Below are 72,089 nucleotides of genomic sequence, written 5' to 3' on the forward strand. Positions count from 1 at the left end.
ATAAAACATGGTATAGTCACACAATAGAATGTTATTCAGAAATAAAAATGAATGGAAAATTGATAAATGGTACAAGATGAATGAACCTTAAAAATGTTATGCCAAATAAAAGAAACCAGTCACAAAAGACCACTAAATGCGTGATTCCACTTACATGAAATGTCCAGAATAGGCAAACCATAGAGTCAGAAAGCTAAGTAGTAGTTGCCTAGGGTTGGAGGTAATGATTAAAAAATATGAAATTTCTTCTTGGGGTCATGAAAATATTCTGGAATTAGTAATGATGGTTGCACAGCTCTGTGAACTCACTAAAAACCACTGAAGTTCATCTTATAAATGAGTGACTTAAATGGTATGCGACTTATATCACAATGCTGTTTTTTAAAAATATACATATAACAGAAGAAAGCGACAGCCATTTAAAAAATAAAAAGATGAGGAAGTCAATATAAACTTTCAATGGCTAGTTTGGTGGGATTCTGTTTTAATTTACACAGATGCATGCTGTGTCTGCCTGATATTTAAAAGTCTAGACCTGCTGGGAAGAATTTCTTAGGTGATTAACACATGGTTTGTGAGAGGCTCCACTAAATTTCCCTGATGTCCTCCAAAAAAATATCATACAAATTTCAACTACAGGTCACAGATCAGATATTAAAAACTGGGGCAGATGAACCAAAAAGGACCATGGCTTAATTTTCAGTTGCCGTTGTGTTTCCATAAGCTTCTTTTCCTGTTGTTTACTCTTGACATATGCATTTTCTTGTTGCCTTATTTTCTTGTGTTTTATTTTCACTCTGGATTTGTTCTTTTTATCCCTGGCCCCTAAGTTTAACTTGACAGTCATTAAAAATAACTTTACAATGAATGTCAAATTCTCCACAGAAAAACGTCAAGATACTAGAACAGCTGTGAATTTTCATAGTGCATAAGAGTCAGAGAAAGAGGTTTTGTTGAAGATGGCAGACAACTCACTCAACAGGGAGCAGGCGATGATGGTATAAGATTCTTCACTTTCTTATTACACAGTTATTCATTATAGCTAAAGAGTCTTACTCAATTAATTAAATATAAGAAGAGAAATCAAATCAAAAGCCTTGAAAGAAGCAATAAATCCCTTAGCAAAGGATGGGTGAACTATGCTTATTCTGGAAAAGATGCAGTCTTATGTCAAAGTCAAAAGCAGTGGTTGGATCAATCAAAATTCTTGGCCACTGTGATGATCAATTTTATGTATCTACTTGACTGGACCATAGGATGCCCAGAAATTTACTCAAACATTTATTATTAATATGAGTTTGTCTGTGAGGGTGTTTCTAGGTGAGATTAACCTTAGAATCTGTAGACTTAAGTAAAGCAGATTGCCCCTCTCTATTGCAGATTCTTTTGAGGCTTCATCTAATCAGTTGAGGACCAATAGAACAAAAAAGCTGAGTAAGAGGTAAAACTCTTCCTGCCTGACAGCTTGAGCTGCAGGTCGATCTTTTCCTGTCTTCAGACCTGAACTAAAAAATCAGCTCTTAGGGTGTATGCCCAGTAGTGGGATGCTGAATCTAGAAAAATGGTACTGATGAACTTATTTGCAGGACAGGAAGAGGGATGCAGACATAGAGAACAGACTTTGGACACAGCTAGACAAGGGGTCGGGGCTGAATTGAGAGAGTAGCAGTGAAACATATACATTACCATATGTAAAATAGCTAGCTAGTGGGAAGTTGCTGTATAACACAGAGAGCTCAACACAGTACTATGCGACAATCTAGATGGATGGGATGGGGTTGGGAGTGGGGAGGAGGTTCAAGAGAGAGGGGACATGTGTATATTTATGGCTGATTCAGAAGCCAACACAGAATTGTAAAGTAATTATCCCCCAATTTTAAAAAAATCAACTCTTTTTGAGTCCCAAGCTTGCCAGCTTTTGGACTGGAATTTACACCATTGGTTCTCCTGGGTCTCCAGTTTGCCAGCCTTAGATATGGGGACTCCTCGGCCTCCAGAATCCTGAATAAGCCAATTCCTTAAACTAAATGTCTTGACAGATTAATAGATAATTGGTTGTGTTTCTTGGAGAACCCTAACACAGCCACATTAGACAAATCTGTTTTTCAGATACTGAGAGTTCCGTCATTATTGTATTCAATCAACTTTTCTTACTCATAAAATAGAAAGTTTTCACATTTAAGCTAATTTTTCCTTTTAAAACCTGAACATTCTTATTTTTTATCAACTACTGTTTTAGCAAAAGTCTTTTAAAAAGATAAGGGAAATAAATAGCTCTGTCCCTGAATATGTGATACTGAGTTAAAGTATATTTATGTTGGTCTGACACATTAGGGTAAACAATGGGTCTCTCTGGGGAAAAAAAAATGGTTTGTCAATAGTAGAGTTGAGTAAGTCCTAGTTATCGGCACAAAAAGGGAGGAGCAAAAGATAGGGAATGATAGTTACAAAGGGAAAGGGAGCGATGAAAGGAAGGAAGGAAGAACCTAATCATATTCCTGAAAGAGTAGTTTAAAACTATATATGTTATTAAAATAAAATACTTTTAAAAATGAAATTATTGTATTAAGTGTTGTCTAAGGGCCAGATACTGAGTTATAATCTCATTGAATTCTCTGAACAGTAGTAATGAACACTTATGGAACATTTATTTTTCTACATGCTTTCTGTATATTAACTTAAATAATTCAATATGGTTATTACCCTTTATGGCAGATGAGGAAACTGAGGCTTTAGAGAGATTTAAGTTAGCTGGCCTTGTTCACAAAAGTTAAGTGGTCAAGTTGGGATTTAAACATGGGAGGCTTGGCTCCAACATTGGTTTTCTTAACACACAGCACAACACAGCCACTTTCTTTGAGAAAAGTATCAGGAAAAAAAAACGTTTGAGAAATCATGGAGAAATTGTATAAAGTGAATTAAGAGTATAGGGTTAAAAAGCCAGGCTTTGGCATCCAAGTCTTATAATTTCATCACCTTAGGAAAGTTACCACCTCCCTGATTCTTGGTTTATTGTCTATAAAAATGAAATAAAAGCTACCTTGCAAATTAGTAGCAAGAAAAACAGATGATTAAGGAAAACCTTGGTAGCAGCTCAATAAATGATAGTCATTATTATTACTCTTTTGAAGTTTTGCAGACAGGTCAAAGACTCCAGTCATACAACTTCCCTGTTTTACTTGTTTTTAACCTAACAGTCCTAATTAATGAAGAAAATAAAATGTTGATAAAGGAAAATTGAAACAAAAGAATTGATAGTAATGAGGGCTATCAGGTGCATTTTTATATCAACATAGCCAGAAGAGGGGGAAAAAATGTTTTCCATTTTACAGGAAAACAGAATTATCTACTTATTCTGAAAAAAAAAAAGAATAAATATAAAAATTAGAAAAGGGACTTTGTACTAGCTAGCAGATAATTGGAGATTGGTTCCTTTAGTTGATTAATGTATTCCAATAATCTATTCAAGTACTTGATTACTTGTGATATGGTTCTGGAGAAGTTAGTTAGCTGGTTTAGCCAAAAGTGTATAGCTAGTTGGTAACTCAGTGAAGACTAAAAACACTGCTATATGTAAAATACATAACCAACAAAGACCTACTATATAGCACATGGAACTCCACTCAACATCATGTGGCAGCCTGGATGGGAGGGGAGTTTGGAGGAGACTAGATACATGTATATGTATGGCTGATTCCCCTCGTTGTTCACCTAAAACTATCACAACATTGTTAATTGGCTATACCTCAATACAAAATAAAAAGTTAAAAAATAAAATATGTAAGATTCATTAACATATGACAATCCCTTCAAATACCTTTATAAATCTATTGAGTGTTATGAAGAGTTCTGCTCTGGGAGAGTATTCCACTGTCAACTGAAAAATAAAAATAAAAACAAGAAACACACAACCTAAAAGTTGCAAGCTATGATATATTTGGTGACCTTATTGAGGACTATTGCCTGGGAGGGCAACCTCTCAGACAGTTCCTTGGAATTGTTCCAAAGAGTGAAAGTGAAAGTGAAGTCGCTCAGTGTCTGACTCTTTGTGTTCCCATCGACTATAGTCTACCAGGCTTCTCTACCCATGGGATTTTCCAGGCAAGAATACTGGAGCGGGTTGCCATTTCCTTCTCCAGGGGATCTTCCTGACCCAGGGGTCTAACCCATATCTCCCACATTGCAGGCAGATGCTTTACTGTCTGAGCCACCAGGGAAGCCTAAGAGGTAAGAGAGGAGTCTCCGTTTATGAGTTTTTGCTGTGGAGGGGAAAAAGTAGTAGAACATCAAAAGATTACTGTTAATCACAAACAACAAACAAAAGCACACATCTCAAGGATTCTAGTGCTTTTCTACCCACGGAAAGATGCAAGAGTCTGTAGTCATTGAAATTATTTCTTTATTATGCATCTTAATTATCTACAGCCAGTATCCTGTTTTTCTCCATCCTAAATTCCCCTCAGGGCACACCAATGGGCAGACTCCCATGACTGATGGGGTGCAATATTGTTTACTAAAATGGCAGGCAACTTTTTTTTGTCACACAACAATAAAAATAAGTGGTGTTAATTTACAAGGTTTAAAAGAAATAAGGAAGGGTTAATCTCCACACCATAAAAGCAAACCAGAAGGGAGTAAATAAAATTTGCTTCAAACTTCTGTTCTTGCTTTTAAATATATGTTACTTTCTTTTTTCTTTTCCCCCTCCTGATAATAAGATCAATAGAAGAGAATAAGTGTTAATACCTAAAAGAAGATACTTGCTGTTGATACAGCTGGTTGGAGCCTTATTATTTTCTCTCAATTCCTTTGACTTTTCATTGTCTTCTCTGTCTTATCCACATTGATGCAGTTATACCTTGGACATTGTATGAAAAGACAGTGTTTGATGCTGCTTAAGAATAGATGCTTCAGAAAATCTTCAGTTAAATTGATCTCACTGCTGCTCTGGGAATTTCTGTATTGTTCTCTTGGGGTATCTTTATTGCTAAGAATAGCCTTTTAAGGTCATAATTATGCCTATTATGATATATCTCATATGTTTGTTGATGATTAATGGGACAGGCAATTAGTACCTTAATGAAATACTGCTTTTCCAATATTTAGAACAAACTACTGATTCTTATTATGATCTTTATCCTAATATTAAATCTAGGAATGGCTAAATGTCAGAATCTTTCCATTAAAGACTTCAACTGAAGTACTGCATCTCTGTTAAACTGTAATCAGTGAGTTGGCACAATGACACTCATGTTGCTAGAGTATAGCCACATAGGAACTCAAAATATATATTAATTAAGAAGGAAGGAAGGGAGGGAGGAAGGGCAATCCTGCTTTTGCCATCCATCTTATAAGAGAAGGGTGAGTTATTTTTAGATTCAGATTTAGATTCCAAAGGTACTCAATCATGATGTTTGGATTCCTGATTGCTGAGGAGTCATAGAGGAGGTACCTAGGTCACTGAAAGGAAGGGAAGGAAGGTAGAGTCCTATTGAAAAAATAGGAAACATGTCAATGGACAGAAGAGAATATCCTGAAAGATGATGTTTAGAGAAGTGGGGAGGTGTTAGCACAGGGGAGAGGGGGTGAACAGGGAGTAGGGAAGATAGAGAACTATACAAGTACTTTATAAACACAGGCTCTTTTAATTTTCTAAAAGAACCCCATGGAGGCAATATATTTGCACATCATAGATAAGAAAACTAAAATTTAGAAATATTAGACAATTTGTCTCGGACTACAGAGTTTCTTGGGCTTCCCTGGTGGCTCAGACTGTACAGAATCTGCTCCAATGCAGGAGACCCACGTTAGATCCTTGGATCTTCCTGATCCCCTGGAGAAGGACATGGCAACCCAATCCAGTATTCTTGCCTGGAAAATCCCAAGGACAGGGGAGCATGGCAGCTTACAATCCACGGGGTCACAAAGAATTGGACATGGCTTAGGGACTAAACTACCACCACCACAGTTTCTTAGTAGAAAAGCTGTTAAATAGAACCCAGACTTTGCCCCAAAGTGCATACTCTTTCTACCACACCATCCTGGGCAGGTTTGGAGCTTGGGAAAACTCACATCTCAGGCTGTTAATTTTGGTTCCCTAGAGGTAAGACCATCCTCAGCAGATGTGTACAAGGCTGGATACCTGACGGCTGGTTATTTTCAGTGGATTCTCACATCAAGCCCTTTCTCCTTCCCAGTGTTCTGAACTCCAGAGATCATTTCCAAACAATCTGGGTCATAAATACAGCTTTTACAAAGTGATCCTATTCCCTTCCCTGTAATTTCTGTCCTCAAACCTCCCAGGTAACCTGGAAGGCATAGAGTCTTTTAACTTTTAGTACTTTATAAAGTTTTCTACTCTAGCACACATGTGTTCTTCAGTTATTCAACAACTGCTTTATGACAATCATGATGAAAGGCCTGGTTCAAAATTCAGTTGATACAATTATAATTACTTTATATTCTTACACTATTACATGCTAAACAATTTTGCCTACTTCTTCAAACCTTATTCCACTTTCCATAAGCTGTGGTACAACTTAACTATTTGTTACCTCACAATTTCTAGTTATCAGCACAAAGGGAGGCTCCTCCTTGAGGGCAAAAAACATTGTCTGTTATTTTTTCTTTAATATCCTACTCACCTGTGGTTGTATACCATCTTTCTTTTTTTAATAAGACTTGTATTTTTGGTTCTTGATTTTTTCTTTATCTTTTCAATAAAAGTTTTTTCTTTTTTTGATCAATTTGCCTTGCTTTTTATTTTTCCATTTTATTAATTTTTATTTTCAATGAATTAACATAATTTTTTGCAATTTCTTCTAAGTTTCTTGGTTTGTATGTTGTTTTGCAATAAATACATTGAAGATTGTATAGCTTTTTTATACTCTCCTGATTTTATGTAGGATTTTTGCTTTCTTCTGTTTCTAAAGAGTTTGTAGTTTCCCATTTGTGCTTCCCTTTAATCTAGGTTTAACACATTCTTAAATTTTTTTTTTACATTCTTAAATTTTTAATTGTGCTCTATCAATCAAGGGGAAATGTGCTATTTATAATTTCTGCCACTTAAAATGTGTCCATCTAGAAAAAACAGTGTTGACAATGAATGACCAGCAAGGACCTATTGTATAGCACATGAAACTCTGCTCATTGTTACATGGCAGCTTGAATAGGAGAGGAGATTGGGGGAGAATGGATACATGTACATGTATGTCTCTTTGCTGTTCACCTGAAATTATCACAACAATGTTAACTGGCTATGCTATGCTATGCTAAGTCACTTCAGTCGTCTCCGACTCTGTGCGACCCCATAGATGGCCGCAGACCAGGCTCCCCCGTCCCTGGGATTCTCCAGGCAAGAACACTGCAGTGGGTTGCCATTTCCTTCTCCAGCGCATGAAAGTGAAAAGAGAAAGTGAAGTCGCTCAGTTGTGTCCGACTCAGTGACCCCATGGACTACAGCCCACCAGGCTCCTCCATCCATGGGATTTTCCAGGCAAGTGTACTGGAGTGGGGTGCCATTGCCTTCTCTGAACTGGCTATACACCAATGCAAAATAAAAAGCTTAAAAAAATAAATGAAAAAGAAAAAAGAAAAGGGTGGATCTTTATTTGTGATCTAGTTAAGTTTTGAGAATATTCTGTTTGTATTAAAAAAAAAACAAATACCTATTCTCCATTTGGGGGGTGCAAAGATGTGTGTGGTTATATTACATATATCATTTAAAATGATTTTTAATGGTATAGATGCATCTGCAAGAGATACCAGTTTCTCCCCACCTACAGTTCAAATAATGCCAGGTCTCATTGCCATTTCAAAAACCTTTGACAGGAAGAAGAGAGACTTGTTTCTACATTTCCACAAATGTACAGTCACAGGGAGGATGCGGGGAGGCTGTCAAAATCTGATAAGAAAACTAAACAATAAATAATAAGACCTAAAAACGAGTGTAAATAGTATTGATCCCACCACAAAATGGTTTGGTGACCTTGGACAAGTCACTCCTCAAGGTTTCTATTTCCTTATCTCTCAATGGGAATGGTCATACCTGTGCTCCCAACTTGACGAGCTTTGTCAGAGGAAGCCAAGAGGTAAGAAATGTGAACATAAAGTAATAAATAAAAAATATTAGCAGAGGTTGCTAATATTTAGATACAAGATAAAAGATAACAAAATGTAAAACGGCCAACACAGACTCCAAGGTGCTCATTTTCTATTGGTTCCCTTCCCTGGACCCAACACCTTCAGGTTCCTTTGAGGACACCTCCCTCCTGCTTGGAGAAACCCCCGCCCAACTGTGTGAGTCTCTCTGTCCGTTGCAAAGGCAGGCAGCTTGGAACCTACTGGAAGCGAGTTGTGGAGGGAGCAGAAACCTGCCCGCAGCTAAAATTCGCGCTTCAGCTCAATGAGGCCGAGCAAGTACGGCATCTTCCTTAGGCTGTGGGGGTTGACTGGCAGCTGTTGCCCAAAGACTTATCAATCAAAGGACGCTTTCGCTCCGGACTCCCCGAGGTCTTGGGCATAGCGTCAGCTACGGAGATATTTGGGCTGGAAGCTTCAAGGGCCTCTGCGATCTCATCCAGCAATCGCGGCATTCTGTCTAAGCACTATGTCCTCGGTAGAAAAGGGATCCATGGTGTTCTGCATGAGGGTTTTCAGGGAAGATGCTCCTCACGGTCCCGCGCCTCCTGGGGAAGATAATTGAGCGCCGAGAGCAAGAGCGCTGGGTTCGGTGGTTCCGGAGCCGCGGCAGCCTGTGCGGTGTGTGTAGGCACCGGGCCTCCTCCAAGCCCTCTCTCCCGAAATTGCCTTCCTGCCGCAGTCCGGGCCCAAATTAATTCTCTTCCCTGGGCACGATCCTTCCGTTTCCCCGATGGCATCCATCCTTTCAACCATTAACCTCCCAGCTACGGGGAGGAGGGGAGGTGCAGGATGGACGGAGTGAAGGGTGGGAGGCATTTTGCACGTTCAGAAGCACCAAAATTAACTGCCAAAGCTAAAAGGGTTTGCTTTCTTCCGTTTCTGACAGACGAATGCAGTGGGATGCCTGCTGGGCCGACTGCCGCCCCGGCCCGGAGCCCTGGGTCCACTTCGCAGCCTGCTGCTGAGTTTCAGACCGCAGTACTCAGCATCCGCCCGGCTTTGACCCCTTGCCGAAGTCTGCACATCGATAGATGCTGGGCGTAGGTTTTTCCCTAGGTTAAAGCCCCAAAGCTCCCACCTTCGCCTTCTATTTATTTGCCCGCTCCCACCACTACCATCGAAGTACGTGCCCCTCTGGTAGTGTTGGCGCTGCCACCCGAACGAGGGAAAGGGCGCCTCCCCATCCCCTCCTCCCCATCCCCGCCGCGACTCGGGGTTTTACTGCGGCAGCCGGAGGTGACAGCGACGCCTGAGCCTCCTCCGTTGCTCTCAGAGCCCCAGCTTCCCCAGCCTCCGGAAAGCGCCTCCTTCTGAGAGGCTGGTCCCTGGAGAAGTGCTAACGTGCTGCAGGAAACCAAATTTAAAAATGTAGAAGTCGCTGGGCTGCATTCCTCGGAGGACGAGCCTGATCGCCCAGGACCGAGTGTGGCAGCGTGTGGGAAGTTGGGACCATAGAGCAAGGGGGGAGGGGAGTGGTGCAGCCAGCATTCTCTTCTGAAAGGAGTCATTGGGAGCAGTGACCGGTTGGACACAAGTTTGCCTGGGAGTGTTTTCCTTTCGTCAATAATTAATCGCCGGAATCAGGCTGACAGAATTGGAGTTTTAGCAATAGTGCAGAGGGCGGGGCCGAACACCTAAGTCCAGGAGCTTTGAGGTGCCCAGCGCAGTAGGAAGCTCGCAGCAGTTGGGGAGGAGCCAAAGCACTGGTGCTCACCTAAGCCGCAGGAGATATACCCAACCCAACCGGGAGGTAAGCATCTTCCAAATACATGCTTGAACGGTAACGTAGCTTTTAAAGGATAGAATTCCTGTCTTTAGAAGGAAAAATAATACCGATCCATAAAGCAATGTACCAGCTTATTATTTAACTGCACTAAAAATTTTAAGAATTGAATGGGTTTTTCCATTTGCCTTTAACTATGTTAGAAACTAAGATGTTTCAGTCAACAGAAGCCAAACTTTACTACTGAAACTTTCCCAGCCAAAAGAGAAAATTACTTTGTTAATTACTTTTGTTTTTTATCTTTGTATAATGCAGTAACACTATTCAGAGAAATGTCATTGGTTGTTGCTTGATTTCATTCTTAAATATTTTATCTTGTTTCATGTTTTTATACAATACTTTTTGCCCATAAGCTACTTGAGGCAATAATACACACAAGTCAATTGCCCCCAAAGTAAAGAATTTCCAACAAGGGATACATTTTAACATTTTATTATGATTATTAAGCTGTATTGCTGTTTGTTTTAGTTGACAAGTCTTGTCCGGCTCTTTTGCAAACCCCTGGACTGTAGCCCACCAGGCTCCTCTGTCCATGGGATTTCCCAGGCAAGAATGCTGGAGTAGGTTGCCATTTCCGTCTCCAAGTAAGCAGTATGTATTTTCTTTAAGATGATTAAGTGACCACTTATAAGTAACTAGACTTCTAAACCCAAGGAGAAAAGTACATATAGATAAATTTGACAAGGGAATGAGGATATGGCATAATGGATAGAGAAGAATTTAGATATGAGCAGAGATTCTAGATCTGTGTCAACTAAAATGACATTCAACTGACTGGCAATTAACATATGAACCCAGCCCTTGATCAAATAAAGAATTTGAAGAATTATTAACTTTAAATTTTAGCCCTAAAACTACAAATAAATGCACCAAGAAAGTTGGGGCAATTGTTTTCCTGTATAACTTTGTGGTCTGGTAGTTCTTTTGAATTATATAAATGTTAAGAAATGCATGATTATTTTTGCTTGTGAGTTTTGTAGATTACTGTGTAAAATCAATGAGGTTTTAATAACTTAATTTTCACTTCTGAATTATTCCTATACTTTTTAAAAGACATCTTTTATTGTTATTTTTAATTGGTTTTTATTGGAGGATAGTGCTTTACAATGTTGTGTTAGTTTCTGTTGTAGAGCAAAGTGAATCAGCTATAACTCCTCTTTTTTGGATTTCCTTCCCATGTAGGTCACCACAGAGCACTGAGTAGAGTTCCCTGTGCTACCTGTGTTATCTGTTTTATAAGTTGTTGTTTAGTTGCTCAGTTGTGTCTGATTCTTTGCTATCCCATATACTGCAACTCCTCTGTCCATGGGATTTCCCAGGCAAGAAATAGTGTGTATATGTCAATCCCAATCTCTCGATTCATCCAATCCCTCTCTTCCACCCCTGGAATCCATAAGTCCATAAAACAGGCATCATTTTGATGATTGTTTCAATGGCTGTTGATGGTTTTACACATAGATTACTAGAGCAACAGCAAATGTGTGAAATGTACTATTACTCTCATTACCCAAAGATTTCTATACAACTATTTGATAACAACAAATTAGCAATGGTTTGCCAACCAAATTCATGGGCATTCTAGAAATGTAGTGGATATGAAGTTGAAAGTCAACCAATCCTCAACTTCAATTAGCTTTCTTAGACCTCTGTTTGTAAATTTGCAAATATGTAAAAACTGTCCTTTGTAATTCTATATCTACTGGGCTTTTATGTCAGCATAAACTATTTTACTACCAAGTATACAAGATGGAAAATCTTCATTAAAAATTATCCAAATGGGACTCAACTTCCAATATGGTGGTATGAGGAACTCTGTGAACCTACCCTCTCAAGCAAAACAACAATAACTTTAAAATTACTGTTGAAAATTGTACATAAACAACTATTTGGTCTCTAGAAATTGTCCTGAGGAAATAAAACAAATGAAGAAAACTTTGTTAAAGACAATCTATTAAGTTTCAGTAAGAACAGCAAGAGCTTGGATTCTGAGCTACAACCCACTTCCTTCACCAACTCCACCTGGACATGATGGTGCTCCACTCTGAGGGGGAGTGCAGCCAAGAACACTGGGCTCACTTTCAACCTAGATCACAGTTGAGGGCTATGTTATGTCCCAAGAAAATAGGCCACCAGCATCTCATCCACCACCAGGGTTGCAGAAGCTCTATTTTAGTCAAGAGCAAGTGAACGGTCTGAGGCTCTCTTCTTCCAGCCATCCCCTATTCTTAAGGCAAGAGAGAAAAAACTCAACAACTAAAAAAGAACTAACCCATTTTATAATGGGCAAGGGACTTCAGGTATTTCTCTAAAGAAGATGGGTAAACAGCCAATCTACACATGAAGAGGTGCTTACCATCATTAGCCATTAGGGAAATAAATATCAAAAACACATGATACCACTTTATACCAACCAAAAAGACTCTAATCAAAAAGAAAGATAGTAACAGTTGTTGGAGAGAGAGTGGAGAAATTAGAACCAGCATTGCTGGTTTTTTATTGCTGGTGGGAATGTAAAATGAGTGAGTTGCTGTGGAAGATAGGTTGTGAATTCCTCAAAAAACTGAAATTTACCATTATAGCCCAGCCATTTAACTCATATAATTTCACTCCTAAGTATTATCCAAGAGAATTGAAAATCTAGGTCCATGTAAGAACTTGTGCACTGATGTTCACTGCAGCATTACTTATAATATGCAAAAAGAGACCTCAACTCAAGTATCCATTGACTGGTGAATGGATAGATAAAATGTGATATGGAATGGAATAATGGAATATTATTCAGCAATGAAAAGGAAAAAATATGTGCCACAACATGGATGAACATCTAAGACTATACTAAGTGAAAGACCATATATTGTATAATTCCATCTATATAATATGTCCACAACAGGCAAACCTATAGACAGAAAGAAGATTTTGTGTGTGTGTGGTTAAGTATGAATGAAGTGGGGGGGCAGGGGTGAAGTTGAGCAGGAATGGGGAGTTACTGCTAAAGGGTACAAGGTGTCTTTATGGGCTAACAAAAATGGTCTAAAACCGATTAGTAATGGTTGCATAACTATTAGTATACTAAACATCACTGAATTGTGTGCTTTGGGTGAATTGTATGGTGTTTGAATTATCTCTCTTTACTGAGCTGTTTTTAATAAATTATACAAGATATTAAAAGAATATATAGGTTCAGAATTTGGAGTTCATGAATCTTCATGTACCACTAGACCAATAGTTTACATGAAGCTCTTTCCTAAGGGCCACATTGAAATAGATGAAATAATTGAGTGATACACGTAATACAAATGTGATTTTCAGCCTTGGAGAAGCAAATGGCAACTCACTCCAGTGTTCTTGCCTGGAGAATCCCAGGGACGGGGGAGCCTGGTGGGCTGCCGTCTATGGGGTCACACAGAGTCGGACACGACTGAAGTGACTTAGCAGCAGCAGCAGCAACACACCTGCCCAAGCTTTTCTCTGTTTTGAAATGTCAAATGTCTTTAATGCAGTCCTATAGAGAACTGGTTTGCAATACCCTAACTTTTTTAACTCATGCACTCATTAGATTAATACAAGTTCAGTGAGGCCAGTCATTCCTCCCGTTTCTAGATAAGTCTAGTCCTTTATCAGTTCTTCAGGCCAGTTGTTGAGAGAAGCCACAGTAGGTTAGAGAAGGAGGGGACCTGAATCTCAGCCAAAAGTGTACTTGTCTGACACTTAGACAACCCCAGTTTCACTTACACTAGAATGGCTCAGAAGTAGAAGTCTTAAGAAGAAAGGAAGAGCTGGAGCAGCCACGATAGTACTCAGAGCACACTGACATGTCACTGCTGGGAAGCATCTCTAGTGGTTTTAACAATCTCAAATATAGAAGATTCCAAATAATTAATATTCTCCTCTACTCAACTTCTATATTTTGAGTTTCTATAAACTACCTGTTCCTCTACTAAAAACCATGGAATTGGAGATAATGTTTTGTTAAAAAATGGGAAGATAAAATTAGTCAGTCTGAGTTTCAGAGGGGTAGTCACTAACACCTGAACTTGTTGCCAGGAACAGGTATGAGCACACTGAGCCAAAGCATACCCTTAGCTTTAGGGATTCAAGCAAATCCACCTGCATCAGGAAACCTCAGGATTTTCCATTCTCACCAGGTCAAGCTTATCCTTCCATATATATGTTTAGAAGAGCGTACCATGCTGATGAAAATGGGTTCCATGCAATTTTTGACCATTGAGGGTTTTATAGAGATTGTATTGTCATGTTTTGTCAGATTTCTATAAAATAGTTTAAATGTCCAACCAATTGTCTATAAATTAAATCCATGTAGGAAAAATCTGATTGTAGTTATTATTTATTAATATTGCTTTGATCAGGATTAATGCTTCTTTTATTCAACATATTTATGGTGCATCTACTCTGTACCAGGACAATTCTAGGCCCTGGATGAGTAATAAAACAGACAAAATTCCTACCCTTAAGGAACTTAACATTCCAGAGGGGCTGTCATATAAATATGTAATTTTTAAGTGAATTATACAGTGCATGAGTAGGAGATAAGGGCTCTGGAAAAAAATTAAACAGGGAAGGGAACAAGTTACAATTTTAAACTGTGGCATCAGGCTAGGAAGTACAGTTATGTAATTCGATAATATAAAGATCATGTATGGGATGGGCCATGAGGATTACCTGCTCCAAGTTAATTTTTTCCCCCAGGAGCTTCATTTCCCCTTCCCGTCAGCATTGTTTTATTACCTTGAATTTACTGCTGTTTCACCAAAGAAAATATTACATTAGCCCTAACATTCCAAGCAAGAACAAGGAAGACAGAACTTCTTGCCTTTTTTAAAGAACTACAACCCAAATAAAACACCGCCTTATGACAACAAAAATTATTGTTAAGGAAAATCATTAGCCTGGTATTTCAGTTTCTTCTGGCTTTTCTCTCTTGCTGTGCCCTGGATTCTTGTAGTCTGCAAGAGGATTGTGTGGTCAATGATTGAGAACCACTTTCCCAAAGTTAACACCTTTTGAAAGAGTGAAGAGAGTACGGGAGAGTTTGAGTGGAAAAAAATGTCCAGGCCTCTCTGGAAAGGTGAAAGGAGAATAGATCTTTCAGAACTGCAGAACATAGGAACCCCACCGATCAACCGGAGAAAAGGGAAAAAGCAACCTGCTTTCCCAGGCCAACCCACAGTCTCTCCTCAGGATTAAAGATACCTGAGATATCTGATATCTGATACTTAAAAGATACCTGAGAACACATTGTTCTAGTAAAATATAATGGGTGTGGCAGCTCGCCTGAAATAGGACTTTAAGAAAATGGCTTAAAAGGGATCAGGGACTTGATTATTTTTTAAGTCAAAAGGGAACATTTATTTTAGGCTTCGACCAGAAGTGTTTAAGAGTCAGGTTAGAAATAAAAACCTCCCGTTGTAATAGAGTCGTTATGGAGCATTCAAATTCTCATTTATTTAGTAAATATATTTTAATTGAGCAGCCACCATATGTCAAGTACTGGGGGAACAACACAGGCCTTGCTTCAAAGACCTTTCTTTCGGGTTACCTCATATGCCCTTTGTCACAGAGTAGTCAGAGCACACAATGATGAGGACAAGAACTTTTTGACCTGCTTGTCCTGACAGTCGCTTCTAGTTTAGATTAGAGCCTCTTTCCATGCCCCAGAGGACCCTCCACTTCCCTGTCATAGCACCTATCACAGTGTATGGGATGCCTGTGTAACTGCCTCTCCTCCTCGCTAAAAAGTGATCTGAAGATAGTACGTCAGTGTTATTCACAGTTTATATATCCCTGCTGCTACTGCTGCTGCTGCTAAGTCGCTTTAGTCGTGTCCGACTCTGTGCGACCCCATAGATGGCAGCCCACCAGGCTCTGCCGGCCCTGGAATTCTTCAGGCAAGAACACTGGAGTGGGTTGCCATTGCCTTCTCCAATGCATGAAAGTAAAACGTGAAAGTGAAGTCGCTCAGTCATGTCCGACTCTTAGTGACCCCATGGACTGCAGCCTACCAGGCTCCTCCATCCATGGATTTTCCAGGTAAGAGTACTGGAGTGGGGTGCCATTGCCTTCTCCTTATATACCCCTAGTACATGCTTACTGAATATTTGACTAGATGGACGGATGGATGGATGATTTGCCAGGTTGTAACCAGACGTCTCTGCCAAGAGAGGCAGTCTGGAAGAACAGTAGTTAAGAGTGTGTTCTCAACATTAACTGTGAGACTTTGGGTCACTATTTAAGTTTCTCAATGCCTCAGTTTCCTCATTTGTAAAATGGATATAGAAATAGTGCCTCTGGTGTAGTGTTGTTTAAGTGGACTAAGGTAATACATATAAAATTCTGACACATAAGTTGCTCAGTAAATATCCACTATCATTATCAGTACAGAATGGTGGTTTCCTTGGTGACCATTTGCTATCCAAATATCACATCCCTGCCCTTTTGGCTCCATTATAAAATCAAAGGATGTCCATTAGGGCTAAAGTTATCACTTTGGGCTCAAGATCTCTGAAAAGATTAAAAGGAGAATTTGGAAATGAATATAAGTAGAAATTGAATAAGAAAATTAAAAAAGGAAAAGTGCTCAAGATGGCATGTCCAAAGCAATTTTTCTGGGGCAATAATACCTCTGCTTCTCTCACATCCACCAGCCAACATGCCAGTTCATCTCTGTTCTAGAACATACTTGTGCCTCATAAGATGTCATGCCCGATAATTTACTGATGCAGAAGAAGAAAGAAAAGTGGGAAAAAATTTTATTTGAAGTCAAGCCTTATCTAAACCTAAGAGTGTTATATAATCTTTTTTGTTTCTTTTGGAAGTTTAATAATCCTTTTTGTGTGAGATCTGTAATCAGGATAATCCTAGTACTTCTTCAAATACTGTGTTTATTACCTTCTAAATAAGGTGAAATGCCAACTTGTAACTATCTGTGGAAACCTAGTAATTTTAACATTTCCCTCTACTGCTGTTAAGAGAATTCTTTTTGCCTCTTCCCCAATCATAGGGGAATCTCTCTCTCTCTTTTTTTTTTATCTTTTCCTAAAAGCAAACTGATTCTCCTTTATTAACTCATCCATTGAAGAGTAATTTTTAATTAAAGTTAGCTTAGAGTCATTTTATGGATAGAAAAAAATTAGAGTAAGAATTTGTAACAAACCCTGATACTTCAATTACCAACTCTTTTTAGGCTGCAGATATTTTACTCCACAAGGGAGAGCTTGGTCATTAAATTTTTAATAGGATATCTTATTGCAAAACTTTAAACAAAGGAAAAATCAATCAGGTTGGCCTAGTTCTGATCTTGATGGGCAGGAAAATCATGTTATAATTCAGGACAGAAAGAGTGGTTCTACAGGTTTCCTCCATTTAGGAAACCCTGATGCAAATGTAAAATAGATGATATGGTACCCCTCCCCATGACCTACAGGGTGAATTCTTTCTCCCAGACTCATGAGAGTCACCATTTTACCCAGTTACATCACTTGTGCTTTATGAGTTCAAAAGAGTCACCTACAAGGACTCTCTTAGGAGAAACTATAAAATGCATGTAGAAAATAAGAGGAACAAATAATATTCTGATAAAAGTTACCATCTTTGAGCCATTATTAAAACCAGGCTCCATTAAGTATCCTTTACCAATGTTATATAATCTTTACAACAACACAGAAATAACTAATCATCTCTGTGTTACCAACACTTAACTGATGTTTATAGAGGTTAATCAATATCCTGAATATCACATGACAGCAAACTCCAGTTTGCCAATTTCAAAATCCATATTCTCTTATTATGGAAAAAAATTAATGAAGCAAATCATTCTCCAATGGGATATTGAATTCTATTATGGAAATAGCACCTTAGATTTGATGAAAGCTTAATAATATCTTCTTCAACCCTTCCTCCTGATTGTTAGCAACCCCCAGAAGGTATTATCCAGATCTGTGAACAGTTCCCTAATGGAATTCTCATTACTTCAGTCAGCTAACCCTTTCCCCTTTAGATTACTCTTACTGTTTAAAGTTTTTCTTGAGTTTTTTGTTTTTGTCTGTGGCCATGTCACACAGCTTATGGTATCTTAGTTCCCCAATCAGGGATTGAACCCAGGCCGCCACAGTGAAAGGGCTGAGTCCCAACCACTGAACCACCAGGGAATTCCCTAGTTTTTCCTGAGATTAACCTCTGAAAACAATAAAACAATTCCAAACCTTTCCCTCCATCATAGCTTATAACACCATTTAAAATCTCTTAGATATTTTAAGACTTCCATGATACATTCCTTCCCCCCAAATCTTCTTGCAACCTTTCCTATTGGAAGCCTTCCAGATTTTCTCCATCTGGCTTCCTGAGGACATGGTCAGCTTCCTGGAGTGACTGTTTTCATCAGATGGAAGAAGGATGCTAACCAAAGCCAAGAGCTGTGGCCCCCTTTTCTTATCTGTGGCACAACACTTCTATAAATATAAAGAATATTGGTGCTATGGTCCAAATGTTTCCCCCTCAAAATTCATATGTCAAATCCTGACCCCCATAGGAGATGGTATTAGGAGGTGGGTCCTTTGAGAGGTGCTTTAGTTGTGAGAATGGGATCTTCATGATGACATTAGTGTTCTTCAGGCTCTGGAGTGATCCCTTGTCCCTTTGACCAGCCAGAAGGTAGTAACTAGGAATAGAAAGAGGACTTGGCCAGAACACAACCACACTGGTGCCTTGATCTTAGACTTCCTAGTCTCCAGAACCATGAGAAATGAATTTCTGTTATTTATAACAGTCTATGGTATTTTGTTATAATAAACCAAACAGACTAAGACAATTGGATCACTTCTTTGTAAACCATTTCATGACACTATTGGTTCATAATGAACTTGAAGTCAAATAAAATTCCTTATCCTTTTTTATTTGACTTGATTGTTGGCCACATTTTCCCCTATCTTATCCTTGGACAATTAACTTTTTTAACTGAAGAACAAGACTTTGTATTTTTCTCAGAGTTTTACCCTTGGTCATTCTTGGGATTCTGTAATCAACTAAGTCTTTTATAACTCCATCCCATAACTCTGGTTCATCTGCAAATTTGACCACCTATACTTTCTCTGGGCTGGATGAAGCACAAGCTGGAATCAAGATTACATGGAGAAATATCAATAACTTCTGCAGAGATGCAGATGACACCACCCTTATGGCAGAAAGCAAAGAACTAAAGAGCCTCTTGATGAAAGTGAAAGAGGAGAGTGAAAAAGTTGGCTTAAAGCTCAACATTCAGAAAACTAAGGTCATGACATCCGGTCCCATCACTTCATGGCAAATAGATGGAGAAACAGTGGCAGACTTTATTTTTCTGGGCTCCAAAATCACTGCAGATGGTGATTGCAGCCATGAAATTAAAAGACGCTTACTCCTTGGAAGAAAAGCTATGACCAACCTAGACAGCATATTAAAAAGCAGAGACATTACTTTGCCAGCAAAGGTCTGTCTGGTCAAGGCTATGGTTTTTCCAGTAGTCATGTATGGAGGTGAGAGTTGGACTAAAAAGAAAGCTGAGTGCCAAAGAATTGATGCTTTTTAACTGTGGTGTTGGAGAAGACTCTTGAGAGTCCCTTGGACAGCAAGGAGATACAACCAGTCCATCCTAAAGGAGATCAGTCCTGAATATTCATTGGAAGGACTGATGTTGAAGCTGAAACTCCAATCCTTTGGCCACCTGATGTGAAGAACTGACTCATTTGAAAAGACCCTGATTCTGGGAAAGATTGCAGGTGGGAGGAGAAGGGGATGACAGAGGGTGAGGTGGTTGGATGGTATCACCGACTCAATGGACATGAGTTTGAGTAAACCCGGGGAGTTGGTGATGGACAGGGAGGCCTGGTGTGCTGCAGTCCATGGGGTCGCAAAGAGTCAGACACAAATGAGCGATGGAACTGAAGTGATACTCTCTCTGACATAATTCAGATGGACAAAAATGCTACAATGGTCAGGACAAGATGCAGAGCCCTAGAACTCATCACTAAAGTCCTACTCACCATAAGTGAGTAAAAAACTCACCTACTTTATAAAATGCTTCACCAATTACAAAACAATTTCACAAATATCATTTCATTTAATTCTTATAATTCACCTGTGAAAAAAATATTATCATCATTCTATTGTGCTTGTGCTCAGTCATGTATGACTCTGTAGCCCCATGGACTGTAACCCACCAGGCTCCTCTGTCCATGGAATTTTCCAGTCAAGAACACTGGAGTGTGTTGCCAGGTCCTCCTCCAGGGGATTTCCCAATCCAGGGATTGAACGCGTGTCTCTTCTGTCTCCTGCACTGGCAGGCAGATTCTTTACCACTAGCACCACCATTCTATATACAAGGCCAGAGCTTCAGAAAGACTATCTGACTTGCCTGATGTGATACAGCTAATAAATGACAAAACAGGAAACAAGCCTTAGAGCTTCTGTCTCTGCTTCAAGTGCTTTGTCAAAGAAGAATGTTTAAATACAATGATTAACTAATATTTTTCCTTTTCCCCTCATATAGATATCAACAGAGACTAATTAAAATCATGAAATATTTTTTCTATAAATAAAATCTAGTGTTTTTGTTTATAGAAAATATATAAAACCCAGAAACCTAGTGTTTAAAGCAGATTAAAAGCAGTCTATTCTGATATAAGTGAGATGGGGGCTCTTAGATTCTCTCTCTTGTCCCACCTGGGGCCTCCCTTCAACCCCATCATAGATAGTAATGTGGCACCTTATAATCCTCAGAGTACATTGGGAAGTCACTAGTCAATGGCATGTCCTCAAACTGTAACCTTCTCTAAAACTAAATTTTAAAATAAGGCTGGTTTCTGATACCTTGTTTTTATTAATATAATACATTCTAGAATTCTGTGGGAGATCATCTCTCTAAGGTTTAAAGACCTTTTATATAGAATAGAATTGTTTTAAAGTTTGAAGTCATCTTTGAGTTTATTTAATTCAAATCTTAATTTCACAGATGAAGAAACTGCAACCCAGAGAGGAGAAGTAATACACACAGAATCATTCCCCAGGGGAAACAAGGACAAGACCCCAGACCTGGACTCTCCTAGGTAGGTAAATTCTTCTGTTATATCATGGAGTATTGTTTTTAGAAATCTGCCCCTTTTCCTTAGAAGATGACATCTTTAATGAGATAAAGTTTCTGGTTCTCACTTAAGCAACCATGAAACATTTACGATATGTTTGATTTTACAAAGGCACTTAAGATATATAGGACTGAAATGTGCAATTAGCTTTAATAATGAGGCTTTGAAACAGTGGTTCTTAACTTACAGACATTACAAGCTCCTTTGAAGTGGGCTTCTCTGATGTCTCAGGTGGTAAAGAATCTGCCTGCAATGCAGGAGACACAGGTATGATTCCTTAGGTTAGGAAGATCCCCTAGAGAACAGAGTGGCTACCAACTCCAGCATTCTTGCCTGGAGAATTCCATGGACTGAGGAGCCTGGCGGGCTACTGTCCATGGGGTCGCAAAGATTCAGACATGACTGAGAGACTAGCACTTTGAAATGGATATCAAAAAATGTCTATGCAAAATTTGAAAACATTTCAAGGGGTTCATAGATTCCACATCCTCCCCCCTCGCACACACAGCAAGTTATTGGCCTCCTGGTTAAGAACCGCTGGCCAATTCTAGTACAAATGCCAAGGTAAGGATTACAGAGCACCAACTACTATCTTATTTATGGGTCTGCTGGTTAAAGCTGCTCTGTTTCTGCATCCTTCATTTTTTATTTAAATGGAGCACTGTCTTATCCTGGAAGACTTCTGATACAAGAAAGGAGTAAATGTTTCAATAAGTTCTCAGTTAACCAAATTAAGAGAGAAATTTGATAAAATAAAAACATTTTCATAAAAAATGTTAATGAAAGTAAGGCTAGTCAATGTTCATATGGGACATTCATTTTCTTTCAACTTATTTTATTTTTAAGAAAGAAAGAAAAGGAAATGGAGTGGAAAAAGCCTTGACTACCACTGGCCACATACCCACTTTTATTAAATCTGTGTTGTAGTGGTTTAGTTTCTAAGTCATGTTTGACTCTTGTGACCCCATGGTCTGTAGCTCACCAGGCTCCTCTGTCCATGGGATTTCCCAGGCAAGAATACTGAAATAGATTGCCATTTCCTTCTCCAAAGTTCACACATTTTGCCTTGAAATGATCTCATTCTCATTTATTCTTTGCCTGGTATTCATAGCCTCAGCAATAATATATTAGTGTAGCATATAATAATCGTAACAGTTAACATTCACTTAGGCCTTCTTTCTATGTTTTATTCTAAATACTTTACACCTTTTAATAGTCCCAGAAATTGTATGAATGAAGTTCTACTATCAGTCCTTTTTTTCTAGTAGAGGAAATTGAGTCTGAAGGATTGAGCAACTTAGCCAGGGCCAAACCCAGACAGGATCCAGAGATAGGCCTCATAAACACTCACCACCCTGCCTCTTGGCAGTATTCTCACCTGGATTCTCACCCAGCTCCTCACGTGGTCACTGTGAGACTTTGGGCCTCAATTTCTTCATCATAAAATAGGAATCATTTAAGTTAAACATTTAGCCAGTGCCTGCCACAGTGCTACTTAATAAATGCTGTTTCTGTTCCCTAAAGAGAATTCCACATGATACGATTCTAGTACCTTTAAGGAAGAGATCTGAATTCATTTCCTAGGGCTGCTGTAACACTGGACCACAGTGTCAGTGACTGAAAGCAAGAAAATTATCCTCTGATAGTTCTGGAGGCTAGAAGTCTGAAATCAATATATCAGCAGGGCTGCAACCCCTCTAAAGACTCTAGGGGACATTCTACTTTTCTTCTTTCAGCTTCTGATGGCTTATTGGCTTATGGCTACACAATTCCAATCTCTGCCTGTCTTCGCTAGCCCTCGCTTCCATGCCTGTCTTCTGAGGACATTTGTCATTGGATTTAAGGCTGGCCTGGGTAATCTAAGATGAGCTTTTGCAGAGATCTGTAACTGAATTACTTCCACAAAGACACTTTTCCCAAATAAAGTTATATTCACAGGTTTTCGGATGTGGATGTATCTTTTGCAGGGTCACCATTCAACCTACTACAATGTCTTAACGCAAATATTTTTCTGTCTTGGCAGATTTCCTCTGGTATTCTTGACAAACAAGCCCATGTTTTCTCAAAGAGGGCAAAGAATGTTTCATCTCATCCAGTTTGAGCCTATAGTTAAATTGGTAACAAATCTATTGGTTGAAATATTTTTCTTAATATGCCCAGTTGCCATTAGCCTTCTCCTTGAGAATCAACAATGTTCTTAGGAAACAAACAACTGTTACTTATTTAGAAGAATAATCTTGGAGCTCAGCCCTTTTCTGCTTTTCACTAGAAGCATGCAGGTACCCACGCACCTGGGAGCAGGTGAAGGAGAATGAAGCCAGCATAATATGTCCATACCATTCTGCCCGGAAGAATGAGGAATCCACTAGGCTAAATTGTCACTGGTGCTTTTTTCTTTTAGTATCTAACTTAAGTTACTCACTTCTAAGTATCAGATTACAAAATCTAATTAATTTAATTGCCTAAAAGCAATGATGTCTTGACATAACTCTATTACTCCTGCCCCTCCATTCTCAACTCTCCCTATCCCACCCTAGAAACTGACCTACATTGTTAACCAACCCAGTAGGGAAATCTCCCCTGAGCTGGGGGTTAGCAGAGAGAACATCTCAACAATGCTGTATCTATCTCCATGAGCCTTGGAGTCAGCCTAGCTCTCCATTCGTTTTCTTAAAAGCAGTGATAACTGAGGTACAGAAGCAAGTTAGGTGAGGGCAGTAAAAGGGTATTGAAAAAAAAGCGAAAAACCAGTAAGAGGATCTTACTATTCTCACAAAAAAATCACACCTATGCAAGTTCAATGTTACTAGTTACCAAAAAATTGAACTCATCACCAAAAGCTTTCCAGATAATGCAATAAGATGTAAAGAATAAGCCAGAAGAATGAGGAAAAGAAAGAGGAGAAGGAGGAAGAACAGAAAAATAAAAGCAATTGAAAGTTTTATGAGTAAATCTATTCAATGTCATCCAAAAAATTGCCCCCAAAGGACCAAAAAAAAAAAAAAACCAGAGAATTAGTACTAGAAAATACTATTGGAAGAGTCTTGGTTGACCAACTGCTTATGCAACCAGATTTCCTTTGGCAGAACACTGGGAACAAATGCTTCGCAAGTATGCTTTTGACAAATCAGTATTGTAGTAACTCAACCTTCCTTGCCTTCAGATCTTCCTTGGGAAAAAAAAAGTCTTCTATTTCTGAAGACAAATCGAATATAATGGCAATAGGCAGGGATGAGATAAAGGCTTGATTTTTTGTGCTTCAGGTTTCTAGCTCCTAAGGAAACTGAGTCCTTAGAAACAAACAGTAAGCGGGTATTTCCTTTACCAAAGTATAGGTTTGATGGTGAAGACCTGGGGATGAAAAGAGAAAGTCAGAATTGTTATGATGTGCATGGCACATAGTTGCCAGTAAAGGGGTCTGTAATGACAGTAGAAAGGTAATAGCTTTAGTCAAATGATTTAGCCACTTTTCCGCTTACTTTTAAATATTCTGGTTTTGGGAGTCTTATGAGCCCCTTATTTCACAGTCTTGTCAAAAACAGGTAAGCATATGACAGAATTTATAATTCCCACAAGTACTGTAGGAAATTAAACCATGAAAATTTCACAGATGCCAAGAATCAACCTAAATAGATCAACCCTCCTCTCAGAAGATTCTTTGCATTTCAGCAGTTTCCAATTTTCCTCTTATACCCTGAAAGCCAAGGAGAGGAAAACCCCAATTGGGACTTTAAAATGATTATTTGAAGATATATTAGGCTTCTTCATTTATTCAATTACAGATGGTCCATCCAAGCAATTTTGCTAGACTAGTAGAGCCCCAATACAAATTGAGACTCTCAATGGCTTTTAAAAGATATTGTTCTGAGTATTTTTAACATATCTTGCAAAACTGAAATTTCATACCCAATAAACAAGTCCCAATTTCTCCCTTTCTCCAGCCCCTGGTAATCACTATCCTACTTTGTTTGCTTGAGTTTGACCACTCCAGATATCTCAGATAAGTGAAATCATACAGCATTTGTCTTTTTGTGACTAGTTTATGTCACTTGGCATAATATCCTCGAGGTTCATCCTTGTTACAGCATGTGTCAGAATTTCTTTACTTTCTAAAGATAAATAATATTCCATTGTAGGTATATGCTATTAATACTTTTTGTTTATCCATTCATCTGCCAATAGACATTTGGATTGCTTTTTTGCTATTGTGGATAATGTGCTTTAACATGTGTGTACATTTAATGACATTTAAAAATGACTGTTCGTGTCTTTAAGTCAACTGTTAGTGTTGTAGCTGTATTCACATTTTACTTCTAAAAACAAAAAACAAATTGGTAACCTTTGGGAACAATATCTGCAGAAGGAAAATACAACCCAGAAGCTGTATTTTTCTTTCTTTTTTTTAATAAAACAATAAAGAGGTTCATCCTAAGAAGTGACATTAGAGTTAAAAAGTTGGTCCAGAAGTCCTACTCTCCATTCCCAAGTTAGCAGAAATAAAGAAGGATACTTGCCCTGTTTCTTTTTTTGCTGTTTTTTTTTTTTAAGAGGCTTTTTTTTTTTTTTTGTCCTCACATGGCTTGCAGAATCTTAGTTTCCTGACCAATAACAATCCAGACATGGTGAAATCACAGCATCCTAACCACTGGACCATCAGGGAATACCCCCTGCCCTGTTCCTGTATGAGTCGATGACAGGATCCCAGGAATAACTATATCATCCCCTATTACAAGTTTCTCTTCCTATTCATAACATCTACTCAGCATTAATATATGTACTGCTTTTTTTTCTTGGTTTTATTATGTGCATCACCTTTTTAATAGCCACATGACATTGAAATTGATCTAATCTGAATTTTGTATTTCCTAGATGATTATGAAATTTTCTCTTAAAATGAAATTCCAAATTTCCTTTCCCAGAGAGAAGTCCTTCATTCATAAATTTCTCTAGAGTCTGTGATAAAATGTGAAACAGCAAGGACTGCTTTGAAATTAGTATTTCAACACACACTGTGTTGCCCAGTGGCCTCAATTGATAGTTGGACTAGAAATACGTGTTTTCTATTGTTTTGCTTTTGTTGGTCTTAATGGAAATTGGAAGCCAAAAGTTTGGTTCCACAAAAATACTCTACTGTTGTGTATTACTCAAACTAACACCACACCACCAACAACTGGGCTAAATTGTTGTCGAGACATTTTCCTCTTAGTATACTATTTCAGTAACTCACTTCTAAGTATAAGACTATAAAACTGAGTAACTTAGCTGCCTAAAAGCAGAAACACTTACAATTGTTTATTTCTTCCTCTTCGAGGAGTCTATAAATTGTCCATCTAATTCATGAAAGTATAAAGAAAGTTCCTTAATTGCCCTATAGTTATTTGATTTGCTTCTCACAAACTTTTAAGGTTTTTTTGTTTTTGTTTTTTAAAGCTCCCTCTGAAGACCTGGACTTCAAATCCATCACTTCTGGTCTGATATCCAATATTCACCTTGGTATCTGACTTGCCAAAGGGTGACTGGAGAGTATTTTAAGATGAAAAGGAAATTCTCCAGAAAATGTTAAGCAAAAATAGAACCTTCTGTGGGATACAGAAAAAACTGGAGTCACCCACAGAAAACTTAGAGCCAAACTTAGAGGAAATCAATAAACGATTATGTCTGATTCTTACACAGACACAATGTGAGCTTTTTCTTTAATAATACAAATTTGTACCTCTGTCAATCACATTGTGTTCATGTAAAGAAGCAGTTTGTGGTTAGGTCCCTAAGATATGAACAATGACACAAGCTTATGCAACACACAGTCCACACAATGGTTTGTGGTGGCCCTGCCCAAAACACATTTAAAAATTGTGTGACGATTATAACACCTTTCAAGTAATGGTTTGCAGCGATGGCTATATATGTGTGTTGTTTTATTATAAGTTCTTAACGTACTAGGCAATTCATCTAGCAAACATAAATAAGAATGAGGTTTTTTCCCCAAGCACTCCATTGTTGAGGTGACCATTATAGGCTATTCTATGAAGAATCTTTGACGCTAAATTATAATTTAATAAAATCTTGCAAATAGTTTAAAGTTGTACCAATCCACAAGGAACAACAACAAACATCTATTACTATGACTCTTACAAATATTCCTAAAGAACTCACAAACTATGCCTATATTCCTTACTACATCACTGAGACAGACAGAAAATTACCAATTATCTCCATTTCACATAGAGAGGCTGTGACACAGAAAGACTTTGGAACTTTCTCAAAGACACAAAGTAATGAATGAATTAAGAGAAATAAAGAGAAAAATAGATGAATAGAAAAAAAGCTGTAATACACTTCAGGTCTTCAGGTGTTTTCATCCTGGAATTATTCCCATTAGAACCACTTTTCTACCTACCGATCTTAAATTGTTACTCACCTAGAATACTTCCTTGTAAAAAGTCATTTTAATGGGATTTAAGACAACTTTAGAAGTGTTTTTATTTCCCCCACAGAGTCCATGAGCTTTGAACAGTACTAGAAAATTAAAAAGCATTTGTCATAATAAAAAAAATTAGTACCAACTCCCTTCCATCTTACAAAAAACAGATTACACTGAATTTGACAGTACTTAGAAAACAGTATGTCTAAAACTCATTGCCTGAAAGCAGATAATGAGAATTCATAAGTTCCTTTTATGGGCCCACATTGTGCTACGGAAATATTAAATAAATACAAGTGTGGTCCCTGTGCTTCACAACCTTACAATTCAGTAAGTCAGTCAGTCAGCCAACCAGCTCATGAGCTGGTATATAAGTATCCCACATTCCAGACATTGGGGATAGAGAGATAACTGTGGCATATCCTCAGTATTTAAAGACCCCATAGTCTAATGGGGAAACATTGTATTGAATATGTGGCTAATTATAATACAGTATAATTGCTACAATGGTAACCCATAGAAGAAAGCAATATACATTCCTTGGGAAAGGTAGTCTCCTGAGAATGTTTCGTAGAAGAGAGAATATAGGAACTACATCTTGAAAACAAATAAGATTTTCTCTAAAAGAAAAAATATTTCTAGAAAAGAAAAGCAGGTGAACACAGAAGCTTAAGAGTGAATTGCATTTAGCAGGAAAGTTCAGAGAGGTGGAGGTCTTAGATGAATGCTTCATTTCATAGAAAATGGAGAGCTATGGAAGGGTTTCAAGCAGAAAAATAAATCTGTTATTTTAGAAAGTTAATTCCAGCAACCGCATGGAAGAGTGTAAGGTGAAAAGGAGACAAGTGGTAGATGGGCTATTACATTAGTCCAAACAAGAGATGAAGAGTCTACAGCACTGCCCAAGAAAATTCTTAGCAGTGATGGAAATATTCTGTATCTGTGCGGTCCAGTATGCTAGCCATGAGCCACATGTGGCTACTGAGCACTAAAATTTTAAATTGCCACATGTGGCTAGTGTTTGCCAAACTGGACAATGCAGAGACATCTTGAGTTAAACCTTAAAGGAGAGTTTTTCCAACTGCAGGTTGCAATTGGTGGGTTAAGAAATTGATGTGGTAGGGAGTTCTCCGGTGACCCAGTGGTTAGGATTCTGGGCTTTCACTGCCATGTCCCAGGTTGGATCCCTGGTCGGGTAATTGAGATCCTACAAGCTGTGCAGCACAGCCCCCCAACAATTGATGTGGTAGTTCACAATTGGTATTTTGTAATGAATGAAGACAATAACACAGAAGACAGCAGAAGAGAAATGAGTGGAGTAGAACAGAATAGGAGATAAAATGTCAGCACGCCCTGAAGAGTATTATTTTGAGAGATGTTTATTTCAGTTAAAGGTATATGTATGGGTGTGTACCATGGATCACAGTGTAAAGTGCACTTTTCTTTTATATTGTGTTTGAAAATGTTTGAAAGTCAGTCTTTTGTGGAAGGCTATTATTTAGCTACATTCAGAGTTATGAGGAAGAGATTTCCAGACAGGAAAGAAGACAGCATAAGCAAAATTCACTGAAGTTTGGAGTAAAGATAACTGGATGTTTTAGGACTTTCTGTTTTTTTTTTTTTTGCTTTTGTTAGAACATCAGAATATTTTGAACATTTTTAGACCTACAGAAAAATTGAGACAATAATACAGTGAATTACCATATGCCCTGCACTCAGCTTCTGCTATCAGCATCTTACATTAGTATGACATGTGTTACAATTAATGAGCCAGTGTTGATATGCTATTATTAAAGCCAATACATTACTCAAATTTACTTTGTTTTTAGCTAAAATCCTTTTCTTTTTTCAGGACTCCATCTAGGCTAAAATACTACATTTAGTTGTCATGTTTCCTTAGGCTGCTTTGGGCTGTGACAATTTTTCTGTTTTTGCCTGTTTCTGATGACCTTGAGAGTTTTAAGTGCTAAGAATTTTAAGGGCAGGCATTTTGTAAGAGGCTCTTCTGTTGAAAATTTGCCTGGTGTTTTTTCTCATGATTAGACTGAGGCTGTGAATTTGGGAGAGGAAGACAGTAGAAAAGTGCCATTTTCATGCCATGATATCATGGATACCTACTGTCAGCCTGAGTTATCACTGCTGATAGTGGCCTTGATCAGCTGACTGAGCTTATCAGTCTCCTCCTCTGTAAATTTACTCTCTTTTATCACCACTTTTCACACTGTAGTCTTTGGAAGGAAATCACTCTGCTCCTCTAAATGAATTAGTTAATTAAAGGAAGGCTTCAACTTGAGTCAGTCACATTGAGCTCTTTCTAAAGAAAGCTACTTCCAAGTACAGACACAATCTCTTTTTAGATACAGCATCTCCCTCTGCGGCAGCAGGCAGGATACTTTTCCCACTTCTCAGGTTTTCAGGTTCCAAATACGAAGCACAGAAAAAGCTGAGTGATTGACGTAGAATTCCAAAATAAGTTGGGAAGGAGTTAGCCCACGATCAATTGTAGATCCTTCTGACTTTTCTCTTTAGCCCCAGATTCTGACATTTTAGAAGGAGATTTAAACCAAAATGTGTTAGGTCCCACACCCACCTAAGGAGGGAAGATTCATTTTTTAGCCAATGTTTAGAAAGGAAAATCCCTTTCTTAGAAAATCCAATCATTTGGAGTACTTTCTTTAGGCAGAGGAGGGCTGCAAGATCAAGTCTTTTGCAGTGTTCCCAAGGTAAACACTGCCCTGACAAATCATCAAGTACTCATCTTTCATTGTGGTTGCCTAACTTTTTACCACGTCCATTCCCATGGAGAGATCCAAAACCAAAAAGCCTCCTGAGCAAGCCCAGCCTCTACTTTTGTCCCCACCCTGAAGGTTCCTTTAACAGTGTTCTCATTTTGTGACTCATGTATTACATGGGTTTATGCGAGCATATGGGTTTTTTTATTGCTCTATTTATTCTAACCTTCTTCTCTGCTCAGGCCAGAAGAAAGTTTTGTCCCTGACTAATGTGGATCCCAAGTCCCAGGACTTCTCCCTTTCATTGTGAGAGACGAGATTAAAACTTACCTTTCCTCACTGTATACAATCTAGTGAGAGAAAAATCACTCAGTGATCATATTCAGAAATAAAAAAATCATTTGGAAATTAAAAATAGCCACTAACTCTCCAATCAGTTATGACATAACTTCTTAGGGAAATTCCAAGTCCTCCTGTTTTCTACTGTCACTGTGTCCCCATTCATTCCCTGGGTTCCCTGCAGGAATCTCTCTCTCCCTCTGGTTCCCAAGACTCTCTTAATCATTCTCTAATACACTTTCTCCCAGCTTTTTCTCCCCTCAATTTGGCAAAACTCCACTTTGGGTCTTTTATCCATGCTAAGTTGTACACTGCTAACAGTAACCTTAGCTTTTGCCAGTTCCCAGTAATATCTGCAATAAGTGGGCATTCAGACCTTGATTTGACTGGAAGAGAATCTGGGGTTTCAGGAGTCTTGAGTAAGAGAAGAGTAGAATCTGGGGAAATTGAGAGAAGGTGGGGCTGAAGTTCTTCCAGATACCTACACACTTGATACCAATGTCCTTGCTCAACTTTGAATCTTTGAAGATCACAGAAACCCTCCACTGAAATGTCTACTTCTTTCATCCAACATCAGTTCACAAAACACAGGGTATTCACCACCTGGAATAATCTAGTCACTTTAATTCGGTTTGACAAACCAATTTGACGTCAAGCAATTTAATATCCATTTAATGTTTAGCCTCATAGGCTTGACACTTTTCTTTAAAATTAATGACTGGGTCTAGGGGATTCTACTGGAGAAGGCAATGGCACCCCACTCCAGCACTCTTGCCTAGAAAATCTCATGGATGGAGGAGCCTGGTGGGCTACAGTCCATGGGGTCACTAAGAGTCGGACACGACTGAGCGACTTCACTTTCACTTTTTCACTTTCATGCATTGGAGAAGGAAATGGCAACCCACTCCAGTGTTCTTGCCTGGAGAATCCCAGGGGCAGGAGAGCCTGGTGGGCTGAAGTCTATGGGGTCACACAGAGTCGGACACGACTGAAGTGACTTAGCAGCAGGGGATTCTACAGTCCATCCAGCCACTAACATTCTAGGATTCCACCTTAGCTACTTAACACATGGTAAATATTGTCTAAAATGCATATATGTGGAATATATCCAGCTAAATTATAATTATCATTCTTGGGAACAGTGGCCATGATTGTCTCAGTCACTATGGAATCTCCAGTTCCTAGTGCAATTACCAGGATGGTAGTAAATAAAAAGGAAGGTAGAGAGGGGAAAGTCTTTCTCTGGTTAGATTCCATCTTCCTATCTATGTACTTCTTCCATATACAGATCCCTTTACTTGATGCTTTGCTTGCATTTTTGCTAATCCTCACAGCAACCTTAAACAGAAGGGATTGTTATTTCCATTTACAGATGAGGAACTTGAGGTCCAGAATAATTAAGTAACTGTGCCAAGGTTACATGCCCAGCAAGTGGAGGAGTCAGAACTTGAGCCAGTGCTTAGGCTTAGTCACATATACATACATACATATGCATATATGTATATATACATTTATTTACACACACTTACACATATAAATACACATAGAAATTGAATCACTTCTATACACCTCAAACTAACACATTGACAACTATACTTCCATTAAAAGAAAGAAACATTAAAAATCAAATGGCCCAGAGAAAGCTTTTCCTCTGGCCTCACAATCCATCCCTCCAGGCAACAGGGCTGGCCTTTGTCCCACCCCCATTTTTTACCAAGCACTTCACTGACTTTGTGTCCTGAAGGGGCTCCCAGTCCTCCCCACTCACCTGAAGGCATTACACACAGCTTCAGCTGCTAGAGCCAAACCCATCCAGGCCACTGTACTACTGAACACAAACCACCATGTGCTTAGGCAGTGTCACCTTTGAATGCACAACCTCCTTAAACATTTAAGAGGGTTTTAAAAAATCATCAAGTTTAGAGGAAAAAGTAAAAGGAGGAGGAGGAAGAGAAAGAACAAACTACTTGCTCCCTCTTTTCCATATACAGGAAATCATCTTTTAAAAAACACAATTAAAAACAAGGAGATGCATAGTATGCTTAAATAGAGTAAGCATTTTATGTCTTTTTTTAGCGTTACTAGGATATGCCATCAGGTCTTTAAGGGCAAGTTAATTTTTCACACTTCACAGTGAAAATTAAGACATTAAGATGTTTGCTGTTATCTAGTTCTAGGTTGGGCTTTCCTGGTGGCTCAGTGATAAAGAATCCTGCCAATGCAGGAGATGCAGAAGATGCGGGTTCAGTTCCTGGTGAAGGAGATCCCCTAGAGAAGGAAATGGCAACCTAATCCAGTACTCTTGCCTGGGAAATCCCATCAACAGAGGAGCCTGGCAGGCTATAGATCATGGGGTCACAAAAGAGTTGAACACAACTTAGCAACTTAACAACAACAATAACAGTTCCAGGTTACCTGTGGATAATTAATTTCATGCCATTTTTGTCATCTTATTTCCCAAATTCAGCCTATTTTCCTAACTTGCTTCTTAGCATTTTCCATGCCCTTTCCCCACATTTAGTGCTCATTCCTGGCCCTCATCACTGCATGTTTGCTACGTGGTCCAGTTTGCTGCTGCTAAGAAGAGCATCTTCTGTCTGCAATGCCATTTTGGAATAGATTCCTTTTGAAGCTGTTACTACTCAGAAAAAACCACATAGCAATACTCAAAGTGCGTTGTTTAATGAATGAATGAATTCTCCTTCCCACATTACTCATCTTAAATTGTCTAAAGTGGTTTTCTTAAATCTTGCATGTTGTCCCATAGGAAATTTAAAAATAGACTCAGTAGGAAGGAAAAACATATTATCTAAGCAAATCTAGAATCTAAATATAGTGTATATTCTAACAATAGGTTGTAGCAGATGGTTTACCAATAATAACCAACTCTTCTCACCTTTTCATGACCAACAGTAAATAGATGATCTTTAAAACTGCATCTCATTAATAAGGGGGAAAATAACCAAAGGAAAACGGGACATCAATGCTTTTTATTGATTCTCCTACTTTGTGAGACTGGAATGAAATGGGACCATAAAAGCATGTCAGAGGTGACAACAGAGAGGGCTGGGAAGTGATCCAGGGCACTGTGGAAATGGGTGAGAATACAAAAATTCAATCTTAATCCTTTAAATTGTTAGCAATATGTAACCAAGGCTTTACCAGGTATCCAGCTTTGGTGTGATGCATGTTGGTATGCTTTAGAGCCGTTGTTTCCTTGATCGTTTGACTTTAACAGCTAAAAACAATGAACACTGACCACCTCAGGGTTTCTATGACTTAGAAATGTGGGCACAAGTGAGCTTAGTGCCTCGGCTCAGGTTCCCTCACAACGGCACAATCAAGGTGTCCACTGGGGCTACTCAAGCAAGAACTTTAATTTTTTAAGAGAAACCAATGGCTAGGCAATTAATTAGTACATTAAAAAAAATTTTTTTTAATTAGTACATTTTTAAAAGCTACAATGTATAGGGGAAAAAGTCAATGATATTTCTAAAAGAGTGATTTATCTCATTTATAAAAGTAAAAAGAGTAATTGAAAATATTTTAAACAGATTTCCAGTACATGGTTGATTCTGAATGAGTAATTCCTATGGGAGGGCAGAGGCAGAGATTTACTGAAAATTCAAAAGCATTTCAACTTGGCTTTAGAATGCAGGGAAGGCAATGTGGCTATATGAACTTAAAGTCTCATCCTCTCAAACCCACTACAGCATTCCCGTATTAAAAACCTCTGGAGCCCCCTCACTCGTAGGTTCAAGCTTAGGGTGTGTGGCCTCACTCTGGTCATTTCCTCCTCTTTAGTTTTCTCATACTCCCAGTCTCCCTCCCCAGATCTCTGTGCTCCATTCACTGCCCCACCCAACCTCCTATCAAACTCCTTCCATCCTCTAACTTTTGAACAAACACAAGTTGATTCCTCTGTCTTGGCCATTCTCCCCACCTGACTTATCTGTTAGACTCACAGTCATCTCTTGGATTTTACCTCAAATACCTCTTCCTCAGAGACATACTTAGGCTGGATTAATTTTCCCACAGCCCCTTTATACATTGCTCCTGTCCTTTAGGGCATAATGTAGTTGATAATTATATATTTACATATATTGTTTGATTGCTACTTGTCTTCCCAAATGGATAAAGCTTCTTAAGGGGAAGATCTGGGCTTCCCTGAGCCATCATTCTGCCACCTTCACCCAGCACAGTCTGGAACTTCATACCTGATGAATGGACTCTCACATTCCTAATCACTTACCTGGCACCACCCTAAACTGTCTAGGTAATGAAGAGGGAGCAAGTATGGGTATCCATGAATGAGATTCTTAAAAATCAAATTTAGTTTGAAACATACAGTTGTCTAATGAAACAGCCTAATAGCTCAAATAGTCATATCTCCTAATTTTCTCTATCAGTCTATCAATGGAAAATCTTGGTTACTTGGATAATATTATTCACTAAAATTATCACTCCTTCTGTCACTCATTTTCTCTAAGACCTTTGACCTTTGCTCTTTCTCTGCAACTAGAGTTAGGAATGAAGAACACTGGAGGTAACTCCTCACTGAAGTCCACCTGCCAGGGCAATGCATTTATATCTAATTACTTAGTTCCCTACTCCAGCTTCTAGAAAAGATGAGAGGCTCACTTTTCTTTTCATAGGAAAGTAAAAACAACTTCAGTTTCTATTATCTACTTATTTGGATTATTCTGACCATAATTACAAATAATCATGACCTAGTAACACAAAGGCTTTCCCATTTTAAGTTTTGTGGAAATTATCCTTATCAGAAAGGGTTGCTGCTGCTGCTGTTGCTAAGTCGCTTCAGTCGTGTCCAACTCTGTGCGACCCCACAGACGGAAGCCCACCAGGCTCCTCCATCCCTGGGATTCTCCAGGCAAGAACACTAGAGTGGATTGCCATTTCCTTCCCCAGTGCAGGAAAGTGAAAAGTAAAAGTGAAGTCACTCAGTCGTGCCCGACTCGTAGCGACCCCATGGACTGCAGCTCACCAGGTTCCTCCATCCATGGGATTTTCCAGGCAAGAGTACTGGAGTGTGTTGCCATTGCCTTCTCCAATCAGAAAGGGTTACTTATTATCAAAGCCAAGCTATTGAAAGTCAGCAATAGCAAACTGTATCCCACTTAGGTCCAGACTGAGTCATCTCTATTTTTTTTTAAGTTAGTTACATGTTGTTCATTTATTTACTTATTTGTTCAGCAAGTATTCACTGATGACTGTCTTTATGCTAGGCCTTAGGATCATGAGAATCTCCCCATAACCTGAGGAGTCCACGGTCTTATGCAGCAAAAATATCTTGCTTTTACTCAAATGAGAATCAAAAAAAGAGAAATACGTTCATGTCAGAACATAGGAATGATCTTCAAAAGATGTAACTGTGATTTGAATAGTAAAAGTCATCAAGGTGGACTTAGATGATGTGGCACCATGATGTTCTCAGGAATAAGCAGAACAAGCACAGGTCAGCTTATATATACAAGGACATCCACCATGTCTATGGGTGTCTGATGACCTTCCTTCTAGGAAGTTTTAACTGTGATCCTATCCGAGGGCCAACAAAACATTCTTTTGGCTTTCATAAGTTCTCTACCCCCAAACCAAATGACCACCCAAAGGTACACTTTCGGCTTCCCCTTTGTTTCCGAGGTTCTAAGACCAACCACATGTCAAGTGCCTCGCTAGAAAGACTCATAGGACTCAGCATATATTCACACTCACAGCTAAGGTTTATTGTAGCAAAATGATGAACAACAGGATCAGCAAGGAAGAGAGACATGGGCAGAGTCTGAAGAAATCCATATATAGGCTTCAGATGTTCCCTCCCTCCCATGAGTGGACACCCAGAGGGTGCTTCTCTCTTTACCAACAAAAAGTACCATGATACATGTCAAGTTTCTGCCCAGGGCAGCCCATTAGAGACTCAGCACCAAGATTTTTATTGGGGCTGGCTATATGGACACTCTCTGCCTGGCAATTACAAAAATTCCAGGCTCCCAGAATAAAGCAGGTGTTCACCATAAATTACAGTGTTTACACAGTCTGGGCATGGTGAATCATCCTTATCCATTAGGGAATGAAGAGAACATTCCAAAAACCAAGTTCCCAGATGCCAGCCAGGGGCCCTTCTAAAGATAGCGGCCTCAGGCTTGCTGTATTAACTCTTTCCCACATACTATTTTTTAAACTTCTTCTTACAAAATATAATCGTAGGAAATAGAAAATTCATGTTTATTTCTCTCGATGTACAGGGCTAAATAAAATGTGGTTAGCCTCAATTGTAAATACTACTATCACTAGAATTATTACTAGCATTAATGATTTTTAGATAAATATTACTGTTAATAATATTGCTATTAATTCTAGTAGTAATTATTAGTAGTAATGACAATATTATTAATTCTTATGATTAACATGCTGTGTATTATATCCATGTAATATTCCTATTAGTAATTCACTCAATGATCATTAACCTTCTTTGAAAATTTTTAACATGCTGAGATCATGAAAATCTAAGGAGATTCTGTGTTCAGTGCCTTATTTATGTTTTGTTCTAATCTGTTACCTTTTTTTAACAGGACAGACTTTCTGCAGCTTGAAGGAACCAGCCATGGATTTCAAGCGTGTGAAGGACTACTTATCCTGGCTCTACTATCAATATCAAATCATTAGCTGCTGTGCTGTCTTGGAGCCTTGGGAGCAATCTATGTTCAATACCATCATACTAACCATCTTTGCTATGGTAGTGTACACTGCCTATGTTTTTATCCCAATCCACATTCGCCTGGCTTGGGAATTTTTCTCCAAAATGTGTGGCTATCACAGTACAATTTCTAATTGATCTTTTCTGCATTCTGCAAACTGGCATTGCATATGTGTATGCTGCTTCCAACGCATTGATTTAGGTGAATACTGTGGCTTCTTTCACTGTCTAACCTCAAAAGCTCTCCCCTCTCTATGCAGTCTTAGATCCTGCCTGAAATTTGAGATAGATGTCTCTTTAGGTTCTTTTATACACACCATGTTGTGCATCAGACCATGGATAACACAGTGACCTTACCTCACGTACCATATTCTTTCAACTTAAATCTATGAGTTCAGATTTTGTTTTTAATTGGTAAATTGCCTATAAGCTTTTTCTGGAAAAATAGGCTTATAAGAGATCTATCAGAATCATATTTAAAATGCTCCCTTGATACCTATTCTATAGTGAAGGATATATTTTTTAAAAATTTGTTCATAAGCTACAAAGTATCCTATCTTTGTTTACAATATACAAAAAGATCCAAATAAATTATATAGACCCCAAAGTCTTATTTTCTAGAAACCTGCTGATACCTAAAATTCTTTTCCTTCAAGTGCAAAAGAATTGAAGGCATTGGTTTAAGGCAATTAACTCCTTTCAGACATGTTTCATGAATTGTTTCAAATGTCTCTAAAAGTCTGGCTTTATAACAGTTTAAAATCAACAATGTTGATTTTAGATAACCCAGTAAGTATTATAAAACAAAATAATTTTAAGCATAAGAAAAAATACATAATCAAAGTAAATTCAGATGTTGTGATTGTGATGCTGCCTTGCCTTGCATGATGCTGGGGGAAAAGAGACAAGAAATTGCATCCTTTCTGTGCTTTCACTCAGTGGAGAGGGGGGTAGGGATCATATATTGGGCTACGGGAAGAAAAGCTAATAAATAGGCTGGAAGTAATATTCTACCAGCAGGAACTCGACAGCTTCAGTTAAATGCTTTGATATAGTGGCTCCTTTGCAGAGCAAAAACAAGATTTATTAAATTTCCTTCAAAGTGTTTATCTTAGAAACAAATACAAGTTTTTAATTATACTGTTGAGTCAAATGTGAATGCCAAAGAACAAACCTTGCAGTTTTCCTTTCCTCTCAATAAATATTAATGTTAGTAATTCTGGAGGGTAAAAATATAAATAGTTTTTGGACAATATTTGCACCTTTCTTTGTGTTATGAAAGAAAATTTCAAGGAGAACTAGAGGGAAAGATGTTTGGCATGCCAAATTACCTTGCATGTTTGTTAAAAAACAAAAACGTGTTTTGAAGATAAAACAGATCTGAACATGTATTTGTTGATTTTTGCAAAATAAAATTAGGTTTAATTTTATAAATAAAATATCCATCTCCAGATTTGCTTTTTCCTCCTATTGCACTCAATATCTAGATGCTTACATCCATACTTCTCTGCAAATATCATTCTTACTAATCCAAGGTGGCAACTGATCTTAAGATGGCAGGGTAAGACTACATTTATCAAGAGTCTTCTACATGGCAGACATGTTTTACATATTCAGATAGGTATTAAGGTCTCCCAGTTACAGATAAGGAACCTAGAACTTAGAAAAAGTACATTTCTTGTTCAAGGTCCTTTAACTACTAGTGGCAAAGCCAGGAAGCAAATCCAGGTCAGGACCATACTGGGCCCTGAAATATTTGCCACGTAGAAGCCCATGGGAGGACAATGTAAGCAAATGAAAGTTAATTGGCTGAGGGCCCCTGACATGCTAGAAAGCAGAATGTCATCAATAAAAGGGGTGAGGGGCTGAGGATACAGTCAAGATCAGAAGAACAGTAAGCCCAGATCTCAACTCTGCTTCTGCTGTGTATGCAGCGCTGTGTTCGCCATTTCTATGTTGTCCAGGTCCATGGGCCTGTTTTAAAAGAACGCTTTCACTTTTAAATATTTCACAGAGGATTCTCAGTTAGGCATAAACCTGGATGCATTCCCAGTTCACAATGATTCAACCCTTTATATACAGGGACCCCTGCTAAGTACTCTTGGAATTCAATCACTGACCTTCTTAAATGCATTGACCTTCTTAAAATCCTCCTTCTAAAAATAAGAATTAAAATAAATGTGAATAGACACAGTAAAGCTTAATAAAGGATATTGCGAAGCACTGCCCCAGGATGTCACTTCAAAGGTAAGCATTTCCTCTGAGCAATCAAAATAATAAATGCAGGGTCCAAAAGATATAATCGACCGTAGTTTGAAAACAACCTATCTGCATGCAGAAGGAAGAAAGCTCTACCTGCTCTTCTCTGTCAATTTTGCAGACTAGGCAGAGATGCTCTTTACCTTGACCGTAGTTAGCCTAGATAAGCAATACTTTTTCTATGTTTTCCTTTGCTTCTATAATGTGTATATTTCATGGTATGTACAGAACTTAAAAAAAAAAAAGCTAAGAGTTTCATGATTCCAATGGGCTTGCATTTGTCATTCACTAAACTAAGAATCATAAAATATTCCTTCATTGGTATTGGCCAAATCAACAATTGTTTCCGCCTACTTGTGCAACAACAAACACAAAAGGCCAAGAAATCAGGCAGTTTTAACGTTGAGATGGCACTGGTTGGTCTTTATTAACAAGTCATGCATGCAAAAAAAAAAAATCTCTAGTCGACATCCTCTACTTCTTTCTTCTATCACTAACATATTTGGATCTTCTCACTATTCGAGCATGTGCCTCTGAAAGGCAGGAAATTTGTCTTATTTCTCATTTTTCTGGCCTCCTCAGTTTTCTGGCCCAATGCCTGGTACAGAGCTAAACAGATACACGTAGTACGGAACATGACATAGTTCCCCAGACCCTGTGTCCACACAGAAATAAGGAGGCGTAGTCTTGTGTTGAGTCACCTTAGGACATACAACTTCTATTTACCAAAGGGTAAATTCTTCATTTACCCATTCATTCAACAAATGTATTAAAAGTCAACCATGTGTTGATGGGTAGAGGAATAGAGAGATGGATAAATACATGATGAAGAAAGTACAGTAGAAACTAGGGGTTAGGTATTCAGGTGTTCGTTATAAAGTTCTCTATAGTATATGCTTGAAATTTTTTATTTTAAAAATACTGCGGGAAAAGTCCATCATGTCCATTATTGCACTTGCCACCAGGAACCAAAGATAAACAAGACAGAAATATTCCTGAATTTATGAATCATACAATCTGCTAGGCAAAATGATACAATAAAAAATAAGCAAATGAACTATTTTCAAATTATTGTAGTCTTTTGAAAGAAAGAGCAGAGTGCTGGAGAGAAAGCAAGAGGATGGGAGAGAGGGAACTGCATTAGAGGAATTCAAACTTCTCTCAGGGCAAGTCTTTCAGCAGGTGAGCAATGTAGGGTGGGAGGTCATTTACACTCTGAGATGAGGACACCGGCTGTTGTATGTGAGAAGATGGAATGGGGGCATGATTCTGAGCAGGTGGAGCCAACACAGATGAGAGCCAGACTAAGGTGGTGGCATCAGAGACAGAAACACTGTGTGATGTGATGTAATTTTTGGAGCTATAAAGTCAACATATCTTGCTTATGGGTTGGAGCAAAGGAGTAATTTCAGTAAATACATAAAGTATTTTTTAAAATCATCTAAAGGAAACTTCCTCCTCATTTTGGGAAAGTTATTTGCAGAGCAATTAGCTGCCCTAAAAAAAGGATATAGTCTTTTTGAGAGGTCCAAGGAAACAAACTTCATATATTTTTACCTACTTTTGCTAGGTTTTGAAGCTTCACTGTATCTCATCAAGAGTCCTTACACTTCTGATTGAAAGCAAAGACTACAATTTTCCACCATGAAATAGAATGTTATTCTCTAGGTACATTGCATCATCGAAGTTGACTAACCGAAACACCAGTAGCATCACGATTCCTGCAGATGAAATAAACCAACACTAAGTTCTAGAGCTTGAAAAGGCTTTGAGAGCAAACTTCAGGGTTTGGGTTCTCTTTGATTCATTCTTGAATTATTATGTTGATAATAATGAATGTGATAGTATTAAGGAGATTTAATGGTAGGGTTAGCAGGGAAGAGAGGACCAATTATTTATTTCAATTATTTTCTTGGAGATTATAAAGAAAGAGAAGGCAAAGGAGTTCCAAAATAAAATTACAGTTGCTTTTACTGTAATGCCAAAGTCTATTTTTATAGCAATGATGACACATTCCATTGACAATAATCATACTCCTAATCACTTCCACATGAAATTTAAAATTCAAATTGCTCCTTTTTATTGTTGAATTTCTACTTCTAACAGAGGTAACACTTAACCCAGATATCTGATTGTGGGGTAGAGGGAGACTGCAAAATGGAGGCGAGAGCTCCCTATGCCCCACCTTCCATCCTCTGCTGGCACAGCCATCCCCACACACAGCAGGTGAGTTCCCTGGGTGGCACCATCTACATCACTAGGGAAGCACTGATTGGAGAGAGCCTCATGTCACTCAGCATGGATTCCCACTCAATGATGACACTGGACTGGAGAAAGGGAAGAGGAGAATAAATGTGGGAGAGTAGTGAAGAGGGAAAAGGAAAAGGAAGAAGCATTATCCTTTTGTTTTCAGAGCTTACATGGGAAGGCCTCACTTCTTAAACAGCATATTAAAAAGTAGAGACATCACTTTGCCAACAAAGGTCCATCTAGTCAATGCTATGGTTTTTCCAGTAGTCATGTATGGATGTGAGAGTTGGACTATAAAGAAAGCTGAGCACTGAAGAACTGATGCTTTCAAACTGACAGCAAGGAGATCAAACTAGTCAATACTAAAGGAAACCAACACTGAATAATCACTGCAAGTACTGATGCTGAAACTGAAGCTCCAATATTTTGGCCACCTGATGCAAAGAGCTAGTTTATTGGAAAACACCTTGATGCTGGGAAAGATTGAGGGCAGGGGGAAAAGCAGGTGACAGAGAATGAGATGGCTGGATGGCATCACTGATTCAATGGACATGAGTTTGAGCAAACTCCAAGAGATAGTGAAGGACAGGGAAGCCTGGCGTGCTGCAGTTGATGGGGTCGCAAAGAGTCAGACATGACTTAGTGACTGAACAACACTTCCAAGTAAATTGCAATGCTGCTCCTCTGTCCTTATCTCTCCAAGAACTACCCTAATCTTTTATTTTTTTTCTAACATGAGTCATAACTAAATTGGAGAAGGCAATGGCACCCCACTCCAGTACTCTTGCCTGGAAAATCCCATGGATGGAGGAGCCTGGTAGGCTGCAGTCCATGGGGTCACAAAGAGTCAGATACAACTGAGCAACTTCACTTTCACTTTTCACTTTCATGCATTGGAGAAGGAAATGGCAACCTACTCCAGTGTTCTTGCCTGGAGAATCCCAGGGACGGGGGAGCCTGGTGGGCTGCCGTCAATGGGGTTGCACAGAGTCGAACACGACTGAAGTGACTTAGCAGCAGCAGCATAACTAAATGCTTCACATCTGGTTCATATTAATATTTCCATTTCTTTAGTTAAAATAATTCACTTTTACCCAATGTTAAAACATGAATAATCAGGCAACTGATCTCTCCTTTATCCAGTGGGTCCTTGGTCTTCCCTTTTCTTATAGCCTGGCTTTATAAGGTTCCCTCTGCCTCACCTCATCTCCACCCCACTCCATCACTATTTCTCAAGGTTAGGTCACTTCATTAGAAAATCAGAGTGGAGTGAAGTCTCTCCAGTGACTTTTCCAATTGAAAAGTCTACAGTCTATGAAGGGGCTTCCCTGGTGGCTCAGAAGTTAAAGCGTCTGCCTGCAATGCGGGAGACCGGGGTTCGATCCCTGGGTCAGGAAGATCCCCTGGAGAAGGCAATGGCAACCCACTCCAGTACTCTTGCCTGGAGAATCCCATGGAGGGAGGAGCCTGGTAGGCTACAGTCCATGGGGTCGCAAAGAGTCAGGACACGACTGAGCGACTTCACTCACTCACTCACTCACTCACAGTCTATGAAAGTCTAGCTTCAGCTTCCTGAAGCTTTGGTTATTGACAAGCGTCTGACCTCTCTCTGAAATCCTATGGCCTTCCTAACCCCAGCATTAACCCTCATTGTTGTGGAAATAATATAGTCTACAAATAAAACAAATGAACAAACAATTATACAAAATCCCAAAGAGCAATCAAACGGTCTTTTACCTGAGGCTGGGGTGAGAAAATCTATTCATTCAATGAATAGTGGGTTTATGGGAGAGGCTTCTCTGAGGGCTTCAGCTTGCATTTCAGTAGCTACATACACCTAATCCATACCCCATCCACCCAATCCCCCATAGCCCCTCAGTCCTTTTAACCTCCTCCTAGCCCTCACCCTGTCAAGTATTACATGTAGCCCCAGGAAGGTTTTACTGTCATTCACTGCAATCTCAGTTGTCACCACCAGGTGGGAGAAAGATGAGGAATCAGAGGTGAGGAAGTACAGCTCTAAGTAGAATTAAAAAAAGAGGGAAGGGGGTTCATGCCCTGGTCTAGCCAATAGAAAAAAGATCCAAAAAAACCAGCTGTTGGATATGATCTTCTGTTAGTTTATTTCTTGCACCTTATACAAAGGCAGTACCATCCTCCCCGCCCAAGTTACATTTTCATGAACCATAGAAAGTACCTGGCTCCAAAGAAGGAGAGGGAAGAAGAAAAGTCCATTGCCGAAATATGCATATTTTGTCCCTCTCCTATAATATTTTCCACAAAATTATCCAGCTGTCATTTCTGGAGAGCAGAGACTATGCTTTTTTGTCCCATGTATTCTTGCAAAAGTTCATTAAGTGAATTTAATTGGTGAATAAGTCATTTTTTGAATCCATGTTAGGAAGCATAGTCATATTCCAGACATGATTTGTCATTATAAATTGTATTGAATGATTCATCTATAAGGAGAGCTTCCAAACTCTGAACAAGTAGGTGATGGTTTTGAGAAATTGTTCCCCATCCTTTGTATTTTCCTACTTGTTGCTCCTTCTCTCCGCTCCTACATTTATTCTCACAGCAATCCCTACAGGAGAGTTGTTAAAAAAAGAGGATCAAAAAAAAAAAAAGGCTAATTGATACATTTGCTCCCCAAGGACCACATCATTGGTTCATGTTTTAGGATAAACATTGGAATCATCTGGGAGCTTTGAAAACCACCACTGCCTGGCCCCACCCAAAAAACTAGTCCACAATCCCTAGAACAGACCCCCAGCATGGGAGGGTTAAAAGTCCGCAGGTGAATCTAATATTCAGCAAAGATTGAGAACCACTTTACCAGGGTTTCAGTAATGCTAAGTAAGTCACTCACATTCAGCTTAGAGCCAGACACTCCACTTACTTTCTCCCATTTGCCAGGTTCCCTGAACATGTGCATGATATGGTCAAGTCTCTACTGTTGGTCTAGATTCACTCTTAACTGTAACAAACACCACTTCCCTACAGTTCTTTAGTAAAAGTACTTAACACTCCCATAAGGGCTTCAAGTGCTAAATCATTAAGAATATCACACTCTCTGCTGGATATTGTTCCACGTAATGATGTCTTCAATCATTTCATCGTGCATCATTTTAAAGCTGTAAAATATCACAATTTATGCTTACAGACATGAAGCTCTAAGTATCCTCAGTCTGCTGTTGAGCTTGGTGGAGCTTTTCAATTTGCAACCTGAGTACAAGATCATGTCACAATAATTTGGTTAAGCCTGATAGATAGTGCCATCAGGACTGCTGCAGAGCAAGCAAGGCTTATGAATTTCACTACAATGGTGTAGGGCATCTCCTGGATGAATGAGTGTATCATGTTTCCTATTGTTTTTAATTATTTGCATATACATGTCTTTAATAAATCTGTGATATTGTTAAAATCAGAAACAAACAGAGACCAGCCTGGGAAATTCCCTGAGCAGAAAAAATCAGTTCAATCATTCAAGCAAAGCTTAGTTTATTTTATAAGACCGACTTGACCTGGGTCATTTCTTGCTTATGCCTCTGAAAATCAAAAGCAAAACTTACAACTCTTTCCCCAAACAGATTATGTGGCAACCACTAACCCAGTTCCCTATCATTTAACAAAATTCTAATATTATAACCAATCATGGTGAAGAATAAAAAGGCACTGTCTTTCCAATGAATAATTTGTTTTTTAGCAATACACTTTGAGCCTCATTCCATGTTTTGGTTTGAGGGCTCCTGGTATGTGAACTGTCTTTGTGATGCATGCACAATAAACTTTTACTGATTACCAGTTCAATGATTCATTGGTTTTACTTCTGTTACTGATGAGCTTTTGACAACCCATCTACACACATGCATATACACATACATACACATGTATTTTATATATATGTATATTTAACCATTTATTAATAAAATTACATCAATGTACTTGGTGTCAGAAGCCATTCTAATTAGGAACTAAGCTAACCAACTGATATGTTAGGAAAATAAATACCGTTATATATGATGGAATGACAAATACCAGCCAAAGAGTAGAAAAGTCCAAGTTCAAGTTCTCACTCTGGCTGGCTGTGTAACATTTGGGCAAGTCACTTAACTTCTTTAGACTTTAAGTCTCTCTGTGGTGCCACAAGGGACTCACCGGGGAATGCCGTATGTGGTTTTATCTTTTTGGTTCCTCCAATCATTGGCAGGGCCTCCCAGGAGGCCCATGTTGAGACGCATTCTAAGGTTGCATCTTCTCACTGGAAAGAATACCATTATCAATATATCAGAATCTGTCATGAGCTCAGGAGTAGGGAAGTGGAGTGTAAGTTCCACTGGGCCAAATATGGAAGGATTACTTTCCCAGACCATTGCTGTGAATAGAGACTAGTAGAAATAAAATGAAAACAACTATTTACATCACCTTCACCACTAGTTTTTATAGCCTTATAAAAGTGTGTTCCTGAATCCTGGTAAAAAGTTGTCTTTATCCAACTACCTTGAGCTTCATCTCAAATTCTACCTCTTTTACTAGACCCACCACATGCCAGAATATTAATCGGTAATACTTCAGTAGCATTTACAATGTGTCAAGCAGTGTTGTAAGCATTTTGTACATATAATTCATTAAATTCTCACACCAACCCTCTTGGGTAGATACTATTTATTCCTATTCTACAGGTGGAAAAAGTTGAGGCACAGGTTAAGTGACTTGCTCAAGATTACAGTCAGTGAGAGAGCTGAAGTGTGAACCAAGGCAGTCTGCTCTAAAGAAATGTGTTTAACCATTGGATGAAATGGTACCTTCTGAATATCCAGGTCAACCACCCCCTATACCATAGTTGTTTTTGGGTTTTTTTTGTTTTTTTTTTTTTTGCATTCTATCATTTTCTGATTGTGTGAGTACAGAAGATCTATTAGTATGGAAAGCACTCTGAGATTGAGACATAATTTTATAGAGGGTGACCATATATTCTCGTTTTCTGACTGTGTCTTTGGAAGGAGGTGGGGAAATTCAGAGAAGCATTCCTTCATGAAGTGATGCCTGAGTCACTGAGTTATTTAGGGATAAAAACCAATTAGTCACATTAAAATTGGGAGTTAGGATCAGTTTGTTCTCTAATACAAAGATTCTTCCTTGCCAATTTATCATATTGTTTGGACTCCAGAATACATCCTTTTGTAAATGAAGTTGACTATCCCTTCCCCAAATTCAAAGAAAACACTAAATTACCTGTAAGAATAAAGTTCAGTCCTAGGGTAATAACGGTACCCCCAGAACTGGAAGTGCAGACCCGGGAGAGGACGTGGTGAAGAAGAAATCTCCAGCCACTGCTGAGGAGAGCAGCAGGAAATGCCAACATGTCCTGGCAGAACTGGAGAGTGTCCTTGGACACCTAGAGGGTCTTTTTGCCTGAACGTTAGCACAAGTGCTGATGCTCCTTGGGGGCAATGCCTGAAGTTCCAAGGAGTTCTATTTTAATCAATAGAAACTGATAAAAGGCCAGATGAAGAACTCAGGCAATGCTTTATTGGGACTCACGCTGCTGCAAAGGGAGAGAAAATGAAGAACAGGTGCCCTTCCTCACACTCTCCAAGGAAGGCATGCTGGGGGGAGGGGAGGGCAGATAGGCCAGTCAGGCTAGAAGGGTGGCTTACGTGGTCTGCTCACCCTCTTGGTAGTGCTGTGTGCAGGTATCATGGGTAGGACCTTGCTTTTGCTCTCAGCACATCAGAAAGCTTAGTTGGTTTGTGGCATTTTGTATTTGATTGTTCATAATTTGCCCCACCTGCCCATGAGCGTAGTTATTTTCAGTCCCTAATTGTTTCTTTATGTTCTCTTGCTTGAGGAGATATTTGTCCAAGTACAAGTGCAAGCCCTCCATAAAGAGTCCCAGGTCCCAGCCGGTCTCATTCCTACCACCTTGACTTGTCCTGCTTGACCATCAATAGCATGGACCCGAGCTTAAGCACAGCAGCTTGTTTGCGCCGTCTCTTGCGAGCCATTTTCCTTGTGGATGCCTTCGGTGAGCTGCAGCAACTCTGCTCATGGGCACCATGGGCACAGCACAGGGCAACTGTGACTGTGAAGACTGGTCTGGACCCAAGCTCAGCTATAGAGTGCCCAGCCAGGGTCACAAATTGACCTTGTTCTGCAGATGACTCTCCATCCCAACCACAGCTTGGAAAGATTACATTTGGCTCCTGGCACTAGTGACACTAAAAGTCTTCCGTGAGTGAACTGGATGCTTCTCAATCACGAACACAATGGCTAAATTATCTTTCCTCTGGTGGCACCAAGTGACTCATCTTTTGTTTGGAGCTGGTTACTTCCTGGTGAGAGGAAGTTTCTGTCCTTCTGGTTGCCTTCCTGTCTCTCTTCCTGGTGGGCTGATGGTATGGTTAGGGCTGTAATACTGTCATAGAACATCTTTTTGAATCAAAGACTAATTTTCCCAGAGATTGTGGAGTCGAGTATTTCTATTTGAGGTAGGAAAGCAAACACGGACCCATAAATAGACACTCATATGGTCCTTTTCTCCTATTTCTGTGGCTTTTCATAATTTTTACCAGGGACATAATGTGGGTATGACTCATGAACCTAAATATAATGCGAATGGATTCATAGTAACTTTTCCTGAAACTAAAAAAAAATCAGTCCCATCATAATCATGGTAGCTTACTTCACATGTGGAAAGCTTTAAAAGGTCACTTCCAGATGATGTCCTTGGGTTGTTAGAAAGGGAGGGAAAGATTTAATGAAACTCTTGATTCCAAAAAGTTAGGAATGTTTTGGGCTCCAAAAAATATTTAGAGCCAAATATTTCAGGACACAATAGAATGAGGGAAACAGTTTCTTCTTACAGTCAAGACTTCAAACTCTCCAATAAATCAAAGGTAATGAGCTGGTAACTCCATGAGGATGGGAGGGAAAAGATGCTACATTTTGGTGAGTTTCAGACAAATAAAAATTGATTCTACTTATACTCTGAGACCTAGTTTAGGGAGGATTGAGCTAATAGGAAAGCACGCTAATCAGAGAAAGAATAAGAGGGAACCACATTGGACTTCATCTTTATTTGTTTCTGGTTTGGTGATCATGACTTTAACAGTCATATATTTTAAAATTTATTATAATAATGAATAATTTTTAACCTGACCACAATGGTGCCTTATTCTACAGCCAAGCAGAGATACAAGCCTTGTAAGACACATTTACCTGAATGCATTGAGAAGCTCAGAGAAGAAAGGCAGGAAGGACACTTTTCACTTCTCCAAAGCCATACCAGGATGGCTCTGAGTTAATTACCATAAGAGGACACTCAAACCCAGTTCAAAAGTCTATCTGCTTTAAAGATGATCATATATCCAGGAAACTTGAAGATGCCTGCCTGCCAGATGATGGGCAAGGGGAAAAATTGATAAAACTTATCAGGAGGGTGGAAGCCTGACTCTTCCACAGACAAAAATTGACTTATAAACAACAAGAAACCAGTCAGAGGTGATTTCAGTTTACCATCAGGATCTGGGCAAACAGGAAAATAATCAGGGGCTAGGAGAACAGAAAGAGGGAGTCCAGACCGAAGTGAGAAAATTCAGCACCTGGAGTGGGAATACTGCCCAAACCTCCCCATTTCCCAGCCCTGGTAAGGGGTTTCTGAAGGTTCTAAATTCCAGAGAGATAGAGGACTAGGGGATTTTTGGTCAAACTATCCAGTGTCCAGTGCCAAACACCAGCTCCACCACTTTTGGAGTGCATTTTTGGAACAATTTCTGACTTTGAAAAGATACCTCTCATGAGTCAAAACATTTAGGAGGGCAGCAGAACAAGTCTCCACCTGAAGTCATCTAACATCAGTGTCCACAATCAAAGTGGCCCTAAAAGTAACAGCAAACCCAGTGTGCCCATTTGCATCAGTTCAGTTCAGTTCATTTCAGTCGCTCAGTCGTGTCCAACTCTTTGTGACCCCATGGACTGCAGCACACCAGGCCTCGCTGTCTATCACCAACTCCCAGAGTTTACTCAAACTCATGTCTATTGAGTCGGTTATGCTATCCAACCACCTCACCCTCTGTCGTCCCCTTTCCTCCCACCTTCAATCTTTCCCAGCATCAGGGTATTTTCCAATGAGTCAGTTCTTCATATCAGGTGGCCAAAAGATTGGAGTTTCAGCTTCAATATTCAGGACTGATTTCCTTTAGGACGTACTGGTTGGATCTCCTTGCAGTCCAAGGGACTCTCAAGAGTCTTCTCCAACACCACAGTTCAAAAGCATCAATTCTTCGATGCTCAGCTTTCTTTATAGTCCAACTCTCACATCTATGCATGACTACTGGAAAAACCATAGCCTTGATTAGACGGACCTTTGTTGGCAAAGTAATGTCTCTGCTTTTTAATATGCTGTCTAGGTTAGTCATAACTTTTCTTACAAGGAGTAAGCGTCTTTTAATTTCATGGCTGCAGTCACCATCTGCAGTGATTTTGGAGCCAAAAAAAAAAAAAAAGTCTGCTACTGTTTCCAGTGTTTCCCCATCTTTTTGCCATGAAGTGATGGGACCAGATGCCATGATCTTAGATTTCTGAATGTTGAGCTTAAGCAAACTTTTTCACTCTCTTCTTTCACTTTCATCAAGAGGCTCTTTAGTTCTTCTTCACTTTCTGCCATAAGGGTGGTGTCATCTGCATATCTGAGGTTATTGATATTTCTCCTGGCAATCTTGATTCCAGCTTGTGCTTCCAGCTCAGTGTTTCTCATGATGTACTCTGCATATCAGCTAAATAAGCATAATGACAATATACAGCCTTGCTATTTGGAACCAGTCTGTTGCTTGATGTCCAGTTCTAACTGTTGCTTCCTGACCCACATACAGATTTCTCAAGAGGCAGGTCAGGTGGTCTGGTATTCCCATCTCTGTCAGAAGTTTCCACAGTTCACTGTGATCCACACAAAGGCTTTGGCATAGTCAATAAGCAGAAATAGATGCTTTTCTGGAATGCTCCTGATTTTTCAATGATCCAACGGATGTTGGATATTTGATATCTGGTTCCTCTGCCTTTTCTAAAACCAGCTTGAACATCTGGAAGTTCATGGTTCATGTATTGTTGAAGCCTGGCTTGGAGAATTTTGAGCATTACTTTACTACCGTGTGAGATGTGTGCAATTGTGCAGTAGTTTGAGCATTCTTTGGCATTGCTTTTCTTTGGGATTGGAATGAAAACTGACCTTTTCCAGTCCTTCAGCCACTGCTGAGTTTTTCAAATTTGCTGGCATATTGAGTGCAGCACTTTCATAGCATCATCTTTCAGGATTTGAAATAGCTCAGCTGGAATTCCATCACCTCCACTAGCTTTGTTCGTAGTGATGCTTCCTAAGGCCCACTTAACTTCACATTCCAGGATGTCTGGCTCTAGGTGAGTGATCACACCATCGTGATTATCTGGGTCATTGTTTGTACGGTTCCTCTGTGTATTCTTGCCACCTCTTCTTAATATCTTCTGCTTCTCTTAGGTCCATACCATTTCTGTCTTTTATTGAGCCCATCTTTGCATGAAATATTTCCTTGGTATCTCTAATTTTCTTGAAGAGATCTCTAGTCTTTCCCATTCTATTGTTTTCCTCTATTTCTTTGCAATGATCACTGAGGAAGGCTTTCTTATCTCTCCTTGCTATTCTTTGGAACTCTGCATTCAAATGGGTATATCTTTCCTTTTCTCCTTTGCTTTTCACTTCTCTTCTTTTCACACCTATTTGTAAGGCCTCCTCAGACAGCCATTTTGCTTTTTTGCATTTCTCTTTCTTGGGGATACCCTTGCTCCCTGTCTCCTATACAATGTCATGAACCTCCATTCATAGTTCATCAGGCACTCTCTCTATCAGATCTAGTCCCTTAAATCTATTTCTCACTTCCACTGTATAATCGTAAAGGATTTGCATATTTCTCTGCAAATTGGAACATTTTTCATGAAGATGTCATGGCCTTTCCTCTGCTAATTTGTTTAGCAAAGCTTTTGCTCACAGAACAAAGTTGAACCAGAGCACCACCCTATGTGAATGATCACTATTTCCCATACTACTATGCTTTCTTTCCCGTAGCAATTTTTTATAATGTGTGACATGATTTATTTAATGTGAATTCTCCCTTCAGACAATAGTGCCAAGAGGGCAGGAACTGTGACTACTTTTGTCCACTATTGTATCATCATCACCTGAAATGCTATCTGCCACCAAGGAGCCCTCAGTAAATGTTTGCTGAAGAGTTAATACCCACTCAAAAAGTCATGAGGACTATAAGAGAAATATATATATGAAGTACCCATTCCGGTGCCTAGCAAATGAATCAATATTTTTTGAGTAGAGTGAACAAGTGGAGATTTTACTGCACTAGTTCTTGGTGCCCACTCTGGTTACCTTCCTATTGTACAGCTTTCTTTCATTACACACTTTTCAAATGAGCGCTCAATGCTCATTTCCAGTTACTGTCCAGCTTCTGCCCTTTCCACTTCACTGAAATAATCCCCTCAAATCTGTTTCAAATCCAAGCAATTGGCAAACTCTCTCCTCCCTGAAACTCTTCTCTTGGTGTCTGTGACACCACTACAGACTCTCCAACTTTTCCAGTGCTTTCTCTGTTTCTGTCACTGACTCTCAACTTTCTCCTGTTCTCTCAGTGAGAGTATCAATAGGACTCACACCTTGATCACCTGCCTTTTTTTTTTTTTTTCATTAAAATTGGACTCAGTCAATCTTAGATATCACTTACTACTTCTTGCTAATGACAAAAAATTTCTCATCTTTCCTTTTTTGCCTGAGCTACTAATGTAATCCTATACTCCCCAAACCTTGGGGGAATTGTACCTCCTTTGTGCTCCTAGAATCTTTTCATTCTCCCTACAAACATAACATGTATGTCTGTCTCTACCAGATTTCCTAAGGATAAGCCCCATATCACAGGTTTGTTTTAATCCTCAACACCTCACATTAAATCCTAGCACAAAGCAAGTAATGATTTGTTGAATGAATGAATGTTGATAAAACTATAATTAAAACATTTCCATCTGAATTTCTTGCTATTTCTCAAACTTTACATCGAAATGATATCCTTTTCCCCTAAATTCCTTTGCCTCCTGAATTTCCTGTTGTCAGTGGTAGCGGTATTCACCCATCTGAGACTAAAAGCTTCATGTCCTTTGTGACTCCTCTCTATTTCCCTCATATCTCATATTCATCAAATCTTAACGTTTCCTATGATATTCTATGCCATATCCATTCTCCATCCCCACTGCTGCTGCTGCTGCTGCTGCTGCTGCTAAGTCACTTCAGTCATGTCCAACTCTGTGCAACCCCATAGACAGCAGCCAACCAGGCTTCCCCGTCCCTGGGATTCTCCAGGCAAGAACACTGGAGTGGGTTACCATTTCCTTCTCCAATGCATGAAAGTGAAAAGTGATAGTGAAGTCGCTCAGTCGTGTCCGACTCTTAGCGACCCCATGGACTGCAGCCTACCAGGCTCCTCTGTCCATGGGATTTTCCAGGCAAGAGTACTGGAGTGGGTTGCCATTGCCTTCTCCCCATCCCCACTATCAACATGCAAACCTAGCATGATCTCAGGTCCCATCTGGGTTATTACAACAGCCTCCCTATTCCCAAACATGGAAAGGCTATTATTTGCAGCAGACTTGTACTCTAATATCCTTGACCTGCTTTTCAGGAATCTCCATAATCCAACCTCCCCTCTTCCCCTACTACTGCTTACTGATCCAACTTCAGGTCATCCACCGCCTGAAGTTGGCATCTACTGCCCACTCTAGGTAGGCTGTCCCTGTCGTTGACCACCCCAGGGTGGTTTGTTCTCTCTATGAAATCTTTTCCTTCTCTACCATCTGTGGAATTCTGCTCACAATTTAAGACTGAGATAGAATAATTTATTTTTTAACAGCTTAATGGAGATTACCTTTGATATATAATTATATATATATATATATTTATTTATTTAAGATGTATAAATTGATGTATTAATACTCAAATAATTTTGTGTGCAGGAAACTTACAGTGACCATTCCAGTCCCTAACCCCTTCTCCTCCAACAGTGCTTAAATCCTATACCAGGATCTCATTCAGGGCTTCATTGAAGGTTTTGCCCTGATTTCTCAGTGTTCACCTTGTTTCTTCAAAGACGTTGTGAGCTAATAAGTTCAGTAGAAGACAGCAGCTGTGTTCTGAGTTCTCAGCAAGAGGTAAGTAGACACTTGATGATTGATTAATTTTATTAGATTTAGATATAACTGTGACTCATTTAAAAGATGAGATACAGTCCCTCAAAGCAGATTACCACAGCTAACTGGGAGAATCAAAACTCATTTTGTCTTCCTATAAAGTTGGAAATGAGTTCTCAACAGAAAAAATTGCATGCTCAGAATTTTAAAAAATAACATTTAAAAAACAACACAATTTTTAAATCACACTTGCCAAGGAATAGCAAGATACTTTGATGGAGAATGAGAAAGGGAATACAAAATAAAATTGGTAAAATTCCTCATGCAAACTACAACATACTGATGTTCTAAAAGAACTTTATCCTGTCAACTTGCCTGATCCTCTAAAGTTAGGCCGAAAGATTTCAAATGTTTCTACCCTTTTCAAGAAGACAGAGTCTCTGTCCTCTCTATTTTTTAAAAACTTTCTATTTTTAAATAATTCAAAAATTTCAAAAGTAGTACAGTTTCCATATAACCTTTACTACTGTCTTCTGATGTTAACATGTTGTATAACCTTAGCACAAGTATCAAAACCAGGAAATTAATATACCAATATTCAGTCAATACAATTGACAACTATAGATCTTATTTGAATTTCTCCAGTATTTCTCTTAATGTCCTTTTGCTGTTCTGGGATCAATTCGGGATCCAACATTGCATTTGACTGTCTCCCTAATCGCCTCCAACCTTTGACAATTTCTCAGTCTTTCCTCGTCCTTTATGACCTTTAAACAGTAGTAGATGAGTATTTTGTAGAATATCACTCAATTTGGGTTTGAGTGATGTTGCTGCTACTGCTGCTAAGTCGCTTCAGTCGTGTCCAACTCTATGCGACCCCATAGATGGAAGCCCACCAGGCTCCCCCGTCCCTGGGATTCAACATAAGTGATGTTATGATTAAAGAGAAGTTTATATCTTTTTTGACAAGATACCTGCAAAAGTGACCTTGTGTAATTCTCAGTGCATTATATAAAGAGGTAGGAAATACTGTTAATGTCTCACTACCACTGACATTGACCTTGACCATTTGGATTTCTTCATTGCAAATTACTGTTACAAGTTATCATTTTTCCCTAGGGAGAGACAGTTTTGAGATTTTGCTAATATCCTGTTTAGAAATAGCTTTCAACACTGATTTTATCCATCAGTAAATCTTGCCTGCAATAATTATTACTGTGGTATTTGCCTAATGGTGGCTTGTACTTCCCTCATTCCTTCTATATTTATTATTGGGATTCAGAAAAGAGGAATGTTTCCTAATATAATATTGATTTATGCTCCTCAGCAGATGTCTAGTATGGATAGCATAGCCCTGGGAGCCTTGGAGATCCTAGTCTAGTAATAGCTCTGCTCTAATAAGCTTTATCAACTTGGGAATGTGTCTGTTTTGTACTTCCAAGACAAAGAAAGTAGCCCAAAGGATGTTTTTTAGAAAAAAAGAAGAGGAGGAGGAGAGGAGAAAGGGAAGGAGGAAAAGGAGAGAGGGAGGGGAAAAAGGTAAATTAACTTTTTGTGTCTTTTTCTTAACTACCAGGAACTTTGAAAACAAGGAGCATTTTAAAGGGACATTTTCAATGAGATACTCTCATATTGAATTGCAAGGAAAAATCTAGAAACAAAAACACATGTCTGGCACTAGTGCCTCCTGGATGAGTTACACAGCAGGATAATACATTTCTGAGGTTATTACATACCAATACGATCACCATTGTGATTTTCCCTCTCATCTTTTAGAATGAATATATCTTGAAACAGGAAAAAGGGGGCTCAAGCCACAATACAAACTAGCAGAGTGGTAACTGCCTCCAATCTTGATGACCTTTGTACTCCATGCAGGAAAGTATTAATGGAACATAGTGCACACTGATTCTCAAACTGGGAAATGCTCACTTATACTAGAGTGAGGGGGTAGGGATTGGAGGGAATGGTATCCACAAACACCTTGAGATTATTATAATTCTTTATTCTCATATGACTGGAACTCTTGAAAAAAATAACATAGGTATATTCTGGGTCACTCAGGATTGACCCAATCTGGGTCACTCAGTACCGACAGCAGATACTAATTCCAGTGCTCATAATTTTGCACAGTGGTTTATAGTCAGGTTATTATTAATTGATCATTTGAAGGGATAGCATTTAACTTCTATGTGCTAATAGGCATAACTGAAGACATTTGAGCTGGCATGTCCTAACATCCAAATGACAACATGTTGTCATTTTGTTGATGACTGATGACTGATACTGTACTTATGTTAACCAATTACAAAGATAAATCTTGAGTTTGAAGTGATACTCAAAATTGAAAGACATTCTCATGGACTAAAACTCTATTTCTTAAGTAACTTAATAAACTGAGATTTTGCTATATATCATGAAAATTACAGTATGTAAAACATGCTCTAGTGAAGCAGTCTAATGATGAAAGAATTGAGGCAGACCTAGAATGGAAATGAGGCACCAAGGTCAACTACAGGCCAAATTACCTCATTTTGTGCAGTCTAAAAGCTTAACAATAATTTGAGGAGGGAAATATTTGTTGAAGAGTTGTATCATTCCATATACATTCATCCAGATTAGTAATATAATCATTAGTACCATCTAGGAAGAAAGTGTATGTAGCCCTCTGATCTAATTAGCTTACAAAAGTTCACTATCAGAGCATGTAATTGTAGAAATACATGGAAAATGTTTTTGTTAATAGTCCTTCCTATTATCAAACTGAACCACTGACAATTTATAGGCTTCACAGGTGGCTCTAGTGGTAAAGAACCTGTCTGACAACGCAGGAGACATAAGAGACAGAGGTTCAGTCCCTGGTGGGGAAGATCCCTGGAGGAGGGCATGTCAACTCACTCCAGTATTTTTGCCTGGAGAATTGCATGGACAGGGGAGCCTGGCGGGCTATAGTCCATAGGGTCACAAAGTGTCAGCGACAACTGAAGCAACTTAGCACACATGCATTGCCATTTTAATTCAAGTAAGTTAAACTGAATTACATTAACATTGATAGTTTAATTTTTATTTTGAAATTTTGTTGGTTCTTAATTTATTCTGGTTTTATAGTTGTGTACTACCTAGAAGCACAAGGAATTTTATACCTAATTATGTAGCTATATGTATTTAAGCCACAGAATAATAACATAACTCAAGTCACTATGGTAGGCAGGGGTCCAAAGAGGAAAAAAAAAGACCAGAGTAATAAGTTGAACAAATTATAACCAAAATGATCTTATTTTTGTAAAATAAAATAGCTATATAGGTGCTTATAAATATGCAACTTTGTATATATATAGAAAAAAAGAGTCTGGAAGGAGACATCAGTTCAGTTCAGTTCAGTTCAGTCGCTCAGTCGTGTCTGACTCTTTGCGACCCCATGAATCGCAGCACGCCAGGCCTCCCTGTCCATCACCAACTCCCGGAAGAGGGACATGTTTGGAGGGACAGAGATAAAATCGAACTTCTGAGTCTATCATGTCTGTACATGCCATGTACATGTATCATGTTCCCATTTAATACAAATAAATTCATCTAAAAAAAAAGCATGGACCTTCGCTTTAGAAAACATGGGACTAAACTTTAATTCTCATGTTTCTTATGAGCTGTGGGATTTGGGGCAAGTCATCTAATTTCTCTAAATCTCAATTTTCCTACTCTGCAAGATAGCACTGATACTAGGCATGGGACTATTGTGAAGATTAAATAAAATAAAGTATGCAATGTGCTGAGTATACCGCCTGGCCCATAGGAGATGCCCAATAGATAAAAGCCACATTTTTTTACTGTATCAATTATTACTACTAATATTAATTACAGCTGTTTTATGAGATTAGGTTGACTCTGAAGTAGCCAAATGGGCTACCTGGCCCATGCCACAATTCTATTTCTGCTGGACATTAGTTACTTGCCTCTTCAGGTCCACTCCTCTGTCTTTTCCACTTGCTCAGCACCTTTGAAAGGCTGACCCTTATGAAGGCATCTATGGACTCCCATGCCTTCCAGCTTCCAGACAGGTGCAGCCAGTGGGTGCACTGGCAGGAGATTAGGAGATGGGATAAGAGGAAAGTCTGGTATTTATCCTGTATTCATTCTCACAGCTCCCTCCTTACCAGGGAGCTAGCAGTTGGATTTCTCCTCTACCAGTTCCCACATCTTCTGTCTCTAGTCCTCTCCTGGTTCTGATAAGCCCTCCCTCCCACTGCCTCTTCAGCCTAGGATGGCCAGGTCTTCCCAAGTTATCTAGTCCAGGCTTCTCCGTAAATGTTCCTTTTCTTATACTATTTTCAAATTATGCTGTTGGAGTGTAGCATCTGTTTCTTCCCAGATACCTTTATATTCACCATTCCATAGTTTGATCCATGAGATAACCTGGATAGATATCAGGTTGTATGTGAGATAGCACAACCCAGACAACTTCACTGCAGGAAACTCCCAGTGGAAATTTCTGCAAATCTCACCAGACCAGCCATGTACATAGGCAAGAGGGCAGTTCTTACTTTGTGCCATTTCAGTGGAATGGAAAAAAACCCCTCTCCTGCTGGCTTAAAATTCCACTGCTGTAGCAACTACAGTTTGCTAACTGATAATTACAAAAGATGAAAGTTTCCTAATTACAAGTTATAATTCCAAACCACCCATTCACAATTTGTCCATAGAGGCAAAGGATGGAATCTTGGAAATGTACATATCTCATTCTAATTTTCAAGTTTTTTCTCTACATGTGAGTTGCTCTTTAGTATTTCCTGTGCGGTCAGTTCACCTTGGGTCAGTGAGAATCAGCCTCTTGACAAAAACAGTAGCTAAATAGTAACTGGACCACTGACCCTCCCTTTACTACCCTTTCATCCTACACCAAAAATGTCACTTCCCTGTTCAAAAACCTACAGTGGATTCTCATTTTATTAGTCAATTACTGCTATAGAACTAAGTGTGGGGTACTGGTCTAGTCAATCTTATAATTTACTAGATTTACTCATTTAATCTTTATAATCTTCCTGTGATACCCATTCATTTTAGATAAGGAAATTGAGCCAGAGATATTAGGTAAGTTGCCCCAAGTTCTGTAGCCAGTAAATGCTAGTAAGTAGAACTGGCCTTCAAATCCAAATAGGCTGCCTCCATACTCTGTAGTTTTAACCTCACCTCCCTAAAGCTTGTTTGTCCAAGAAACTAGTGTATACTTCTTAATATATTTTTAGGTTTCTCTACAATAAGACCCCAACTGGCTCTCCCTTATTATCTCACATCATCTACTTAGTATCCATTTATCCAATAAAAAATCAGTTGGACCCTATGTGGAGATGCAGCCTAGAGTGCACAAGTGCTCAACTGCTTCAATCATGTCTGACTCTTTGCAATACTACAGACCATAACTCACCAGGCTCTTCTGTCTGTGGAATTCTCCAGGCAAGAACGCTGGAGTGGGTTGCTGTGCCCTTTTCCCAACCCAGGCATTGAACCTGCATCTCCTATGGCTCCTGCATTGCTGGCAGAGCAGCCTAGAGGAATGAGAGATGTTAAAAAAGAATTCATCAAATTAAATAAGTTATGGCAGCCTCCAACAATGGAATGCTACATAGCAGAGAAAATGAACAAGCTACAGCCATAGGCAACAGTATGGCCCAGCTAAGACTGAAGCAGCCAGTGCTGGTGCAGGACCAGCAGTTTCAACTAAAGGTGAAGGTACTCCAGGAATGTGCTAGAGAAAACATGGCCTGGATGGGACAGGGGCTGCTTCCAGTGTATCCTGAGCCATCCCAGCCCCCCAGAGCCAGGATCCCCCAGGATGAGATGGTTTTCTCTACTTTCTTGCTTTGCCTATTGTCTGTTTTAGCAGTTAAGTGCATTACTTATCGATCTTGCAGCTCATTCATTCCTCCTGAAGAAAAGAATAACAAAAGGGTAGCATGATCCATCTCAAAAGAAAAGGTTACACCTAGTAAATGAAATCAACAGTGAAGTCCTGTATCTTTTTAAAGTAGTCTATGACAAATGTTGGCATTCAGCCAGCCCTGTCCTGCACATATGCCTATATTTTGGCTCATGTAATAAACCTAATGAGGGAATTTCTTGGCAGTCCAGTGGTAGGACTCCATGCTCCCTCTCCCGAGGGCCTGGGTTCAGTCCCTGGTCTGGGAATTAAGATTTGGCAAACTGTGGCAGAGCAGCCAGAAAAAAATTAAAAAATAAAGTAAACCTAGTGAATTGACAGAAGATAAATTAATTCCATAACTATCAAAGAAGACAGGAGTATTAATGATAATGAATTAGGATCAAACATTTTTGTATGCTGCAAAATCTTATGACAATATTTTCTATTCATTGTGCATCCAAAATTTGTGATAAGGTAGTCTAGATTATTCAGTTCAGTTCAGTCGCTCAGTTGTGTCCGACTCTTTGCGACCCCATGAATCGCAGGATGCCAGGCCTCCCTGTCCATCACCATCTCCCAGAGTTCACCTAGACTCATGTCCATCGAGTCGGTGATGCCATCCAGCCATCTCATCCTCTGTTGTCCCCTTCTCCTCCTGCCCCCAATCCCTCCCAGCATCAGAGTCTTTTCCAATGAGTCAACTCTTCACATGAGGTGGCCAAAGTACTGGAGTTGCAGCTTTAGCATCATTCCTTCCAAAGAAATCCCAGGGCTGATCTCCTTCAGAATGGACTGGTTGGATCTCCTTGCAGTCCAAGGGACTCTCAAGAGTCTTCTCCAACACCACAGTTCAAAAGCATCAATTCTTCGGTGCTCAGCCTTCTTCACAGTCCAACTCTCACATCCATACATGACCACTGGAAAAACCGTAGCCTTGACTAGATGGACCTTTATTGGCAAAGTAATGTCTCTGCTTTTGAATATGCTATATAGGTTGGTCATAACTTTCCTTCCAAGGAGTAAGCGTCTTTTAATTTCATGGCTGCAGTCACCATCTGCAGTGATTTTGGAGCCCAAAACAATAAAGTCTGACACTGTTTCCACTGCTTCCCCATCTATTTGCCATGAAGTGATGGGACCAGATGCCATGATCTTCATTTTCTGAATGTTGAGCTTTAAGCCAACTTTTTCACTCTCTTCATTCACTTTCATCAAGAGGCTTTTTAGTTCCTCTTCACTTTCTGCCATAAGGGTGGTGTCACCTGCATTTCTGAGGTTATTGATATTTCTCCTGGCAATCTTGATTCCAGCTTGTGCTTCTTCCAGCCCAGCGTTTCTCATGATGTACTCTGCATATAAGTAGATTATTACTCCTGGTTAAATAATTGTTTTTCCCAGTTTTATTGAGATGTAATTAATATACAACAGTGTATATGTTTAAGGTGTACAGCGTAATGGTTTGACTTACATATACTGTGAAATGAACATAATAAATTTATGTGGGACCCATAATCTTATATAGATACAGTTTATAAAAAGCAAAAAAATTTTTTTCTGGTGATGAGAATTCTTAGGATTTACTGTTAATAATTTTCATATATATACATATATATATATATATATATATCAGACAGTAATGTTAGCTATAGTCATCATGTCATACATTACATCCTTTGTACTTATATATATACCAAAAGTTTGTATCTCTTGACCTCCTTCTTTCAGTTCTACTTACTCCCCCACCCCTACCTCTGGTAACCATAAATATAATCTGTTTTTCTATGAGTTTGTTTTGTTTTAAGATTTCACATATGACTAAAATATTAGTTTCTGTCAATCTCTATCTGACTTGTTTCACTTGGGATAATGCCTAAGTTCCATCCTTGTTGCTGCAAATAGCAGGATTTTCTTGTGTGTGTGTTTTAATGGTTTAGTAATATTCTATTACATGTATACCATAACTTCTTTATCTACTCATTCATTGATGAGGATTTAGACTGTTTCCATGTCTTAGATATTATAAATAATGCTGCTAAGAAAATAAGAGTGAAGTTATCATTTCTAGTTAGTGCTTTTCTTTTCTTTGGATATATTCCTAGAAGTGCAATTGTTGGATCATGTGGTAGTTATATATTTAATTTTTTGAAGAATCTCCATATAGTTTTCCATAATGGCTGTACCAGTTTACAATCCCACCAACAATAGTACACAAGGGTTCCCTTTTCTTCAGATCCTCACAAGCATCTGGTATCTCTTCTCTTTTCGATGATGGCCATCCTGATAGGCATAAGGTAATATCTCACTGTGATTTTGATTTGCATTTCCCTTACGGCTAATGGGTTTCCCAAGTGGCGCTAGTGGTCAAGAACCTGCCTGACAGCTCAGGAGACATAGGAGACATAGGTTCAACCCCTGGGTTGGGAAGGTCCTCTGGAGAAGGGACTGGCAACTTACTCCAATATTCTTGCCTGGAAAATTGCATGGACAAAAAATTCCATGGCGGGTTACAATCCATGACGTCTCAGAGTCAGACACAACTAAAGCAACTTAGCACGCATGCAATGGCTAAAAACATTGAGCATCTTTTCATGCACTTGTTGGCCATTCCTGTATTTCCTTTGAAAAGAAATGTCTATTCAAGTCATTTTCCCATTTTTTGAGTTGGACTGTTTGTTTTGCTATTGAGTTATATGAGTTTTTTATATATTTTTTTATGTTAACCATCCTCCTGAATATATGGTTTACAAGTATTTTTTTCCACTCTGTAAGTTGTCTCTTCACTTTGTTGATTGTTTCTTTTGCTGTGTAAATAATTATTTATGCTCATTTATTTTCTGGCTACCCTGCTATTCATGTTTGATACTTTGGCAAGCAATCATTTATGTATAAATTAAGTCTCAGTTAAGTCTTAAAAGAATGAATATTTCTTTTAACAATAAAGCATTAACTTTTTTCTGATTTTAATGAATTGATGAAATCTAAATTTTTAGATTTTAGAATATATCCAAACTACTTTTTTGAATACCAACATTTCCAACATAATATACACATTAAAAAAATCCCTCACAAACATGTATATAAGATGGTAGCATAGGAAGATCCTGACTTATCTCCTCCCACAAATACAACATACCTATGACTATATAGAGAATAACTGGATGAACAGAGCTTCCACAACAAAAGGCAAAAGAACCACACTGAGCTTGAGAGGAGAGGCAGAGATATGGGGCCTCACCAAAAAAAAAAATGCACATCCCAGTCACAGTGATCCACAATTGAGAGAAATCACAAAGGTGCAGATCTTTTCCCTAAGGAATGAGAGATTAGAGCTCCACATCAGCCCCTAGATCCTACACAGGAGAAATGAACCCCTAGAATACCTGACTTTGAAAATCAATGGAAAATATACCAAAGAAAACTATAGAACTGCAGGTAACAGAAATCCACTCTCAAAGAGCTCATGTGCAGGCTAACTCAACCCAAAATCCAGCAGAAAAACATCAGGCTGAAAAGCACATGAACCATAGGTGAAGGGGACTCACTAATCTTAATACATCTACTTGAGAGGCAAGAACCAGTTGGGACACTTCCCCAGGGACTGAGACACTGATGGGAGCCATTTTTGTGAACTCAAGCTACCTTACTAATGCCAGCACTGGAGGGTGCCATTTTGGAATTCTCCTTAATCTGTTAGCATCATTGGGCATGCCCACTGAGGGTCCTGCCCATCCCTACAGCTCAGCCGGGCCTCACAGTTGGGGAAAGGCAGGCAATAGCCCAGCCCACCAGCACACCACAGCAGCCGTGGCCCCACCACAACAGGAAGGGGGACACAGACCACATAAGGAGCATCTCTTGTGCTGGTGGACCAGTGGGACTGCACTTCTGAACTCCACAGGACATCTCCTAAATAAGGCCACTCCTTCAAGGCAAATCACATCGCTGATTTACCTAATACACAGAAACAAGCACAGAGCTTTACACAAAATGAGGAGAAAGAGGAATATGTTCCAATCCAAGAACAAAATAAAACCCCAGAAAAAGAACTAAACAAAATGAAGATAAACAATCTCCTTGATAAAGAGTTCAAAGAAATGGTTATAAAGATGCTAACTGAACTCGGAAGAAGAATGGATGACCATAGTGAGAACTTCAACAAAGAGATAGAAAATACAAGAAAATATCAAATATAAGTTATAACAACTGAAAAATACCCTAAAGGAGTTCAACAGCAGATTGGACGAGGCAGAAAAATAAATCAGCAAGCTGGAAGACAAAACAATTTAACTCGCCCAGACAGAGAAGGGAAATGAAAAAATAACTTTAAAAGTGAAGATACCTCAAGGGACCTTTGGGACAAAATCAATAGAATAAAATTCACATTGAAGAGATCCCAGAAGAAGAGGGCAAGGAAGGACTAGAAAACTTACTTGAAGAAATGCTCGCTGAAATCTCTAGTCTGGAGAAGGAAACAGACATTCAGGTCCAGAAATCCCAGAGAGTTCTGAATAAGATAAGCCCAGAAACACACACCTGACACATTATAATTAATATGGTGAAAGTTAAGGATAAAGAGAGAATCCTAAAAGCAGTAAGAGAAAATAACTTGTTATGTACAAGGGAACTCCCATAAGGCTATCAGTGGTTTTCTCGGCATAAACCTTAAAGTCCAGGAGATGGTGGGATGATATATTCAAAATACTGAAAGAAAAAACTGCCAGCCAGAAGTACTGTATTTGTCAAAGCCATCCTTTAGAATTGAAGGAACATAGAGACTTTCCCAGACAAACAAAAGCTGAGAGAGTTCACCACTAATAGTTCACCACCTTATTGAAATGGCAGTAAGAAATACTAAAAGGAGTTCTTCCAGCTGAAATAAGATGATGCTAATTAGTAACATGAAAATATACAACACACTCTTCAACTATGTACAAAAATAAACTCAAAAAGAATTAGACTTAAGTGAAAGATTGAAACCACAAAAATTCTAGAAGAAAACAGGCAGTTAGCTCTCTGACATTAGTTTTAGCATTTGGATATATCTCCTCAGATAAGGGCAACAAAAGCAAAACAAATGCGATTACACCAAACTAACAAGTTTTTGCACAGCAAAGGAAACCATCAACAAAGTGGCAAGGCAACCTATCAAATGAGAGATATAGATGCAAGTGATCTATTCAATAAGGGGCTGATATCCAAATATATATAAAGAATTCATACAACTCAATATAAAAAAAAATCAACAACCCAATTAAACCATGAGCAGAGGATCTGAATAGACATTTTTCCAAGGGAGGCATACAGATGGCCAACAGACATATATAATATGCCAGTAATATTACAGGTCTTCAATAAATATTAACAATTGCTAAACAAATGAACATATAAATTGTGTAAAAGCAAAGGACACAGTAGAACATAGCAAAAGAAGGTGGGATATACTTGAGTTTGGCTTCTCTAAGAAAACATTATTCCCAGGATGGCCAAGCAGACAAGAGGAGAAGCGAGACCCAAGAGCCGGAGGAGGCTCACGTGTGAAGATGCAGAGCTGGGACCAACTTGCTCACTGAAAGATCAAATGAGACTAGTGGGTATGGAGTGACAGAGCAGGGAGCTGCAGAACCCACAATCCCGAACACGATACACATGTTTCTGCCTCATGCCAGTCTCTCCCTAGCAGGCAATCCTCTAACATTTTATCCAACATTCAAGACTCATCACCAATCCCAACCTTCCTAAGAAATCTCTCCTGATAACCCCAACCAAGTGCAGTAGTGTTGGGGGAGGTTATTGAAAAGACATGATCCTTGAGCTGAACCCAGCCAATCAGAGGCTGCTTACCCACTCTCTGTTCTTGGAATGTACACTCTACCTACCACTCACGCTGTGGCAGCTGTTCTGAGGACACAGCCTTGAGAAAGCATGGAATCCTTGGGACAGTCTGGACAGAGGATGCGACTGAACCCAGTTTAGGCCTCTATGTAAACTTTTCAGATTCTAGCAGGTGGGTGCAGAAATCCACTTTTTAAAAAATATATATTTATTTATTTGGCTGTGCTGGGTCTTAGTTGTGGCATGTAGGATCTAGTTCCCTGACTAGGGATTGAACCCAGGCCACCTGCATTGGGAGTGTTAGCCACTGGACCATCAGGGAAGTCCCCAGAAATCCTCTTATCATGCTGCTGCCCAAAACAAGCCTCTTAAGTAAATTCCCTTGCTTATTAAACCCACCACCTACCAATCTGGAATGATTTGCCTCTTTCTTGGGTCTCTCCCTGCTCTTTGTGTACAGCGGTCAGTTTCTGATTATACCCAGGAAACTCCCGAGGAGACTGAAAGCCTACAATTGGCAAGTCAGGCAGGAGACTGAGGAAATGGCCTTTGAAAAAGAGGCATCCACAGGGGAAATCCTGAGTTGACCATCAATCTCTGTGTGGGGATGGGTGGCCTGTAAATCAGATGCTTGTGGACTGCCACCTGAGTGTGGGGATGCCTGGAAAATGCCAGCTGGCATTTTGGGTTTGGCACATAGCACACTGCACTAAAGAAGGAAAATGAAGGGCTGCTGCAATGGGCTGGACTCTGCTGTGGGTCATGCTTAGTCACTCAGTCATGTCTGACTCTTTGCGACCCCATGGACTGTAGCCCACCAGGCTCCTCTGTCCATGGAATTCTCCAGGCAAGAATACTGGAGTGGGTTGCCATGTCCTTCTCCAGGGGATCCTCCCAATCCAGGGACTGAACCCAGGTCTCACACATTGCAGGCGATTTCTTTACCGACAGAGCCACCATGGAAGCCTAAAAGTGAAAGTGTTTATTGCTCAGTCTTGTCTGACCCTTTGCAAGTCCATGGACTGTAGCCCACCAGGCCCCTCTGTCCGTGGGATTCTCCAGGCAAGCATACTGGAGTGGGTTGCCATTCCCTTCTCCAGGGGTTCTTCCTGACCCAGGAATCAAACTGGGGTCTCCTGCATTCTTAAAGAATCTGCCTGCAATGCAGGAGACCCGGGCTCGACCCTGGACATCAAAGCTCCACTGTAGGCCAGAACTTGAGTCAAAAAGTTGGAAGAAAAGCTGAGGTTAGAAAAAGACATGGAACTGTCCATTACTCTTAGGTTTGGGGCCACCAGACAAGACGGGAGGATAGGACAATAAGTTTGAGAGCTTAGCATACCATTTTGCAAAGATAAGAGGACACAAGTTGTCATGGATAGGTCCAAGTGCTTGTGATAAAGCCTGATTAGGACACTTAGGATTTCATTAAGAGGTGAAATCCCTGGGAATGTGAAGAGAATAAAGAGAATGCTATGGTGATTGATGAGGAAGCAGATGAAACACTTGATGCCATCCAATTACAAAGGGAAATTTTAAATAGCAATTACCTCAAAACCCTTGCAGAAAACTCACATTTTCTTCTCTGTCTTTTGAAGTTGTAAATCTTTATCAAGTCTTGGAAATATAAACACCCTGGGAGATAACCAAAACACTGCTCACGGAGACTGGAAAAAAAAAAAAAAAGACAGGGAAAGAGACTTTTTAAAATACTGACTGTTGCAGAAGTCCCTTTGCCCAAAAATCTAGTCCACAGCCTCCATAAGATCAAAAAAATCAATAAAAAGCTCTAGCCATATGAATGGGTACCTGACTCATAGCTAAAGATTTGGGATAAAAGCCATGGAGTTTCTGTTTTTGTCTGTATGTTTATAGAAGTCTATAGATGTATGTTTGTGTATGTGTGATCTTTTCCTACCTGCAGAGGGTATTACCAAAATTGTTTGTAAAAGACCTTAGCTCTTTTACAAAACTACTAGAAATGACAAGGGTGAAAGAGAATGACTGTATATGAAAAAAAAGCTTTAAAAAATAGAATGTGGGGTTTTTAAATAAAGAAAGATATGAAGAACATTGTTTAATTTTTTTGGCAAAGAAAGTAATTTTGTCCTAAAGTAAAATGATTGTTCCAAGACTGAAAAAAAGATAGGGCAAAACCTGGAATGGATATAAAAAGTTGTAGATTTGTAGGAAAAAACTATTGAGAAACAAGTTTTGTGTGTAGTCAAGCTAAAATTGAAATAGATATATTTAAAAAGAATAAAACAGAGTTTTAATACCAAAGTATAATACAAAATTAGAATCTGGTTTTCTCCCTGTTAAAAGGACAAAGCGTTCTTAAATTATTGGTTTGCTCTAGTAAGGAATTATGAACAAAGTTTTTTCTTTACCTTAATCTGTCTAGAAAACAAAGATTTTGTATTTTGTTTTTATCAGGTCTGATTACTTAAGAAAATTGAGTCTTCTCTATTAAAGAAGCTAAGTGCTTTACAACTATATAATTTTTGGTATATGTTAAATGTCATGGGAAGCATTGTCAATTTAAGAAGGGGTGAAACATTTTCTTTAGGTTATACTTGTATGAAACTGATATGTCATAGTATAATGTTATCAGTCATAACTTTAAAATATATGTGACAGAAATAACCAAGTTCTTTGATAATTGCATTATAATGCATTATAATGAACTCTGATCAGACCTTTAACTTGGTCATTGTCTTTTGTCATTAGCAGGCAGTTATTATTTTACTCTGATGCTTTGACAAAAGTGTACCTGCAAAAGTGTTTGTCCTTGAAAAGAGTCATGGAAAAGATTTTGAAAACTACAGGCTTCTGATAACTAAGATCAATTTGCCTTCAAATAGGAGCAGCAACAATGGACCTTTCAAGTGCTTCATTACCTGCACAGTCCCAAACTATGTCATGTGACCTGTCCCTGTTACCCTCCTCCCCCACATCAGGAACATGGCCCATTACACTGATGATATACTGTCTTGTTTTGTTTGATGATAATATCACACTAACATGTGAAGACTTGTCTCTGCTGTAGGACACTTTACAGACTTTGCTAGAACCTCTGCAAGGGAGAAGATGGGACTGAACTCACAGAAAAGTCAAGGCCCAGGCACTACTATAAAGTTTTGACAGGAGTTGTTTAGTAGGGTAAGACCTGTGTTGTCCCAGAAGCTGTGTTTGATAAGATGCAAGTCTGTACAATCCCTAATGTGAAAGAGATGCCAGCTTTCATAAGGATTTTATGCTTTTAGAGGACTTTTCTTCCCTACCCAGCACAGTGTTAAAGAAAGGGCACACGTGGGACCAGGGGTCAGAGCAGCAAGCCACCTGTGAGAAGGTAAAAATACCAGTGAAGCCAATTAAAGCTCTGGGCATGTCCCAAGCAGAGCTGCCGTTTGGGTTGGATATGTCTATGACTCCAGAAGGTATGGGTCAGGCACCATGACAGAGAAAAGAGGGAGAGAATGCCCCTCTGATTGTAGTCCCAGCTCTGGCCAATGGAAAGCAAGCACAGGTGATTCATGAGTGGGCCCCTGTGGGTCAGGATGTGTGGAAGGCATTTGGGTTTGCCCCAGAGGCAGTCCTCACTGTTTTCTGCATCCTGGCTCATAAGGCACTGACACCCCCTGGCAATACAGAAGTTGATGCTCCAGCTCAGGTATGAGCCCTAGCAACTGATCCTTTAATGGATACAGTGGATTTGGGTGTATAAAAGGGGTAGCCACCATAGTGCTTGGATAGGATGGCATGTTGCCAAGGATGCCAAATTGCCCTTGAGGTACAGTGACTTGGTTAATGAAGTAACAGCATGTCCTGTGTGCTCTAAACAATGCCCAAGGCAACATTATGGATGATTGGACCCATCTACCACAGTTCTCAACTGGGGAGGGATTGGTAAATTGATTATATTGGCCCCCTCCCTACAAGTGAGGGCTCAAAACATGTCTTGGTTTGTGTGGACACTGTGTGTGGTTTAACCTAAGCTATGCAAACCAGGCTACTACTGTTAGGGGATTAGAGAAGCTGAGGACCATGTATGGACACCCTCCTAGAATAGGCAGTTATCTGGGGGTCACATTTCAAAGGGCATCTGTGTAAGACTAGGCAAAAGAACATGACATTAAATACAGGTTCTATCTCCCCTACAATATGCAAGACAATACGGCTGGTAGAAACCAAAAACGGAATATGAAGACAATATATTAAATTACTATCAAATAAAATCACCGTGGCAGGGTGAACTAAAATACTCTCTCAGGCTTTGAGACATTTGAATGATCAATCAGTAGGGCCTGTTGCCCTATATGCCTGCTTAGGGATCCCTGCCAAGGCACCCAGTACTGTAAAGTTATGGAAATGGTAGGGAAAAAAAAACATTGCCCAGGCTCTCACCATGGATCAACCTGTTATGCTGCTGAGAACACCAAGCCCCATCACTCCTGGGAATTATCTCCTGGAATTTGCAATGGGACATCTCACCCAGATCAGAGACTTTGCACCCCTGGATAAAAGGGAATTATTCAATCTCCTCTGGGATCCCACTGTCCTGCTGCAAGCTGGACCTATTGAAACACATGGTACCTGAAATGGAACACACAGTACTGAAAGACGGGAGAAAGTGGGGATCCTGATCTAGTATATCTCACCCCCAGTCCACCTCTTCATGCCTAAGAGTGCTGCCTACCCAGTCAGTGTGTATGGTGTGCACAAGTAGGCTGGCTTCCTAAAGCTGTCATCTCCTGTCTCCTCAGGGCTAGGTGGGCATGTTCTGTTTCCCACTGGTACACACATAGGCTGCTGCTGCTAAGTTGCTTCAGTCGTGTCCGACTCTGTGCGACCTCATAGATGGCAACCCTCGCCATCCCTGGGATTCTCCAGGCAAGAACACTGGAGTGGGTTGCCATTTCCTTCTCCAATGCGTGAAAGTGAAGTCACTCAGTCATATCCAACTCTTTGTGACCCCACTGACTGTAGCCTACCAGGCTCCTCCGTCCATGGGATTTTCCAGGCAAGAGTACTGGAGTGGGGTGCCAACACACATAGGAGCCCTTACTAAATTCACCCAGCAAGGCTTCAGCGATAGCCAGCAAGGCCTATCTTTACTAAATACCAAAAGTTCTCTAATAATGAGAAAAGCTGTCCTCAAATTTAAGATCCTGGTGGGTAAGTGGGAAAATCTACTCATCTTATGGCCACCCAAGACAAGCAATGTAGATTTATTCCCTTCCTTATGAAACTTGTCACCTACCAAACTGGAGTGATCTGCCTCTTCCCTGAGTCTCTCCCTACCCTCTGTGTGTGGAAGCCAATTTTAGATTACACCCAGGAAACTCCCAAGGAGGTTGTGAAACAAAATATGCACTTGTGTCACTTCCCTCTGACCGCTCCATGACAACCTGTCCTTCTTCCATAACACTGTCCTATTCTACTTTGTGTTGCAATCATGTGTGCCTTTACCTAAGTTTCCTTTATAGATAACAAGCTACTTAAAGACAAGGAATTTGTCTTATTCATCTTTGTAGAAACCTTGCTCCATTTACCTTACAAATATTGTCCATCAGGAACTGAGTTGGGGTGCTGACATAATCTGACAAGTGTGGGATGTAGAGGAATAGTGGGAAGCATTGTGCATATGAGTGGAGAGGTGGGATAAAGACCGTATCAACCAGGAACACCTTTGTCTGCAAGTAACAGAAAAGATGAACAACCATAAATTGAACAACGAAGAATTTATTTTTCTCATATAACCAAAACTAGGCAAATACCAGCAATTGGTTAGCTACTCAGCTACACCAAAAAGTCAAAACTCCTGCTATATTTTTGTTCAATATCCTTCACAGGTTGGCTTTTGCGCCCATGGCTCTCTCTCCATGGGTACAAGGTAGATTTGCATATCCAGAAAACTTGTTGATTTCAAAGAAAGAAGAAAGGGGGAATGGTCCAGGGCCAAGCCAACTGTGCCTGTCATCTTTTATTGGGAAATAAAATAGTCCCTGGCTCATCAGCACCCTCCACCTACATCTCATTGGTCAAAACTGGATTGCATGGCTAGAAACAAGGGAAGCTGAGAAATACAGGAATGTGATTAAAATCTTGGGCATAGGCCTAGATATATGCACTTTGCCACCATAAAAAACTCCAGTTTCACTGAAAAGAAAGAAAAGAAGAATGCCTCTTGGAATAATAAACAGTCTCAGGGGTAATTTGTGCCCCAAGATAAGATCACAGGTACAAAAGTTAAACTGGGCATCTTAAACCCAAAGCCTATGAGTGAGTAAATGAGCAAAACAGGAAGGTGATTTTTGTACAGGTCTATATTACATACCTATGAATCCCTAGGAT

At 39.3% G+C, this 72,089-nt stretch overlaps 1 protein-coding gene and 1 pseudogene across 3 annotated transcripts; both read left to right on the forward strand.

The window, feature by feature from the left end:
* The first annotated feature begins 7,642 nt into the window (after window positions 1-7,642).
* On the forward strand, window positions 7,643-38,700 carry SPTSSB (serine palmitoyltransferase small subunit B). Of its 3 annotated transcripts, XM_027542168.1 has the most exons (5): window positions 7,651-8,418; window positions 9,029-9,892; window positions 20,925-21,018; window positions 30,450-30,513; window positions 37,137-38,700. In XM_027542168.1, the coding sequence occupies exon 5, from the start codon at window positions 37,169-37,171 to the stop codon at window positions 37,397-37,399; it is 231 nt and encodes a 76-aa protein (XP_027397969.1). In that variant the 5' UTR covers window positions 7,651-8,418; window positions 9,029-9,892; window positions 20,925-21,018; window positions 30,450-30,513; window positions 37,137-37,168; the 3' UTR covers window positions 37,400-38,700. The 3 variants fall into 3 exon arrangements, 2 of the variants coding, with proteins under 2 accessions (XP_027397969.1, XP_027397978.1); XR_003511141.1 differs by lacking the exon at window positions 30,450-30,513 and having other exon boundaries at window positions 7,643-8,760; XM_027542177.1 differs by lacking the exon at window positions 30,450-30,513.
* Window positions 38,701-45,934: 7,234 nt separating this feature from the next.
* LOC113898004 lies at window positions 45,935-48,012 on the forward strand (annotated as a pseudogene).
* Window positions 48,013-72,089: the final 24,077 nt, after the last annotated feature.

The sequence above is a fragment of the Bos indicus x Bos taurus genome, chromosome 1 (assembly GCF_003369695.1).
Source record: "Bos indicus x Bos taurus breed Angus x Brahman F1 hybrid chromosome 1, Bos_hybrid_MaternalHap_v2.0, whole genome shotgun sequence".
Lineage (NCBI taxonomy): Eukaryota > Metazoa > Chordata > Mammalia > Artiodactyla > Bovidae > Bos > Bos indicus x Bos taurus.

Bases quoted from the DNA above. Each gene is read 5' to 3' on its own strand.
- SPTSSB (XM_027542168.1), top strand. From the start codon at position 37,169: ATGGATTTCAAGCGTGTGAAGGACTACTTATCCTGGCTCTACTATCAA.